The sequence below is a fragment of the Neophocaena asiaeorientalis genome, unplaced genomic scaffold, assembly GCF_003031525.2.
Source record: "Neophocaena asiaeorientalis asiaeorientalis breed wild unplaced genomic scaffold, Neophocaena_asiaeorientalis_V1.1 scaffold1021, whole genome shotgun sequence".
Classification (NCBI taxonomy): domain Eukaryota; kingdom Metazoa; phylum Chordata; class Mammalia; order Artiodactyla; family Phocoenidae; genus Neophocaena; species Neophocaena asiaeorientalis.
The window spans coordinates 124,773-194,667 of record NW_020174371.1 but is presented as its reverse complement, the minus strand read 5'-3'; the positions used below and the strand labels follow the sequence as shown (position 1 = coordinate 194,667).

Here is a 69,895-nt window from a genome sequence, read left to right as displayed (position 1 = left end):
GGGAAAAAAACACTGAAAATAAAAAAAAAAAAAAAAAAAAAAAGTAGAGTAGATTTACAAGATAATAGGATGAGTGAAATTGGAAATTGTAAGACTGGGTACAATTTAGGCTAGTGTTTTATAGAAAAGCAGGGAAATGAGGTCATAGCAGAACATTAGTGTGGAATCAAAATATCTGCTTACAGATATAGGCAATAATGTAATTTGTACTAATGAGAAAGATACAACAAAGGAAAGAAAAATTGATGATTCTGGAGAAGCAAGAATTGCTGGGACCAAACATATTTTCATAGGTAAAAAGAGTAAGATACATGTAAAAGGAAGTGACTTTGGTTTTAGACAGAATAAACAGTTCATCAATGGTATAACAGAAAGAATGTTGCATCATAGATTTATGTTGTTCTTGGACATTGTGGGAATTCTATTCTGATTGCTTTAAAATTTCCAGTGCACAATATAAGAACATATACATAGACCAATGGAACAGAAAAGCCCAGAAATAACCCCCTGCATATACAGTCAACTAATATTTGGCAGGGGAGCCAAGAATACCTAATGGAGAAAAGGTAGTCATTTCAATAAATGCATCTTGGAAAACTGGATATTCACATGTAAAAGAATGAAACTGGATCCCTATAGCACTCACAAAATTATACCACTCACAAAAATTAACACAAAATGGATTAAAGACAAATATAAGACCTGAAAATGTAAAACTCCTAGAGGAAGATGAAGAGAAAAAGATCCCTGATATTAATTTTGGCAATGACTTTTTTGGATATGACACCAAATGAACAAGAAACAAAAGCAAAAGTAAACAAAGGGGACTATAGCAAACTAAAAAGCTTCTGCACAACAAAAGAAACAATCAACAGAATGAAGAGACAACCTATGAAATGGGAGAATATATTTGAAAATCATATGATAAGGGGTCAATCTCCAAAATATGCCAAGAACTCATACAACTGAATAGAAAAAAAAATAAGCCAGTTAAAAAATGGACAGAGGACCTGAATAAAGATTTTTCCAAAGAAGACATAAAAATGGCCAACAAGTGTATGAAAGGGTGTTTAATATCACTAATCATCACGGAAAGGGAAATCAAAATCACAATGAAGGGTTTCCCTGGTGGCGCAGTGGTTGAGAATCTGCCTGCTAATGCAGGGGACACGGGTTCAAGCCCTGGTCTGGGAGGATCCCATATGCCGCGGAGCAACTAGGCCCATGAGCCACAACTACTGAGCCTGCGCGTCTGGAGCCTGTGCTCCGCAACAAAAGAGGCCGCGATAGTGAGAGGCCCACACACCGTGATGAAGAGTGGCCCCTGCTCACCACAACTAGAGAAAGCCCTTGCACAGAAACAAAGACACAACACAGCAAAAATAAATAAATAAATTAATTAATAAATTCCTACCCCTAACATCTTAAAAAGAAAAACAAAAAGAGCTCTATGTAGATGTTTAAAAAAAAAAACACACAATGAAATACCATCTCACAGCTGTTAGTGTGTATATTATGAAAAAGGCAAGAGATAACAAGTGTTGGAGAGGATGTGGAGAAAAGGGAACCCTAGTGCACTATTGGTGGGAATGTACATTGGTGCGGCCACTATAGAAAACAGTATGGAGGCCCCTCAAGAAATTAAAAATAGAACTACCATATGACCCAACAATCCCACTCCTGAGTATGTATCCAAAGGAAATGAAATCACTCTTTCAAAGAGATATCTGGACCACCATGTTCATTGCAGCATTATACACTATAACCAATACATGGAATCAACTTAATTATTCATGAACAGATAAATGGTAAGGAAAATGTGGTAAATGTATACAGTGGAACATTATTCAGCCATAAGAAAGAAGGAAATCCTGCCATTTGTGTCAACATGAATGGACTTTGAGGTCATTGTGCTAAGTGAAATAAGTTAAGACAGAGGACAACAAATATCAATACTTTAAATCTCAGTTTTATGTGGAATCTAAAAAAAAAATAGTTAAACTCATAGAAACAGAGAGTGGAATAGTATTTGCCAGGGGCCATAAGGTGGGGGAAAGGAGGAAATAAAAGAAATATATCTCCCAATGCAGTAGTAAACAGTGTGATTAGCTGAGACAGGAGGTGAAGGAGAATGTATTAGAGATTTGAGAAGAAAAGGAAGTATATGGAACAGTCAGCTAGGATTGAAGAATGTTGTATGAATTCTGCACAGTAAGATCTGCCTTGAGGTTCATTGTCAAAAATTTTGTGTGGGAACAGTTAGCAAAGTATATTTTTCCTCCAGTTTCCTTCAGTTGCATCAGTGTAATACATGGTATTAAACAGATGGAGGGGAAAGGAATTAAGCATGTGTGCAGGGGAGTAATTTTTATGATTACACATAAAATTAGACTAAGGAAGGAAGAAAAAAGGGCTTGAGCTGGATGAAGTTCAGCAAAAGGTGGTCAAACCAATGGGTGTTGTTTCTGGTGACATCAAAGGATCAATGAAGTTGTGAATTTTAGAGACTATTGTGGAAATCTAAGGGGTGTTGGTTGTAGACTGGGGTGCTTCAAATTAAGTAGTCACATAGTAAATGTTTTAAATCAAAAGTTATACTCAGAGATTCTGCAATTAAGATATTATAGCAATACTGGAACATCATTTGAGCAGGTGACATTTACGCTTAGGATAGGCCATGTGATGGTGAAGATAAGTCCCTTTACATTTTCCTCTATGACATAAAGCAGAACAACACTTATTGGAATGAAGTTTAGGCATCTCAACCAGCACCACATGGCAGGAAATGTACATAGTAGTGTTCTGTAGTTCATCTGGAACTTAGCTCTTTGCAGTCTAAATTTCAGTCTTCAGACCTTCCTGAACAACTAGGCTAAATTTGCAATATTTATTTCTAATCTTCAATATATAAAATGCTCTTATTATGAGAACCCATTTTCCTCTATATAAGCCCTTGCTCCTACTGTGCCAACTTAGTAAAAATAAATTTGCTAAAGTGGTCATGGTCAGCTGCGAAGACCATCATAGTTTTAGTTACTAGGGATTTTAGGTGGCCTGTTAAATATCAGTCTCCTCACTCTATAAAATGAAGCCTATTATTGAGATAAAACACTGGTGACCTTCAGCGACCTGCTACTGTAAAAATCCTGCCCAGCCTATATTTATCAAAATTAAAATCTAAAGCCACCCACTTGGGCTGCTTCACATCACTCCATGTATAAATTTTTTTTTAAGGTTTCAGGCCAATTCACTAAAAAGTTAAAGTTTTAAGGCATCCATCTGTTAGGTACCTAAAATTTTTCCCCTGTTGAGGTTGAAGCAAATTGAGAAATAAAACAGAAGAAAGACATCTGAATTAAAATTATGATGGAAGTTTTACTATTAATAAACCCAGCTATATAATATGAATTTAGATTTGTGACCAAAAGACTAAGAGTTTATGAAGTGCCATTTTTACTGCCTAGACTATTGGATTCCCAACTTAGGAAAAATTGGGGAAAACAGAGCAGCCTTAACTACCTAGGATTACTGCTCCATATCAGTTTGGGGTAGAGTGGAGAAAAAAAAAAAGGAGAATCTCTAGTTCTTTCAGCCCTTTTATAGGTTAATACCTCACAATCAAGAAACATGGGCCAATGGATGTCACACGCTTATCAATTAACATCAGCCCCCTAAGGAAGGATGAGTAAAGGTGAGGGAAAATTTTTCATGATAATTTACTATCATGGAAGATGCTCCCTGTGGAACCTTAAACACAGGAGAAATATTAAATTTCTAGTAAATTAAAAATGATAAGATATTTAGATTTGAAACACATTGATGCACATCAGAACCCGTGACAGGCACAGGCAGTAAACCAATAAGTATTTAGTGTAATTTTATAAACTTTAAAGCACTTATTTAGAATAGACAAAAACAGTTGTTCAAAACAGCATCAACCAAAATAAAGTGTAAAGAGAAAAATAATAAACATATGAATAGGAATATCAAGCAGAGAACAGAAAAAGAAGAGAGAGAGAAAGAGATATTAACAAACAAGTTAGAAGCTGAAGTTTTTTGGGGAAAAGGTCAGCAAAGTATAAACATTTCTTAAAAGCTCTACCTTAACAAAAGCATTAAATTAGGGCATAAATGACAAATCAACAGACTTACAACTAAGAAAATTATATAAGCAAATACGGATTCAAAGGCATTAAATTGTGAGAGTAAAGATTGAAATAATCCTTAGAGAACAGAGTAGGAACAAAGTTATACTAAAATTTTGAAAACTTAAGAGTAATGAATGTGCCTCTGAAAAATAAAAAGTGGATTTTATACTTCAGGAAGATCTAGAAAACAACAAAAATCAATTACCATAAAAATAAATTGGTAATTTAAAGTATCAGGCATAAAAAGAAACTAGGACCAGAGAGTCCTTCAGATTTGTCAAGACTCATGTTTAAGAAACACATAATTCCCACTTTATATCACTTTTTCAAGACATTAAAATTAAAGAAATCTATCCAATGTATTCTAGAAGAATATAATTGCATACACACACACACACACACACACACACACACACACACACATCTAAGAATAAAAGGAAAAACTTGTGTTTAGCAGGACTGCTACCTAGATACAAACTTCCACCTCCAGGACAGGGTTGTCAAATGTCTAATGCAGCATTTATAAAGTGCAGAAACTGATTCTCAGTTACACTTCCCAAAACAGGGCCTTGTGTGTCTGGTAACAGAAAAGAAAAAAAAACTTTACTCTCTGACCTCACAGAACTTTTTATCTAGTAGAAGAGATAATATTTGTAATAATGTAGATGTAATAAAAGACAGAATGTGAAAAATGATGTAATAAAATTTCTCAAATCTGTAAAAATAAATAAATAATTTAGTGGAAAGAGAGGGTAAGGAGAAGGGTGAGTATGTATATAGAAATAGTCAAGAATACTGTCCGTGCTATACAGTAAATCCTTGTTATTTATCTATTTTACATATAGTAGTTTGTGTCTATTAATCCCATACTTCTATTTCGTCCCTCCCTCCCTCCCTCTCCCTTTGGTAACCATAAGTCTGCATTCTATGTCTGTGTATCTGTTTTGTATATAGATTCACTTGTATTATTTTTAAATTCCACATATAAATGATATCGCAAGGAATTATATTCAATATCTTATAGTAATTTATAATGGAAAAAAAATCTCAAAAAAATAACTGGAACACTTTGCTGTGCACCTGAAACTAACACAATATTATAAATCAATTATACTTCAATAAATTTTTTTTAAAAGATAAATAAAAATCAATTACTGCCTAAGTTAAGGCAACCACGTGACTGGACTCTAAGGCTCATTTAAAGACTTACCATAAAATTCCAATAACACAGCCTTTCATTTTCTAGACTGTTCTGCCTCCAGTTAATTGAAAGTAATCTGGAAATTCAAAACAGCCTTCTCTGGATATTTACTCACTTACAATGCAAGCACATTTTTATGATGTGTTTAGTTAGAGGATTAGTGAAGTGGGTATGTCAGAAAGATTCAGCTTGCTAATTAGCGTTTTTAATGAGTTTTTGCTATGTCACTACTTAGTAGTCTGTTTACCATTTTCCGTACTGTAGCTTGGAAGCCAAAATCCTAGTGGGTTTTAATTAACTCAAAGTATTTCTACTAAAATCACACCAGTCATAATATTTAATGACTTCAATCAATAGAAGAGATAGTAATAATAATGCAAGGTATAAGATCAAATATATAAATATTCATATAAATAGATAACAGATACAAACATTAAAATAAAATAAAAAAGAAATGCGTTCAGGTAGAATTCAATGAAGAATTACCTATATTATACAGCTTATATATGTATATATATATATGCAATGATATTTATTTAAATGAAGTTTTAATGAACTTGCAGTCAAATTCAAACTATCTTAGTTTTACTGGCTGAATACTCTGTGATAGATTATTTCATTTGCAAATTCTGTGGCATTGGTGAATACACCATAACTTATAAGCTGTACCTGTATATCAACTACATTGATATATTAGTATACTGCTATTACTATACTTTTATAGTAAATCCTATACTGGTTTGGCACATGTAAGAGCAAAATGAAGAAATACATGTCTATCCATTGAGTGACAGTCTATAGTCCAGAACAATTTCCAATTAAGGAAATCTTAACTGTGCTATATATTATCTGGTTTCCATTATTTTGTAACTTCACACTGGATAGGGAATTTAAAGTCAGAATTCAGATTTGGTGAATGCTAAGCTTTGTATAAAGCTGAGATTGTTTAACTCTGTCCAAGGTGCGAAACTTCTTTTAACTTTCCTGAATATTTTTATGGAAGATGCAACATATATAAATGATTTACAACAAAATCTATTTCCTTTTCCATGTTATACAGCTCTCATTGGGAGGTGGCTTCTCAGCTAGAGACGACATTCCATAGACTCCTTACATGGTGGTCATATGAGTTGTCTCCAGTGAAATGTGAGCAGAATGATATGTGTCATTCTAGATAAAGTCAATTAAGGGTCAGGGGAATCTTCCCTTTATTCTTACTTTTCCCTTTTGAGGACTGAGAGCAGAGGATTCTTTAAGTTTCTGGGGGACAGCAGAACCATAGTCCAGAGCAACTTGGTCCCTGAATCAGCAGATAGAGAAAACATTCCCACATCAGACAGGAATACCCACATTAGCTAGCTAAATGAGTGAGAAGTAAACTTCTTTTATGTTAAGTCACTGAAATTCAAGGTTTTATTTTTTACTTTATGGAGAGCTACCCTAATTGCAGAAGAAATTCAGCATTCTTCTATACACATGAATACCCTTTTTTAAAAATTGCAGTATCTCAGTGATTATGTGGATGTTTATTAGATACAGTTATAAATTGGTCTCCTAATAATGACCTATTAAATGAAATCCAGCATATATACACACACACACACACACACACACACACACACACACACACACACACATCAGTCATCCATACTTCAGCAGTGGGATAAAGTCAAAGTCCAAAGGTTAATATTTAGAAAACTGCCTGAAAAACAAAGCACACGTGCATACATTTTTATTCATCCAACTTATCAACACACTGTGGAATAAAAAGGCAAGTAGGAAATATGTTTCCTTTCTCTAGGGATTACTTCACCTCCTCTTTTCTTTTTATTTTATCATGTTGTGACATTGTTATGGGGATATGGGAGGCCTATTATTAAAACAATCCTTAATCCTAAGGGAAAGAAACAAGCTGGTTATGCATATGGGATCTAAGTGAAAAGAATAAGTTATAAAAAAGTTCAGTGAAATCATATTACAGGAAGAATATACAGAACACTGTTTTCCCCATAGAAATCTAGGATTATATGAAATTAACTTTAAATTCCCTTTGTTTGTTATTACTAATTGATAGTCAGAAGCAACATAGCTAAAATATGAAAAGAAGAAAAATCCAATTAACTACTTGACTCTACTTTTAATAAAAAATATTTTATTTATTTACTTATTATATAATTATATTAATAAAATTTCTATACATAACTGCCAGAAATTCACTGAAGGGTGAATATGAGTCTGGCTTTAAACACTCCATGGTAGGATCAGAATCCTTTGTTTGCAGAGCCTCTCCACTATATTTGTTCAGTCACACCTAACTGGACAAGGAACAGGTACCTCACTTAGCAAGAATAATTAGAATTTCATCCCAAGGAATTTTTAATTGGTGATGTTAGAAATCATTTTCTCATGGCACTTGGATGTTTAACTTGTAATCTCATGAGCTCTAAATAGGCTCTTTTGCCATATGGACTCAATTTCTTCTGGAAAAGGAATAACGTTGCATGTGACCAGCAAGATAAAGAAGGAGAAACATTGTGGATCAGCTTCTGAGGGATGCTTATAAGCCTTTCCAATCATTAGCTCTCCTGTGTCCAGCTTAGGAAGGGACCCTGTATCATATCATTTAATCTAACTTCATTTATTAATGGGCTATCACTTGAAAACCCCCCAAATTTTTTAAAAACTAAAAGCTATAACTAATATAAATATATAAAATAATGTTGGAAGAGGAAATTAATTTCTTATTCTGGTAGTTCCTTGAATCATTTATGCTTTTTGACCTGCCGGAGAACTGCTTCAGCAAATTTCACAGCGTCAATGGCCTATATTAGGACTAGAGGAGAGACACTATGCCTCATTTTTCTGAACTCTAGAACGTATTCTGTCTTTGAAATCTGTGAACTTTTTTCTCTTCTGTGTCTTATAGTTTAAACTCTCATAGTTCACCCTGCAGCAATTAAGAACAAAACCTCTTTCTATTTAAAGTGGTCCCATTCTCCATCTCTTTTGGTGAAGCATAACCCAATTAGCATAGTTGTTTTACTTTCTTTTCTGATAAATTATGAAATTTTATTGAAAGTAAAATTGATCATTTGATGATTTTAAAGCTCCTGTAATTTACTTCATTAATAGTAAAATGTTGGGTGAAATATAAGACTATAGACAGTAAGGTTAGATCCTCAGGTGATATGCAGTTGAGGCTAAGAAAAATTGGCTAGTATCTGGTGCATTTTGTTTGAAGCTGTTACTATAATTCATTCAATAACAGAAGTAAGCAACATTTAATACATTTTTGATAAGTATTGCTGTTGCTAGAGAAAAATTGATAAGAATGCTTTATTTCTTTTCCCTTGTAAGCCTTTTTATTTTGAATGGAACATACAAGGTTCAGTTTATTCTATTTATTGTACAGTAGGTATCACAGTGCGCTGAAGGATACAGGATGGGTCAAGAATGAGTATCAGGGATATTGGTGTGATGACGAGTGAATGGACTATGGCTCAAAAAACCAGGTAGAGTAAAGAGATGGTGATTCAGAGACTCTGATTCTGACCCTTCAGTTAGGGTCTGCATATGAAAACCACACACGGGCTTCCCAGCATCTTTTGCCCTTGCTTGGCTGCAAATGTTGCACGTGGTACTGATGCACTTGGACGTAGAATCGGTGCCCAGGCCAGCGAGTGCTCAGAACATAATTTTCACACAAACTATTCAGCACCCACACTGCAGAGGCATCACTCAAAGACCTGGAAACCGGAGCACTACAACTATAAATATTTTTACAATTAACTCTTAGAATCACGTTCACATTTAAGCATGTTTTTATGAAGAGACAGGGCACACAGGGGCATGCATATATATTTTATTACCACAATAAGTTTAGTGAACATCCATCATCTCCTATAGATACAAAATAAAAGAAAAAGAAACAAAAATATTTTTTCCTTGGGATGAAAACTCAGGATTTACTCTCTTAGACACTTTCATATACATACAGCAATGTTAATTATATTTATCATGTTGTACACTACATCTCTAGTACTTATTTATCTTATAACTGGAAGTTTGCACCTTTTGACTGCCTTCATCCAATCCTCCCCCCCCCCTCGTAATCACAAATCTGATCTCTTTTTCTTTGTGATTGTTTCTTTGTCTTTGAAGTATAATTGAACTACAATACCACGTTAGGTCCTGTTACACAACATACTGACTTGATATTTCTATACATTTCAAAATGATCACCACGATAAGTCTAATCACCATGAAAGTCTATATTTTGCCACTCCCAACCCCTCCTTCCTTGGGGTACACATAACTCTATTCATAGAGACAGTTCTGTCAGTTAACTGCAAACCAAACCAACCAAGGATTTGAATAAAACAGACATCTGGAATATTTCACATGTCCACACCCAAGGAAGAGATAAACATGTTAAATTCCAAAGTTCACAGGAGGCTACCCCAGGATCCGTCTGTCCTGGTGTGCCAAATGTTTTATGTTTTTGTTTTTGGTTTGTTTTCTTGCGTTTGCTTTTAACTGGCTCACACTGAGAGCAGCCAGGCTGGTCTATAGAACCTCCCACCCAATTCTTCCCCAGAGAAGGTGGAGAACTGCCCCACCTAGAGGAAACCAGGAAATTAGCAGGGAGAGCAATAAAGGACTCCTGCACCATGGGGATGCCCCATCACTGCAGGGAGAACATTGGAGACAGAGAGGGCAGTGTGGAAGTTGTCTACCCAGTGAGACATGGTGGGAACTGAGCTTCACTGGTCTAAACATGACCTTTGCCCCAGTCTGGTCCACTGCTCACTTAATGTCAACAGGTATACAGAGGTAAGAAAGCCTGGGCCTGTATTTTGTTCCTACCTCCAGAACTTCTCCCAACCCTTTGGTCTCCAGGTCACATGCGATAAAGCCTCGCTCCACAGTGAGGCTGTAGTGCTGCACAGATGAAGCTAATGCTCAACCCAAGAGCCATCACACAGAGAACTCTGCAAATCCCTTGGGTAGGTCTCCCCTCTCCCCACACTGAGGCTAGAAGGGACAAGGGTGGCAGGCCACCCTGTGAGCCCTCTTAACACCTCAACAGTAAAATCAAGCATAAAATCACATTAGTGGCTGTCTAGCCAGCTGACAGACTAGGATAGGGTGGGAGTTTCACAAAAGTGTACTGTTCTTTTCTGTTTATTTTGAAGAGTTAAAGTGAAGGGAAATGGTCAAAACCATTTCCCTGTGCTTCGAAATCCATCTTAAGGATTATAATAGGCAGATAGAGCCAAACTGTGCTGTAAACCTTCAAGGATGGGTGTATCAAGGAACATTCCTCTAGTCCTCTCTTATGCACAGTATGTTTCTTTTTTTGACTGTTTTTTCAGCTTTACTGAGGTATGACTGACAAATAAAATAATAATACATTTAAAGTACACAAGGTGCTTTGATATATGTATACATTGTGAAAGGATTCCCACAATCGAGTTAATTAACACATTCATTACTTAACATATTAGCCTTTCTTTTTTTTTTGGTGAGAATACTTAAGTTCTACTTTCAACAAACTTCAATTATACAATATAGTTTTATCAGCTATAGTTACCGTGCTATACATTAGATCCTCAGAATTTATCTTAAAAATGCTGCTCATATGGAGACTAACACCACTTTTGTGAGGAGGTCCCAACGTAAACCTGAGTGCTGACTGGGAGGTAGGGGAGAAGAAGGCAGTGGGGGACTTCCCTGGTGGACCAGTATTTAGACTCCGTGCTTCCATTGCAGGGAGCATGGATTCAATCGCTGGTCAGGGAACTAAGATCCCACATGCTGCAAGGTGCAGCCAAAAAAGCAAATACATAAATAAATAAAGAGCCTCTTGAGGCTGCTGCTTTAAAAAAAAAGGTGGCAGGTTGGCAGTAGGAAGTGCTGAGGAGCGCAGCTGCCAAGAGGCTTGACTCTTCTGTCAGGTCAGTGAGTCCACATAATGAAAAATGGCTCTCAGAGCACAGCTAGTCTCAACATTGTCAGTTTTCCGAGTCAGCTTCAGCACTTTGTTCCCCAGAAACCTGAATTCTTGCAGCAGCAAACTGACAAAGTTGAGACAAGTGCATACATATGAAAGGGTTGTTCTGTGGGTGGTTTTCCATTGTCCAACACACATACTTGGCTGCAATCTCAGAAGTCTCCACCCATAAGACTGCCTCCTTTCTCTGCATCCATGAGGACAAAATTTGCTGCAAAGTCATGATGCTAAAAAAATGCATAAAAATTCAAATTCTTCACTTCTTCCATTTTGTGCACTTTATTCAAAAGGATTTCTGCCACTCTGCTGGCACAGAGTTCACGGAGGCCAAATGCCTTCTGTCCCAATATGCTATATATTATTTCAACATGATCCCACTCTTCTTGGAACCTGGGACACAGACAAGGGCTGACCAACTCCTTTGCATCTTTAGCAGCTTTTCTCTCCTATTCAAAGGTACTTTATCACTTCATTTTGCTGTTGTTTGCAAAGCCTTTTCACAGGATTTAGTGGTAGCATAGGCACTTCCAGATTTCTTTACATAAATGGTTGTTCAAGTCTCTGGTTCTCCCCATGAATCCTGTATGCCCTCCTTTGTCCCATCCATGGATGCAGGTGTCATTCCACCAGAGCAGCTAGGTGAAAGCTGCTTCTAGTTCTTCTGCCATCTCCCCTAGAAACACTTAAATTTATTATTACTACTATTATTTTTTAACATCTTTATTGGAGTATAATTGCTTTACAATGGTGTGTTAGCTCCGGCTTTATAAAAGTGAATCAGCTATACATACACATATATCCCCATATCTCCTCCCTCTTGTGCCTCCTTCTCTCCCACCCTCCCCATACCACCCCTTGAGGTGGTCACAAAGTACTGAGCTGAGCTGATCTCCCTGTGCTATGTGGCTGCTTCCCACTAGCTATCTATTTTACATTTGGTAGTGTATATATGTCAGTGCCACTCTCTGACTTCATCCCAGCTTACCCTTCTTCCCTCCCCATGTCCTCAAGTCCATTCTCTACGTCTGCGTCTTTATTCCTGTCCTGACCCTAGCTTTTTAAGAATCTTTTTTTTTTTTAGATTCCATATATATGTGTTAGCATACTGTATTTGTTTTTCTCTTTCTGACTTACTTCTTCACTCTGTATGACAGTCTTACTTCATTGTGTATGACAGACTCTAGGTCCATTCACCTCACTACAAATAACTCAATTTCATTTCTTTTTATGGCTGACTAATATTCCATAGTATATATGTGCCACATCTTCTTTATCCATTCATCTGTCAATGGACACTTAGGTTGCTTCCATGTCCTGTCTATTGTTAATAGAGCTGCAATGAATATTGTGGTACATGACTCTTTTTGAATTATGGTTTTCTCAGGGTATATGCCCAGTAGCAGGATTGCTGGGTCATATGGTAGTTCTAATTTTAGTTTTTTAAGTTACCTCTATACTGTTCTCCATAGTGGCTGTATCAATATACATTCCCACCAACAGTGCAAGAGTGTTCCCTTTTCTCCACACCCTCTCCGGCATTTATTGTTTGTAGATTTTTTGATGATGGCCATTCTGACTCGTGTGAGGTGATACCTCATTGAAGTTTTGATTTCCATTTCTCTAATGATTAGTGATGTTGAGCATCCTTTCATGTGTTTGTTGGCAATCTGTATATCTTCTTTGGAGAAATGTCTATTTAGGTCTTCTGCCCATTTTTGGATTGGGTTTTTGTTTTTTTGATATTGAGCTGCATGAGCTGCTTGTAAATTTTGGAGGATAGTCCTTTGTCAGTTGCTTCATTTGCAAATATTTTCTCCCATTCTGAGGGTTGTCTTTTGGTCTTGTTTATGGTTTCCTTTGCTGTGCAAAAGCTTTTAAGTTTCATTAGGTCCCATTTGTTGATTTTTGTTTTTATTTCCATTTCTCTAGGAAGTGGGTCAAAAAGGACCTTGCTGTGATTTATGTCATAGAATGTTCTGCCTATGTTTTCCTCTAAGGATTTTATGGTGTCTGGCCTTACATTTAGGTCTTTAATCCACTTTGAGTTTATTTTTGTGTATGGTGTAAGGGAGTATTCTAATACAATTCTTTTACATGTAGCTGTCCAGTTTTCCCAGCAACACTTATTGAAGAGACTGTCTTTTCTCCATTGTATATTCTTGCATCCATTATCAAAAATAAGATGACCATAGGTGCGTGGGTTTCTCTCTGGGCTTTCTATCCTGTTCCATTGATCTGTATTTCTGTTTTTGTGCCAGTACCATACTGTCTTGATTACTGTAGCTTTGTAGTATAGTCTGAAGTCAGGAAGCCCGATTCCTCCAGTCCGTTTATCTTTCTCAAGATTGCTTTGGCTATTCAGTGTCTTTTGTGTTTCCATACAAATTGTGAAATGTTTTGTTCTAGTTCTGCAATTTTATTATTATTATTTTTAAATAACTTCTGTCAGTTATTTCAAGATTTCAAACGGAAGAAATAAGGGGAGCACCCAACAACCTGAAGCTAGAGTATTCTTTACTTCTGTTCTTAAACGGTTTTCAAAGGTCTCTTTTTTTAAATTGAGGTATAATTGACATATAACATTATTTTAGTTTCAGTCATAAAACTGATTAAATATTTGTATATATTGTGAAGTGATTACCACAGTAAGTCTAATTAACATCATCACCATACATAATTACAGATTCTTTTCTTGTGGAGAAAACTTTTAAGATCTACTCTTAGCAACTTTCAAATATGCAATACAGTATTATTAACTATAGTCACCAGGCAGTACATTACAATCCCATGACATATTTATTTTATAACTGGAAGATTGTGCCTTTTGAGCTGCTTCACCCATTTACCCACCCCTTACCCCTGAATCTGGAGACCATCCATCTGTTCTCTATACCTATGGGCTCGTGGGTTTTTTTTTTTTTTTTTAAATTCCATGCATAAATGAGATTACATTTGTCCTTCTCTGTCTGACTTATTTCACTTAGCATAATGCCCTCAAAGTCCATCCATGTCATTGCAGATGTCAAGATTTCCTTCCTTTCTATGGGTAAATACTGTTCATATATAAATATCTCACAATTTCCTTACCTATTTATCCATCAATGGATGCTTAAGTTATTTCCATATCCAATAATACTGCAATGAACATTGGGGTGCATATATCTTTTTGAGTTAGTGTTTCCATTTTATTTGGATAAATAATCAAAAATGAAATTTCTGGCTTATATAGTACTTCTACTTCTTGTTTTTTGAGGAAACTTCACACTAATTAATTGGATTGTTTGTATTTTTGCTATTGAATTGTGTGAGTTCTTTACATGTTTTAAATATTAACCCTTTATCAGATACATGATTTGCAAATATTTTCTCCCATTCAGTAGATTGCCTTTTCATTTTGTTGATGGTTTCCTTTGCTGTACAGAAGCTTTTTAGTTTGATGTAGTCCCATTTGTTTATTTTTGCTTTTGTTGCCTATGCTTTTGGTGTTAAATCCAAGAAATCATCATCAATATTGATATCAAGAAGGTTACCACTTATATTTACTTCTAGGAGATTTACGCTTCCAGGTATTATGAAGATCACAATTTTAAATGAAGCAAATTAAATTAATTTTAAATTAAAGATAAATTGCTGCAAAAACACTTAGGCTTCAACACTTGGAAATATTAGAACCTAATATACACATTTTTGTCTATGATGTTAATATAATTGTAATATTTAAACACTACACAGAAACTCGTATTATACTATATTTGAATATCCTTAAATATCTCACAATATTTTATTGGTATAGTTTTAAATTGAAAGTAAAATCATATATTTAAATACTTTGCTCTGATTACTCCAACTAATCAGAGTTAGGCCAGAATTTCTAGGTTAAGGGAGTGGTCCTCCAGAAGACTGCCCTCATTGCAGACTAGCCACAAGTTTTGGGGTCCCCAGGCCACCCTCACTTCTGACCAGCTTGTTTTAAATTTGAGGGTTCTCAACACTGCTTCATATTTGATAATTTATCAGAATAACCCAAAGAACTCAGAAAGAGCTATGCTTATGATTACAGTTTGATTATAGCAAATAGGTACAAATCAGAACCAGCCAAAGAGAGAGACACATAGAGCAAACTCTAGGAGGATTCCAAGCACAAGTCCTCTGTTGTCCTCTGCCTGTGGAATCAGGAAGCATCAACCTCCCAGTATATGTATGATACTGCACAGAGAGAGTTGCTAACCAAGAAAGGTCACCCGAGTTTTAGTATCTAAAAGTTTTGGTTAAGGTTTCATTCTTTCTTTCTTCTGGCCATGCCACGCAGCTTGGGATCTTAGTTCCCAGACCAGGGACTGAATATAGGCCCTCAACAATGAATGCATGGAGTCCTAACCACTGGACCACCAGGGAATTCCTGGGGTTTCATTCTGTAAGGATGCTTGGTTGGATCATTGGTCATGTTATTGAACTCAATTTCCAGCTTCACTCATCTCTCCAGAGGGCTGGTTTATATCATGTTATTTTTATTTTTTTTAATGTATTTTAATTTTGAAATAGCTTTTAAAATATATTTAACTATTTTATTTTATTTATTTTATTTTATGGCTGTACCACGTGGCTTGTGGGATCTTACTTCCTTGACCAGGGATCAAACCTGCACACTCTACATTGGAAGCATGGAGTCTTAACCACTAGACCTCCAGGGTAATCTGGATATCATGTTGCTTTAAATGCTAATCCTCGCATAGTTGGTCCATGGCCAGCCTCTATCCTGAGTCATCTCTTTCAAACAAATTATCTAGGGGCCCACCCTAAGCCACCTCAGTATAAACCATCAAGTGTAGTCAGAACCCACCATGAATAACAATGACACTTCTGTCGCTAAGGAAGATCCAAGAGTTTAGAGGTGACTTCCCAGGAACTGGGGAAAAAGGCCAACAAAATTCATTATTAGACAAATGCTTAATCATAATCAAAAATGAGTTAAAGACTATTTCTGTAGTGCAGGCATGTTTCTTCTATAAAACCTGAGAAACAAAATCAGTGTTCTCAGATAGTAAGCTATCTAAACATTACAGAAGAGTTGGCCCTAATGTTCTCTGTTGGCAAAGCAAGAATTGACCTCTGGAAATATTTTCAGATATATTTTAGCATATGGGAAAAGAAAAAAAAAATAAGATAGTTTCCCCCAGAGTTCCATATCATAGCAGGTATCTGAAACAGTGATGGTTTGAAATGTATTCTTAACCATTAATTAAGACTATGTTGCTTGTTGGTAGAAGAGATGTACTCAGGAATGACCACACAGGCCAGCAAATTCCAGAGAATGATTTCTACCTATGTCTACAGAACAAAATAGGAATAAAATCACTCCTTAGATACTTGAGGAGCTTACATGAATGTATAAGGTTGTATTATCTGTAACTCAGACACAAACAAATTATGTTCAGATACTGTGCAAACCAATGTAACAAAGTGTTTTAAAATGCATTCCCTGAGTCCCTCCCATCAGGAAACGTGCACAAGACTCTTAGAATCATCCACCAGAGGGCAGACAGCAGAAGAAAGAAGAAATACAATTCTGCAGCCTGTGGAACAAAAACCACATTCACAGAAAGAGACAAGATGAAAAGGCAGAGTGCTATGTACCAGATGAAGGAACAAGATAAAACCAAAGAAAAACAACCAAATGAAGTGGAGATAGGCAACCTTCCAGAAAAAGAATTCAGAATAATGATAGTGAAGATGATCCAGGACCTCAGACAAAGAATAGAGGCAAAGATCGAGAAGATGCAAGAAATGTTTAACAAAGACCTAGAAGAATTAAAAAAAAAACAAAGGAGATGAACAATACAATAACTGAAATGAAAATACACTAGAAGGAATCAATAGCAGAAGAGCTGATGCAGAAGAATGGATAAGTGACCTTGAAGACAGAATGGTGGAATTCACTGCCACAGAACAGAATAAAGAAAAAGAAGGAAAAGAAATGAAGACAGCCTAAGAGACCACTGGGACAACATTAAATGCAACAACATTTGCATTATAGGGGACCCAGAGGAGAAGAGAGAGAGAAAGGACCTGAGAAAATATTTGAAGAGATTATAGTAGAAAACTTCCCTAACATGGGAAAGGAAATAGCCACCCAAGTCCAGGAAGCACAGAGAGTCCCATACAGGAAAAACTCAAGGAGAAACACGCCATAACACATAGTAATCAAATTGGAAAAAAATTAAAGACAAAGAAAAATTATTGAAAGCAGCAAGGGAAAAACAACAAATAACATACAAGGGAACTCCCATAAGGTTAACAGCTGATTTCTGAGCAGAAACTCTACAAGCCAGAAGGGAGTGGTATGATATATTTAAAGTGATGAAAGGGAAGAACCTACAGCCAAGATTACTCTACCTGGCAAGGATCTCATTCAGATTCGATGGAGAAATCAAAAGCTTCACAGACAAGCAAAAGCTAAGAGAATTCAGCACCAGCAAACCAGCTCTACAACAAATGTAAAGGAACTTCTCTAAGTGGGAAACACAACAGAAGAAAAGGAACTACAAAAGCAAACCCAAAACAATTAAGAAAATATGATAGGAACATACATATAGATAATTACCTTAAACGTGAATGGATTAAATGCTCCAACCAAAAGACAGAGACTGGTTGAATGGATACAAAAACAAGACCCATATGTATGCTGTCTACAAGAGACCCACTTCAGACTTAGGGACACGTACAGACTGAAAGTGAGGGGATGGAAAAAGATATTCCATGCAAATGGAAATCAAAAGAAAGCTGGAGTAGCAATATTCATATCAGATAAAATAGACTTTAAAATAAAGAATATTACAAGACACAAAGAAGAACACTACATAATGATCAAGGGATGAATCCAGGAAGAAGATATAACAATTATAAATATATATGCACCCAACATAGGAGCACCTCAATACATAAGGCTTATGTTAACAGCTATAAAAGAGGAAATCAACAGTAACACAATAATAGTGGGGGAGTTTAACACCTCACTTACACCAATGGACAGATCATCCAAACATAAAATTAATAAGGAAACACAAGTCTTAAATGACACAATAGACCAGATATATTTAACTGATATTTATAGGACACTCTATCCGAAAACAGCAGATTACACTTTCCTCTCAAGTGCACATGGAACATTCTCCAGGATAGATCACTTCTTGGGTCACAAATCAAACCTCAGTAAATTTAAGAAAATTGAAATCATATCCAGCATCTCTTCTGATAACAACAGTATGAGATTAGAAAGCAATTACAGGGAAAAAAATATAAAAAACACAAACACATGGAGGCTAAACAATACATTACTAAATAACCAAGAGATCACTGAAGAAAACAAAGAGGACATCAAAAAATACCTACAGACAAATGACAATGAAAACATGATGATTCAAAATCTATGGGATGCAGCAAAAGCAGTTCCAAGAGGGAACTTTATAGCAATACAACCCTACCTCAAGAAACAACAAAAATCTCAAATAAACAATCTAACCTTACACCTAACGGAACTAGAGAAAGAAGAAAAAACAAAATCCAAAGTTAATAGAAGGAAAGAAATCATGAAAGTCAGAGCAGAAATAAATTAAATAGAAACAAAGAAAACAAAAGCAAAGATCAATAAAACTAAAAGCTGGTTCTTTGAGAAGATAAACAAAATTGGTAAACCGTTAGCCAAACTCCTCAAGAAAAAGAGGGAGAGGACTCAAATCAATAAAATTAGAAATGAAAAAGGAGAAGTTACAACAGACACCACAGAAATGCAAAGCAACCTAAGAGAGTACTACAAGCAACTCTAAGCCAATAAAATGGACAAGCTGGAAGAAAAGGACAAATTCTTAGAAAGATATAACCTCCCAAGACTGAACAAGGAAGAAATGGAAAATATGAACAGACAAATCACAAGTAATGAAATTGAAACTGTGATTAAAAATCTTCCCACAAACAAAAGACCAGAACCAGATGGCTTCACAGGTGAATTCTATCAAACATTCAGAGAAGAGCTAACACCCATCCTTGTCAAACTCTTCCATAAACTGCAGATGAAGGAACACTCCCAAACTCATTCTATGAGTCCACCATCACCCTGAAACCAAAACCATACAAAGATACTATAAAAAAAAAAACAAAAGGAAAATTACAGACCAATATCACTGATGAATATACATGCAAAAATCCTCAACAAAATAGTAGCAAACAGAATCAAACAACATATTAAAAGGATCATACACCATGATCAAGTGGGATTTATTTCAGGGATGCAAGGATCTTCAATATATGCAAATCAATCAATGGGATACACCATATTAACAAATTAAAGAAGATGGAAGCAACCTAAATGCCTATTGACAGACAAAAGGATAAAGAAGATGTGGCACATATATACAATGGAATATTACTCAGCCGTAAAAGGAACGAAATTAAGTCATTTGTAGAGACATGGATGGATCTAGAGACTGTCATACAGAGTGAAGTAAGTCAGAAAGTGAAAAACAAATATCGTATATTAACACATATATGTTGAACCTAGAAAAATGGTACAGATGAACCGGTTTGCAGGGCAGAAATTGAGACACAGATGTAGAGAACAAATGTATGGACACCAAGGGGGGAAAGTGGCGGGGGGGGGGCTGGGGTGAAGAATTGGGAGATTTGGATTGACAAGTATACCCTAATATATATAAAGTGGATAACTAATAAGAACCTGCTGTATAAAAAAATAAATAAAAATAAACAATAAAAAAATAAAATGCATTCCCTGAAGGTGGCCTGCCTGGGTGCAAATACTTATTCAGCTGTGTGCCTCGGGGAAAGTCAATTAAATTACCGTGTTGATATTAATAATACTCTCTCAGAAAACTCTAAAATTTATCTGAAGAGAATTCAGCTGAAGTTAAGCAATATCTGACTCACTTCAAATATTTAATAAATGGGAACTAAACAGGAATAGTAGTGATAGTACTGATGTCACTGGCAAAGCTCATTAACAATTACTGGGAAATAAAAATTAAAGTGGGTAATAAAATAATGTCTAACCTTTTCCTTTTCCTTTGTGCTTAGTCTAGTCTCATGTGCTCATAGGCTGTCGTGTGCAGAGGCCTTGGCCCCGGCACCTCAGACCAGAGTTCCCAGTGCGAAAAGGCTGCGTCGACACCTCAGCTCCCTACGGTGGGCAGAAGCGCTGTCCACGACACTCAGCTCAAGATGGTGGAGGCGGGCTGTGTGCAGAGTCGCTGCACCAGGCACTGCTCTCTGGAGCCTGAGCAGCACACCTGCGCCCACCAGGCAGGAACACTGTCCACTTCCCTTCCCTATGACAGAGCCCTAGAACGCAGCCCCGCCCGTCACCTGAGGGGACAGTGTCAACTCTAGAGTGAGAGCTCGCATGTCTCCATGCTCTGATGGAAGAATAAAGCTTTCCTAAAACTTTCCTTTGCTTCTGAATCCAACTCAGTCTCGTTCTATTGACACAAGCAACACTGGGCAGAAGGACCCTTGTCAGGGACCAACTCGGGAGGGTTGATAACAGTAGTAGTAGTAACACTGGTCTCAGAACATTTAGCATATTTCCTTCCAATTGAAATGTAAATTATTTTTACTCAAAATTAGAAAATCTAAAAATATGCCTTTTAAAACAAACACAGTCTTAATTAGAAGACTTTAAAAATTATGTTTGTGAAGAATATAGCTTCAGCTTATGCCCTTGGTGAGTAATTTTTGATAGTTCAGAAATTGTCCTATAGAGAGCAATGAGAAAGGAGACAGAGCTCATGCCTGATGGTGAGGTTGAGAAAGGGATATTCCTTTTTCCTCTCTTTGCATTGCTTGAGTGTCTCTATGACTGCTCATCTAATGTAGTTAAGAGACTACTTCTAGGTACTGAATAAAGGCAATCACTTGTTTGTTCCTGGCTGCTACTGAATTTGTAAGGGTTTTGTTTTGATAAATATCCATTTGTCCCACTTCCAAATGCCATCTCCGTATCAGTGCCCAGAGTAGAGTTCCTTCCATTCCCTAGTTGTCTAAGGCCAGTCTTTCTGACTATATATCCAGTTTGTTAACTACTGTCTAAGAAGCTGTATAAATCTATACCTTACCATTGTTGTTGTTATATAGTTTTTCTGATGAAATAAAAGTACGACTTTTTTTTTTTTTGTGGTATGCGGGCCTCTCACTGTTGTGGCGTCTCCCGTTGTGGAGCACAGGCTCCGGACACGCAGGCTCAGCGGCCATGGCTCACGGGTCCAGCCGCTCCGCGGCATGTGGGATCTTCCCGGACCGGGGCACGAGCCCGTGTCCCCTGCATCGGCAGGCGGACTCTCAACCCCTGCGCCACCAGGGAAGCCCCAAAAGTATGACTTTTAATTCTGCTAATTTAAAGGATATATATTTTCCTTCTTCAGTGAAATGCAGCTGTCAGGTCACAATGCAGCTGTCTTCCAGATTAAATGTTGGTTCTCCACCCTGAGCCATGATGCTTGTTGGGAGTCTCTAGTAACTGACTGTAGGGAGAGCTATTTAACCCCTTTTAAGTATGAGGGTAGGTAACTTCTAAGAGCGATTTAATGTAGAGCCCAAAGATATTTCATCTACCTGTTCACATACATGATCAGTACCACAAGTGGTCACCGCTGATGTATATTCTTAAAGCATTACAGGGGAATAAATAATTCTAAAGTTTCCTTATAGCATACCTAACTAAAACAGCATAAAGGAGCCAATTTGGATAACATCCTTTCCCTCAGTACTTGAGGAGGGAAAGTGTGCTACATTTAGATATCACATATTTCAAACAACATATTCTGGTAGAGCTTTGGCAGCATCACTGCTCATCTTAGTACACTCCTATCCTTAGAAAACTAATCTATTAGGTTGGTACAATATGTGGAGTTAAAAAGGTTGCCATATTCAAATAAACATATATTTAAAAGGTAAAAAAAGTCTTTATAGTTTATCTGGTCTAATCTGATTTTCAATAAAAAACCATTATAATTTTCATAATAAATATTAACACATATTACATTTAATAAAAATAGACATAAAGACTAACAAATTCCTCTGAATTAACATATTTACAACTGTATTAAATAAATGATAAGATTTATAAATCTGACTTTCTCAACATTCAAGCTCAAGAACATCCTTATGCTCATACTGGTAGTAGTCAATGCTTTTTTTCTCTATTTACAGAATGCCCTCCACTCATCAATTTTATGTGCTAATGAAAAAAAAAATAGATCACTTAACATGAGTAATACTTTAAACATTCTGTTGTATTTGGTTTGGGAAAGCAATATTATATTTTTCATATCATTTTAGTTTAGGCCTCATTATCTTGTTTACTCTCAATCAGATACAGTTTCTAACCATTTCTGACCAGTTTTTCTAACCACACTATATCCACTAGTTTTAATAAACTAGTTTTGCACCATTTTAAGTGAACAGGTAAAACAGTTTTTCATTTGTATTAACAAACATTATTGACAAAGCTTAACAAATTTCTATATGGGCTACCATTAATACAACTTTTCTACTAAATTCAATGTAAATATCTTTTATTTTCTTTATGTTTTCAAAGCTAAAGTTAATAACTGTACATGCCAATGTTTATGAAAAAATATTACAATCTATTACAATGTTACTGGAGACCATTTCATGTCTCAGGAAGATATTTCTGCCTACTGATTACTGAGACAAGTTGGTACTGTATTTGTGAAGACAACTTTTATAACATTAAAATGAGAATAAATTTGAGTTTCTGGATGTATCAATATTATCAATGGCCAATTTTCTACTTTTATGTAATAAAAAACTTATCTGGTATCTTCAACATTTGAGATATTAACATAAACACATTTAACAATACACTGAAATTACCCAAATGAATAAAATTCTTTGTGTATGCTCATCCATATCAATCCTTTAACTATTTCCAAATGGTGACTCTGTCATGAACATGAATAAAAATTAGTCCATGAAACCATTCATGCATTCTAGAATTATTGCTGTTATACAATATCACATTATATTAAAATTGTTTTTTATAAATAAGTGACATACATTAAGCCTGGCTTGCATCAAAAGTCAACATTTTTCAGTATTTCATTATATGATAAATGTGGTAACTAATATGGGAAACATGCCCAAATATGGGCACTTGAGTAGTTCATTGTGGCAGCTGCTGGCTTGACAAAATCATTATGTCTTATACTAATATTTTTTTTCCTGTATCTAACTTGCTATAACTAAACTTCATTAACACTTTAGGAAATATGAGCCTTTCTCCATCTGGCACATGGTTTTTTACAACGCGTTTGCTGTAATTTAGAAAATCTGTAAACAGCTGGCAAAAAATATATTTTTATTAAGATCTTCAGCACCATATTTGAAAGATCTGTAGCTTTGCATACATTTCTGTAACTCAGAATATTTTCTGTCAACTCTATAATCTCCACAATCTCTCTAAATTTTAAGAGACTAAGTGGCTTGGTCTCTAATTATGAACCTGTATGTAAATCTATCATATTTAAAGTTTATATGTGGATAATTCAGCTGATATTTGGCCTTAAAATTATTAAAAGCATGAGACTCCCCTTTGACTGTTTGTTTATTTTAACAACAAAGATTTCAGACAGTGCTTCTCAATTCATACAAGATCATTGAATGAATATTTTGTATGTTTCTGTTTTTAGGCTTCCTTTTTATGTATAGTACATACCATATGTGTTTTTTCTATTGTTAAAAATTAGCTCATATCCATAGTCATCTTATATCATTCTGATTTCCTCACACCTTTCATATTAAACAGTAATATCAGTAATTTATAAAGATTTAAGGATGTCACTAGAAAGTACAAGTAGTAGAATATGTATATTTTATATAAACATAAATGATCTCATAAGCACATGACTGACAAAAGTTAGGAAAAATTATAATAAGATATTCAAGAAGAGCTGGTAGTAATAACTTTAAACTAAATAAATAAAATTGAGTCTTGTTTATATTAAAATATGTGGCTAAGTATCCAGAAAACAACTAAAAAGGCAGCAGTTAGGAGTATTTAAACAATTTATCAAAATATTACTAAAATCATTAAAGAGACAAAATATCTAAATGAAGGTGGGAACCCAGTATCAGAGACAATTTTGTTCTGGCTACATTTCTACAAAAATGATGAACCTGACAAGCTTTGGTTCTCCAGGACTCAATGTACACCAAGGGATGAGGACACAGTCTCAACACCTGCTAAAGTTGAATTCAAGACCACATTTTTTTATAAAACTACAATTCCACAGGGTTATAATTTCTGTGAAAGTAAGAATCAAGTCTAATTTTCATCTTAAGATTGAAATAAAAGTTGCTCATTGTAGAGCAGGAGGTCTGTGGAGTGAAGATTTCCCTGAAAAGTTGTAATCAGAAGCAAATCCTAACATAGATCTGAAAACAAAGATCACATCACATTTTTAGTCCAAAAGACAGTTCTCCTAAATGTTTACTATAAATAAAGACACATCATCTTTGGAGTAGTTCTCCTTAATAATTTCATAAATTATTTTAAGAGACAGTGAGCAAATCATGATCTAACAAGACCAAATGGATGAACAGATATCCTATGTTTATAGATTAGAAGACCTAAAAGTGAAAAGATGTCAATTATCTCCAAATTGGGCTATAGATTCAAGAATATATAAATTAAAATGCCATTAAATTTTTTTTCCTTTGTTGATGTTACCTAACAAAGTTTTTCTAAAACGTATTTGGGAAAACAAACAGTCAAGAACAGTCAAGGTACTATTAAAGAAAATCCACAGAGTTGGTGGATTTTTCTTCACCACAGGGTTTATTGCAAAGCTTCGGTAATTAAGACAGAATCACATCAGTGAAACAACAGGAAAATATATAAATGGAACAGAAAAGAGAGCTCAGAAATAGATCCATATTATATAAACACAATATTTAATTGAGATTGAACTGCAGATCAGTGAACAAAGGATAGATGTTTAAAATAAATGGTGCTAGGTGATTGGTTATCTAACTAAAAGAGGTTGGATTATAGTCATTAAGGACGCAAACCTGGAGCCAGATGTATACAACCAAATCTCAGAAATGCACCTACCAGGTTTGTAATCTTGAGCAGTTAACGTCTAGGTGTCTCAGTTTCCTCCTCTGTAAAGCAGGGACACTAATTATATGCTTCCTTCAGAGGGTTCTTGTGGAGATTAATTAAATTAATATATGTAATGTATTAAGATAACTGACAACTAGCAAACGTAACATGTTGGGTTATTGTCCATGATTATTATAATTACCTTCAGCATTACTAAATAACCACCATCATGATGTGGGAAAACAAATCTGTAATCCTACCTTGTGACATACGTAAAATAATTTCCAGGTAGACTAAAGACTAGAATGAGAAAGGCAAATTAAAGATATTTTATTTCTATGTTTAAGGGAGTTAGGTGGTTTTGTTGGACATAGAGATGGAAGCTATTTTTACTGTGTTGTCTGAGAGTTGAAAAAAGGTTTAATATTTCCCAACCAGTTTTCATGTTCAACAATGTTATCACTGAATTGGCAGATAATTATTTTAATGTATATTTATGTTTCAGTAAATGTTACAAATTCCTAAAAATCTACCCTATTCCTTCTTCTAGGCTTACCTAAATAACTATCATCTTTCATAGAGAAAATGCTGCTTTCTATTCTACATGAAAACTTTCTAGCTCATCCAAAATCAGAGTTATGTCTTTTATATATTCAGTACTCTTCACAGCATTCATTTAGCACTCATCACTTTCTCCACTTTGAATCTGTCCAATGGCTAAATATTCTGAGTTTAGAGTAAGACATATCTAGGTTTGAGAACAAATTCTAGCATTTATTGATTGAAGGTCTGGATAAATGACAATATTTCTAAACCTCAGTTTTCATATTTATAATATAGGAACAATAATATTTGACCTATGAGATTTGATAGGCTTTAATATAAACAATATGCCTATCATAGCAGGTCTGATTACTTTGTCATTTTCAATTTTACTGTAAACATAGCAGCAGGAAATGTTGTGCTATATTATTTATATTCCCCTGAGTGCTACTCAAAATATCTTGTACAAAGAATTATTTAATAAGTGTTTACTGTTTGTTATGGGAGCTGGCTGTATAAGTTAAAGCTCAATCTCTCCATACGACTGTACGTTGTCTTTTGAAAGCCCTGAGCACCAAATATATTCTTCTTCTCCTATTTTCATGCATTTTGTTCTACACAAAGACGTCCACTTCTACAGTTATTGAGGAAGGAGTCTTTTTCATTCTATTGTTCCCATATAATTATAAAACAAATTTGAAGGAGAAAGAATCAAGGGAGTAATAGAAGTTTGCTCTTATGTGTGAAAATTTTACTACCAATGGTCCTGGGTACTCTAGAGTGTTTTCATTAAATGGCATTACCTTACCTTAACTAAATAACACCTCTTTTTCTAATTGTTATTATATTATTTGACTTTCCAAACTCCTAATGTGCTTGAAACACTTTAGTCTTTCAAAAAACAAAACAAAACAAAAAACACTCCAGAAGAGCTGCTTTTCAAAATTAGTTTCCAGCTGATCACTGGGACTCCAGAGCATGTTTAATTATACAAGAGACACTAAAAAAGTTACCAATCACCACCTTGTTAATGCAGAATGCTTTCTCTCTCCCTCTCTCTGTCACTCTGTCTCTTTCTCTGTTTGTCTTTCTCTCTGGGGAGGTGGAGCATAATTTTATTTGTATTGTGCCATAAGTGGGGGAGAGATACAATCTTTATTTGCCATTATCTGATAAGCAATATATTCAGGTTATCTGGACAAGCTGTTATGCACAGATCTTTCTGGCAATTTATATAATTGCTTTTTTTTCTCCTGAACTTACCCAGTATCTTTTAAGAGGCAATGTGGCTTTGCTTTGAGTGAATATTTATTTTCATGGAATCCATTTTAAATGTTAAGGTAGAGCCAGTCAATTCCACATAGACTTACTGAACAGCAGAATTAGAAGAGCTCTTTGTATGTACTCCTTGAGACTTTAAACTTCACCACTGAGGAGTTGCTATCCAGTCTCTGTTTCAAAACTTCTAAACATAGAAATAGCTACTTCTCAATGAGGTTCATGCATCTTTGGTCTGTATATAACTTCAGGAAATGTTCTTTTACACCTAAACCCAAAGTTTTCTTCTTAAAATTTCCACCCAAAGAAGTTTATCCTTAATTTTGAAGTCACATAAAATAAGCCTTATACTTTTTTCTTCATTAGAGACCGTTAAAGAACATAAATTGGGGGGCAACAATTTTCTCACAACAAAAATCATTTGTACTCTCCTAGGCACTTTGTACAAATTTGAGCATTCAGTTTTCACAAAAGTTATTTTGGGTTGTTTTGTGTGTGTGTGTGTGTGTTACGCGGGCCTCTCACTGTTGTGGCCTCTCCCGTTGCAGAGCACAGGCTCCGGACACGCAGGCTCAGTGGCCGTGGCTCACGGTCCTAGCCGCTCCGCAGCATGTGGGATCTTCCCGGACCGGGGCACGAACCCGTGTCCCCTGCATTGGCAGGCGGACTCTCAACCACTGCGCCACCAGGGAAACCCCACCTCTTTCTTAGTATCCCAGTTTGTATCCATTAGGCATCCTCTGATTTTATTTTTCATAAATTCTTTTTGTTTGTTTGTTTTTATTTTTAAATACATTTGCTGAGAAGGAAAAAAAGAAGGAAGGGAGGAAGGAAGAAAAGAAAAAGAGAAAAGAAGGAAAAAGAGTAGAAAGAAAATGTATTCAGATGCAACCTCTAACCTTGTGTTCTACACTGAAGAAAAAGGTCTCCCTTGTCACTATCTGTAATTTTTTTTGTAATTATAATTTGGAACTTTAATTCTCCAAGTTTGTAATAAAATATTTTTGATGCACTCATGGCTCCTGGCTTCTAAGTGTGTAATTATCTATACTATGCTTCGAAGTATGGTGTGAGAAAAGAAAATAGCTATATTCCTAAAATTGTCATCCATGAAGCTAAGTATCAGAACATGGCAGAAAATACATTTTTAAATTCTGTAGTCATTAAAAACTAATATAAGATAGTTTTAAGTCATTTTATTCTATAAGTTGAAATAAAATTATAATCCTATTTAGTACTATTATACTTTATACTTTCTTTCCAATGCTATTTGATATTATATTAACACATTTGGATCACAGATACAGACATATTGCTTGTACTGCTAAACACTGATTCTCACATTTCAACAGCTCTTACTCTTATCACTTTGTTCAGATAATTTTACATACTTAGGTAACATATCAATGTTTATTGCCCAATAATAACTGAGAAATATTGACTAGAATAAACCTTAACATTTTACCTGTATTAACTCATTTAATCCTCATAAGAAAGCTTATGTGACTGTATACTGCTATTCTTCCCCTTTTAGAGGAAGATGCTGGAGCCACAGAGAACTTTCATGAAATGACCAAAGTTACAAAGTTTGGTAATGGCAGAACCTGGGTTGGAATCCAAGCAATTTGGCTCTAAAATCCATGTTCTTAACTGCCATCTCTAATGTAAGTCTTCATTACTTTAAATATCCCTAATTCTTATAAATCCAGGTTATATTAATTTGTCTTAGAACTCATGGCTTACAACACAGTGTATCATGATTGTTGAATTATATAAAATAGCACCCAATCAGCAAATGGCTACACCATTGTCACACACATGTACAAACACAAGCAGACTCACACACACACAGAATTATTCCTAGAAAATATCTTTGAGGTCCAGTCCACTCTCAGATTTCTTAACTTTAGGAAGCAAATGCTGGGATGAAAGATGGCTCAGCAGTGAGTGTTACACACAGACTTGAGTGTAAGTGTATGATTATGTCACTTACCATCATTTTCTGATTCCTTCACAGGAATCCCTGGTAACAGTATTTTCAAAATCACTTATTCTACAATTTGTTACTTACTAGACTCAAGGTATTCTGCTTTCCCCGACAGATTATGATGTGAACACCAGCATCAGCAACATACCCTGGAAAATTCTTTGTAATGCAGAATTTTAGGACTCAACTCAGATCTGCCAAATCAAAATCTTTTACCAAGATTCCAGGTGATTCATATGCACGTTGAAGTTTAATAAGCATTGAATTAAAGTATCCAATAGGTTTTGCCTTCTAGTAGCTTACGATCTTTGCTGCAAAATATGGTACTGACATTTGGCATTTACGTTTAAGTGTAAATTATTTAAAATGAAATAACATTACAAATTCAGTTCTTCAGTAACACTAACCACATTTCAAGTGTTCAGTAGTTACTCATGTGGCTAGTGAATACCATATTGGAATTATTGGATATATATTGGGTAATACTATATTGAAAAGTGTCCATTTAGAGAATTTCCATCATTGCTGAAAGTTCTATTGAAGGCATTTCTCTGTATCCAGAATAGACTATATTTGTTGTTGTTATTAGTCAAGAAGTAAATATTTTAGGCTTTGTGGTCTATGTACAGTCTCTGTTGCATGAACTTTTCTTTTTAAAAAACAACTCTTAAAAAAAAAAGTAAAAGCAATTCTTAGCCCATGGTAATATGAAAATAGACCAAGTGCTAGGTTTGACCTGTAGACCATAGTTTGTAGATCCATGCTCAATATGACAACTTAGGAGATAAATGTGTAAATAAGAATATTTAGAGGAAGATGTGCAAAGTACTGTGTGTTGACTCAAAAAGACCAGAAGTCAAAAGTAAAACACACAAAGCTTCTAGATTTCATTCTCATTTAAGGCATCCCTTGATTTTAATCTGATTTCTTTTCCTATTAAAAGATTTTAAGGAAGGACAAAGGTGGTCCAACAAATATCCTGAATTCTACCCAGTGCTAGAGCAGCTCTGCAATCAAGCATAGCTACACTAAGAAGGGACTGACTGAACAGCACTCTAAATTGACAAAAAGTTGATACCTGTAACTATAACAGAATAGCATTGCGAGAAACAATAATGACAAAATCAAATTAGTCAAAACAACATTAGTCCACTTTATCTATGACACCTCTTTCTCACAAGAACCTCAGGATCCTATAAAGCTTTACAGTTGCTTCTGTGAGAGTCTTGAAATACTTCAGTTGCACTTTGAACAAAAAGCAAGCTAATCAACAGCCCTTATTTACTACCTTTGTGGATGGAAATTCTGTTTTCTTCTGTAATCATAGCTGTGAGCCCTCAAAAACCACTTCACAGTGAACCCTTCTTGAGAGTCCACTATTATAATGTTTCCCAGGGAATGAGATAGGATGTCTCAACATAACTTATGTTTTCTTACACTTTATATAAGCCCTAATCTGACCTCAAACTATCAGAAAATTAAAGGAAAAAATTATCCAGTGGCAGACACTGGACTGTAATCAGAATTCCTCTTTTTGAAACAGAAGAGTTACTGAATCTAGTTCTTAAGGTCTAGTCTAATTTTCCCTTTGAATGAATTTCCTTCTAGGAGGGGCCCCTCCTCCTCTACAAAAAGACTTCTATTGAGCCTATATGTTCTATTTTCAAAGTTCCCAGACATGTCTGGACTCTAGCACTGATAACAGCACATAACACATAAGTAGAGAAGGTATCAAAATAATTTAAATTTTTTTGATTTTTTTGGTAACTCCCCAAAGGAAAAGTATAGTAACTTTTTAAAGGTATTTCTAATTACTAAGTTAAATACAGTTGACCCTTGAACAACATGGGTTTGAACTACTTGAGTCCACTTATAAGCACATTTGTTTTTCACTAAATACTTACTACAGTACGACACTCCCCAGTTGGTTGAATCTGAAGATAAGGGTATGGAGGGCCCACTGTAATGTTATAAGCAGATTTTCAAATTCAAGGAGGGCTGGCACCCCCAACCCCAGCGTTGTTCAAGGGTCAACTGTATTATATTATTTTATGATAAATATCAAATACATTAAAGGTCAAATTGTAAAGCCATAAAAACATTTCATTTTACCTTTGTTGACAATCATTTATAATAGTAAAAAAAAAGTATACCTTAATGATAAAATTTATTTTTCTACTTTATTTGGGTTAAACATCTCTTCTGGTTTGTGACACTTAAACTATTCCCTGTAGTTAAACTTAGACATTACTTCTACTTGTGAATAGTCCTTTATTTACATAGGAAAAAACTCTTCTATCTGAACCTTATTAAATTATTTGTCTGATTATGTAAATTATAAACATTTTAATAATGGAGTTACTTGAAATACATAATGCTACTGATAGCTAATTATATTGTAAATTGCATTATGGCATGTTTGCTATTTCAATTTTATTCCTCAGCCAGGAGGTATAAAATTTGCAGTTAAGTATTCAAAATATAATTACTTTAATAAATGTGCCACACTTTGCATATATTTTCAATCTCCTATTTATTAAAAGAATTGTAACTATGCTCCAACAACAACAAAAAACTTGATTCTCCCATATCAAAAGATAATTGAATTTTAAAACTATAGCATTTAAATAGTAGAGTGTTAAGAGCCTTGAAAGCATACTGATATACTTACTGACAACACAGGTGTAAGTTAACTAAACTCTATTTTCACATTGTATGTAGTTTACTCTAAAACTTCATTAAGTAATTTCTTATCAAAAAGATAAGCTAAAGAATATGGGAAACAATATTATATAAATATATATAGTAGCTCTTCAAGCAGAGAACTTGAAAAATAATTAGATTATTCATGAAGATGACTACAGATACCAACCACTCAGGGCAAAGAAGGAAGCAGGGTGAAAATCTCTAATTTACACATTCATTGTTACTATCAAGGACATCATGCCTTGGCAATAAAGGAGATCTGTTGTTCCTAGGAGACCCTCATCAACTGATGCAGCACTCACACTGTACAACTCAGGTCAGTAGAAAATGTTCAACAAGTTGATAACGCAGCTAAAAATGCCCAGAACTTAGATAGACAAAATATTGTATACTACACTCTATTTGAGGATTGATTTTGTTTTTCCTGTGTTGCAACAACTCTTCTAGAGGACAGCCTATTAGCTGTATCTTATGCAAGTACAAAATTGGGAAACAAGTTTTGCTAAAGCCTTGCTACAAAATCTTGTGATCTCAAAGTGGTGAAGTAGTCTATGTGAACTTCAGTGTATAGTGTGCAGAAAAGATACATGCACCCCAGTGTTCATAGCAGCACTATTTACAGTAGTCAAAACATGAAAGCAACCTATGTGTCCATCAAGAGATGAATGGATAAAGAAGATGTGGTACATGTATACAATGAAATATTACTCAGCCATAAAAAAAGAATAAAATAATGCCACTTGCAGCAATGTGGATGGACCTAGAGATTAGCATACTGAGTAAAGTAAATCAGACAGTAGAAGACAAATATCATATGATATAACTCATATGTGGAATCAAAAAACACGATGCAAATAAACTTATTTACAAAACAGAAACAGACTCACAGACTTAGAAAACTAACTTATGGTTACCAAAGGGGAAAGGTGGAGGGGAGGGATTAATTAGGAGGTTGGAATTAACGTATACACACTACCATATATAAAATAGATAATAAACAAGGACCTACTGTATAGTGCAGGGAACTCTACTCAATACTTTGTAATAACCTATACGGGAAAAGGATATGCGAAAGAAGAGATATATGTATATGCATAGCTAAATCACTTTGCTGTACACCTGAAACTAACACAACATTATAAATCAACTATGCTCCATATAAAAAAGATAAATAAAAATAAATAAGTTAATTAACTTTAAAAAAGAAGAGTTAACATTGCAGGCCCAAGACTCGATCCTAAGAAGGGGCTTACTTGTCAAGCTGGCTCTTGGCTAGTGGTTGGGAACCTGGTGGAATTACTTTCTTACATTAGTATAAAACTTTCCTCAATGATAAAACTAGCTTACTGTGCTAAAACTGTAGTTAATCCTGCACATCTGCTTTCATTCTAGGAGTCTAGAATTTTCGTATGTGCCTAGTAGGGTGTCATAAATTGTCTAACTCCAAATTTTGATGTTTGACTGCAGATATTAAATTTTAAGCCTTGTCCTTCCTTCTTACGCTTCTAGCTCACATCTGGGCAAGCTAATAAGAAAGCAGGGGACTTGCTCCCTTCTTTGGTGCTGACAAGAGATTCAAACTGTGTGACCTTCATCGCAGCGCAATCATCTAAACACCATAAAAACGCCCAGCCAGTCTTCTTTCCAAGACCTACTTCGGTGCCACATGCTCCCACTCTTTTACCAGCAAGTCTCAATATGTGAGTATGAACCTCTTCATACATAGATCTCCTCATTTATGTCACATCCCTATTCTGGTAGTACTTGGCTAGATTCACTAATGCAATTGATCTAGATACCATGTCTGCTCTATCTATAGAATCTCACGATCAGTTGTTTTAGTAATGTAAGCAGGAACAAAGATTAGTTTTTCTACAGTCTTTTCCAACACTAACCAAATGATCTCTGATAATAAATTATCATTGTGAGAAATAACAACATGATTTGTCATATCACTATAAATAAATGGTGTTATATATATTTTCTAATAAATGTAAATATTACAGAAAAGCTAAATATAGATTTAGAGAAATAATGTTGTAATCTTCCAAAAGCAAATCTTGAAGTAAAAGTATATATGGTATATTTGGTAGGCTTTTGAATACATAAAATAATTGCATTTATACAGACAATTATAAATATGCTTTAGAAAATTAAATTAGTTTTGAGATTGATCCTAACAAAATTATGGGTTCCTGTTTCAATTTGAAAGATTGTTCACATTATGAAGGCAATTCATGTTCATCTTAACTATGTAAATTGCAGGAACAATCTTTAAGGACAAAATGATAGGCACTTGTATTCTCATTATCCTGTGATAACTTTGTTATGATTTAAGTGTGTGTACTTTACATGTGTAAGCCTAAAACTATTTTCCTCTTTCTCTCTATGTACAAATTATCTAATTAGTAAAAATTTTGAAACATTTTAAAATTGTTCTCACTTTAAAATGTTATGAACATTTTATTTTTTATTTCTTTTTCCAAAATATGATTTTTATGATCTCACATCATAGTTTTAATATTAATATTTTTATTAGTCTGGAAAAAGTCTGTACAGATAGTCAAGAGAGAAAGGATATTAAGAATAACCTTATACCAATAAAATTTGACAATTTGCATGAAAGTAGTAACATTTTAAAAACACCATGTGTCAAAAAAATAAAGGAAGCAATAGGTAATCTGAAAGTCTGGTGCCTATTAAAGAAAAAAATATAAAAATTCCTACAAGTCACAATCCACAAGCTCAGAGCCATGTGTCTTCCTTAGAATTCTTCCAAATATATAAGAAAGAAATGATAGCAACCTTACACAAAATACTCCATGTAATGGAAAAAGAGGAACACAAAGCAATTAATTTTATGAGGCCTCAGTAACTTTGATACTGTTACTGACCAGGGTTCTTGGCCTCCTTAATCAATGGAATTTGAGGCCTCTGCTGCAGCAAGGGGGAGCGAGAACAACATCAGTTTTCCTTGTTTGCTTCTTCTCTGAGGGAGGGTGAGCTTGTTCCTTATATAGGGTGAGGGTAAGGTTGTGTCCAGGTGTCGGGTTGGAGGCGTGGCTTAGGTGGTGGTGTGTGCAGGGGGCATGCGCAGTACCCTGCTTTTGCTCCCGACCCCCTGGTTTTGCTCCAGGCTCTTCAAAAGTGGCTGTTGGGTTTTTTTGGTCTCTTTGTATCTTTTGCCCAGAATTTGCCCCAACTGTGCATGCATGCAGTTATTTTTAGTCCTATAAAATTTCTTTGTATTTTGCTGCTTGAGGAGAGGTATGTCCAGGTGCAAGCATTGCAGCACTGCAGCAAAGGGTCCCAATACCAACTTCAGAAAAGTGTATTAGAAGGGAAAAAAATGCAGACACCTCACTTTCATGAGCACAGATTTAATAATTATAAACAAAATATTAGCGAAAGAAATCAGGCAAGCAAAGGGAAAAATACATCCAATAAAGTACGTTAATTCTTTGAATACATAAGTAATTTAGCATCCACAATACATTCAATGTAATTCATAGCAGTAACAGAAATAAAAGACCCTAGTATTTCTATAGATACAGAAAATTAGGTTGATGAAATAATCAATCCATTCATGATATAAACTTTTAGTAAGCTAGAAATAGAGGGTAAACTTTTCATTTAAATAAAGATTACTATCCCCCCAAATCTACAACTATGATCAATAATTCTGAAATATAAACCCTAAGTTCTGTATGAGGCAAGGATGCCTGACATTGCTAGTACTAATAAAACATGGTATAAGAGTGGGTCACACAGGAACAATAAGGCCAAAAACCAAAAATAAAAAAACAATGCAATGTAAGATAATATATAATATCATAAAAATATTTTAAAAATAAAAAACATATGGTTTGGAAATGATGAGATAATTGCTATTATTTGCAGATGACACAATGCCCCCACCAGAATGACTAACATGTCAAAAAGAGACAAAGCAAAATGTTAGGAAGGTCTTGAACTACTTGAAATATCATCTGATGTTGGGAGTGAAAATAAGTAGACAAATTTTAGAGAAGTGAACACATGCATGCCCTATGACTAGGCAATTTCACTTCCAGATAAATAATCTAACAGCAATATTTTAATACTTTTATAAAAGACATGTACGAGAATGTTCATGAAGACACTACTTGTTACAACCTAAAACTGGAAAGTAGCCAAATGTCTATCAACATCAGAATGAAGTTTAGTTATATTATATGATAAAATATTACTCAATAATTAGAATGAACAAACCTCAACTACATACAAAAATATGGAAGAGTCTCACAGTATAATGTTGACACAAGAGCCAAACCTAAGGGTATTTTCTGTATTGATCAAGTTCAAGACAAGAAATATTCATCTTTGGTGTTGGAAATCAAGATAGGGCTTTTCTTGGGGTAGGTGGGGTTAATGATAGGAAAGAGGCACAAAGAAGCCTTTTAATAATTTTATGATTATTGAGTGACTTGCACATTTTCTATTTCTATGTAATATTCAATGAAGAGTTTAAATACTTTCTTTGTACTCTATTTTACTGTAATTTTCCCTAAAAGTACATCTTAATTTATTCTTGAAAATTTTTATACTTATTACCTTAGAGTATCATACAACAAAATATATACATAATTTGAAGTTTATTTCTTAAAATATCCTGTTGCTCTAGGTCTCTAATTTTTATAGTTGAGTTTTTAGCAACATTTTATAAAGTTATTATCAGAGTTTTTAATATAAAATTAATATATATCAGTATGTGATTATCAAAACAACACATATATAAATATACCTTACATTTGATAAATATTTATTAAAAATAAAATCTTCTGGTTTATGCATGTCTTAATTTGGTAGAAGAGACCTATTTAAAATCATTAAATTCACAGACAGATACTAACATTTCCTGAAATGAAACCGTGTCCAACAGTCTTCTTTTTTATAGCTATAGGCTCTGAGAAAATTTGTTCACATAAAAAGTAAATAGAAGTGGCAATGTATTTTATAGTGATGTCACTCAACTTCTTGTACACCTCCTTACATGACAAAAATTTCATAGTGATTTACATTAAAAATTATTTTTAATGATCTTCAATAATACGAGAACTGAATTTTTTTTTCATCCAATATGTTTAGAACAAAAACAAAAATAGAGTGGTTTAAAAGGATTTGTTACTCAGGAATTGGCATTTCTGATTTTTTCAATAACTTTACCAGTTAAGCACTATATTTTTAAACATCCCTTTGTTTGTTATATGGAAATTTTTTTTACTCCCAGGATATTCTTCTCTGGTAAGATTCCAAATATATGAGAAATACGTGAGAAGGGACAATTTTGAAAGTGTAAATAAGAAAGATTGGCAGATGAATTCTTATTAAGATCAGTTTTCAGGAAGATTGTAAAAGAGTATGAGGATCTGATAATTATCTTAAGATTCTTTGAAGTATCATGAACTTTGGAAAGTGTCATGTTTCCTGAGATAGCCATACATCATTATAAAGACTGCTACACTGTTCTGCCTTTCAACTTGATCACTGTCCACATATCCAACTGTAAGAACATTCTATAGCAGGCCCACATGGCCGAATAAAGAGGCTGACTTGAATTGCAGAGGGTTGAGGGAATGGTGAAGTAGAAAGCATAAGTAGTGTGACTTTTAGAGGAATAGCAATTCAAGTGCAAGAGTAAGTGGCTTCTCTAGGACCACCCATAAACTGCTTAACTCTTCTGTGGTCCTAAATAAGAGAGAAGACAGAGACAGACAGAGACAGAGAGAGACACAGAGAGAGAGAGAGAAAGAGATTTAACAAATTACTTATAAAATATATAAAGTGACTGTTCATATATTTTATTTGAAAGAAAATTATGATTTAATTTGAACATAGCAGGACACTTGATACAGAAGTGGGAGAAAATAATTAAATGGCAAACATTTCAAGATTGTTTTTCATTAACACAAACTACATTCTTAATGTAGAGACAGTCTTTAACTGTAGATAATCACTTCAATTATTGTTTTCTTCATATTACATTATAAAATGTTACTGATGTTGAGAGAAGAATCATGAAATACACATACATTACAAAGCTGTTATTTCTAAATATGGTTTGATGAGAACAAATTAATTAACCTCTTATTCCATAGTGAAAGAAAATTCAATTTATATAAACTGATATATTAAGATTCTTTAGAAATACTTTATAAAAATGTAAGAAAATGTGCTTATTTTGGCCATAATGAATTATCTTTTCATGTTTCTATTGAACTTGACACTTTGGTTCCTTTGAATAACATTTTAATTGAAGGTCATGAACCTGAAAGTTTATACTTATTTACTGACAGCAGGGAAATTCTCTGAACTTCTTTTTTCATGTCATCATTCTGTAATAGCAAAGAACAAATCTGACTCCATATTGGATCTGTTTCTTTACTTTAAACTTTGTACTCTATTGCTTTTGCTACAAGTTAATAATGTTGCCTGTAGCCTGAAATATACAGGATAGTTCATTCTCAAGGCTCTGACCTTCAAAGATATAACACTTTTCTCTTCATATAGAGATAAAAAGTTGCAGAACAGAGACTAACATTTGCCTTGTTGAAGGTTTACAGGAACATCATGATCTGACTTATGGGGACAACTGCAAGAACAAAGGATTCTGACACCTGAGAATTTGTAACAACCAACCACACCGCCTCCTCTTTTAGTATGAAAGAAGCCTGAATTCTAACTCAGGTATGATCGTTCTCTGGGAAACTAGTCCACCATCTTCTCAGTCTGCTGGCTTTCTGAATAAAGTTGCTATTCTTTGCCTCAATAACTTGTCTCTCAATTTATTGGCCTGTCATGTGGCAAGCAGTATGAACTTGGAGTCAGTCTGTTGTTTCAGCAGGAGTAGTTTTCCTTGACTGGGAAACATTTGTCTTCTCTCAAATAGTAAAATTTACTCGTATGTTTCCTTCTCCTGAACAGCTCTTCCAATTTATTTTCCTTTTCTTTCTTGTTTTCCGTCACGTCCTAGACTTGAGCAAGAAAAGATTGATGACTACAGTTGTCTAGTGATTTACTAGACCATCCACTCCATTCACTGTGGAAAATTTCGTTCCTTTATTAATGTTATTATTTACTAAGCTGCAGATGCCAAGTGCTGTAGCTGAAACTACTTTCCCAAATTAATCCTTTAAAAACCTTTATTTTCCCAAATTAATCCTTTAAAAGCCTTTATTTTTAGTGTTAAATAACTTATAAAATTGGTTTCAAGTGAAGCTATGCTAAATGTCTAAAACTGGTTTGTAAAATAATTGACCACTGTAGCTGCAAGTTCAAACCTAGATTAATATTCATTTGGCATTTTCCCAAACCAATTACTTCAGATTTAAAATTTTATCTTGGGGGCTACTCTTTGTTGTAGTGCATGGACTTCTCATTGCAGTGGCTTCTCTTGTTGCGGAGCACGGGCTCTAGGCACGTGAGCTTCAGTAGTTGTGGTGTGTGGACTCAGTAGTTGTGGCACTCGGGCTCTAGATCGCAGGCTCAGTAGTTGTGGTGCACAGGATTTGTTGCTCCGCAGCATGTGGGATCTTCCCGGACCAGGGCTCGAACCTGTATCTCCTGCATTGGCAGGCCGATTCTTAACCACCGCACCACCAGGGAAGCCCCTCTCTGTCCCTTTTTAACTTACTTTTAGTCATCACTATTCTTCTCCTTGAAAATGTGAATGTTGGGTTAAAAAAAAAAACTAAACTGACAAACGCAAAACTGAATACTTAATTGTGAGAATTAAGATAATAAAAAGCAATGATTAATGCTGTGAACATTTACAAAGTTTATATGCATTTACTTTGTAATATTAACACAGATGTTGCTGTAAATAAAGAATATAAGTGATGGAATGGTCATCCCTATAAGTCAAGATCAGAGATGCATAATCTTTTTTGTTTCTGTAAGGAGACAAATTTAGTTATTTAATATTTTATCATCTGATTTTGTGTATATATTATTATTATTGGTTTTAAATGACTTTGGCTTTAATCATAAACTAAAATAATTTTATTATATTTATTACAAGGATTAAAATGGCCTGCTCCATGTCTTCTGTTGTCAATTAACCGTACAGAAGAACTATCCAAAATTTGAAAATAAGTCAAAAGAATATACAGTAGGATTTCAATGTCATACTGGGTATTGTTTGACAAGAATCCTGTGAACTTAGGATTATTTAATTATCTAGGGGAATGCTCTTGTGTGCTGACTTTGCTATTTACTATTTGATTAAAGCCTAGACGATCTAAAATGCATGCTAACATTCAGGTTTCTGTCCGATAGAGAAGATAACCCCCCAAATTTATGGTTTTATTACCCTATAGGACATTTCCTAGTTTTATATCTAATTTAACTACCTTATTCTAATATCTTTTTTAATGACTATCAATGCCCAATTTTCAAAAAATTTTTTGAATCAGCTTTATCATTTTACTGATTTCCTCATTAATGAGTGAATAAATCTTTGACACGTTCATATCATACTTGTAGAGGAGGTATGCTTTTAACTTTTTAAAAATTATATTTTGTCAGTATAAAATACAGTTTATTCCCCTATGTGTTTCCTATGTTTCATTATTGAGTTAAATTTTATATATTCAGCTACCATAACTGAAGTTAAGTCAAAGAGCCAGTTCAAGTTTAAAATCTTTACTTGATTAAAAATGTTTACCTTTCTGTGATTGACCAAAAAAAAAGAAGTTTTTTAGATAAATGTTGATTCCCATATGATTTTACAGCTGACAAAAATCGTGCAAATTAATGTCAAATTTTCTGTAACTATTCACTTTGATCTCAATGCCATTTAGCTCTAGACTGTGCACAGCTCAACAACCATTTTAAGGGGCAGATTTGTTCACTGGTTCATGTGTCTTTCTTTCCTTTTTAAAGTGCATAAACCCTGAACTCATTTTATCCTCTCCCTCTGGCTTAGCTTTTTATACTATCTAAATGGAATTAATTTCTTCTGCTCTCTTCTGTCTTATGCTAGTTTGCCCACAGAAATCTATAGGAAAGTGCATTTTCCTTCTATTTTTACAATTCAACTTAGTTTATAAGAAGGATTTAGATATGAGCTTCTCTTCTCTGTCAGGAGCCAAAATATTCCTCATCACATTTCTTACTGAAACTATGCACACATGTTTAACTCAAAGGCAACAATAAATGAAAATTTAAATATTTTATATCATTTACAAAGTATAGTAAGCAGAGTATGTTTCTTATAAAGCCTCTTCTATTGAAACATGTGCAAAAGTTTCAGGGAGTAGATGGGTAAATTTTACTTGGATTGAGGAATCAGTGTCAGGAAATGATGTCATCTGCATGATGTAAGTATTCATAGCTTTTAAAGTCAAAGTTGATAAAATAGCAAAACACCTCCTTTTACTCTACTGAGCATATTGCATTTCTACTGGGGGGAAGGTAGTTTACAAAACTGCAGAGAAAATTATGTTGGAATTTTCAAAGTGTCCAACTTGATGTGTTTCTTCACACATGTCTTGGCAGCTCTGAGGTTTGCCAATCAGAAGTGCATGAGTTATTGCTAGTGAAAGGCATTGCCATATCACAACAAATTTGTCTTGCTAAAGCACCATCGATGTAAACCAGAGGATCTTATTTTCCACTATTAAAGAATATAAAATAACATGTAAACCAACATAAATCATATTTTTCTTCATGCAAATCATCTTATTGGAATATTTTCTCTGTTCACTTAAGCGCTAGTGCAAACACTAGAAAGACATCTCCATATTCTCTTTGCAAAGTAAATTGTACTTCCTCACAAACTACATGTAATTGTTAGTTGACAACATTATTTTTAACATTCTCATTTACATATTATCCTTTTCCCCTATGTAAATTGAGGAAATCAACCTACTTTAGATCTTTCTACTGAACTCTTTCTCATGTATGCTTTCTCTTTGTTTCTTCTGGGAATTACAATAGAGGTTATTATTTTCAAATAAACAATTATTATATTCTTTATATTTAGGACCAATAACATTGCCACTCTGTTTTAGGAAAGCATATTTTTCAGGGTTTGGTCAAAGAAGCAGAGCCACTATGAGTAATAAAAGGAATTTATTATGCTAAATGATCTTATATAATTGTGAAACTGAGTTAGGCCCACTACGTAAGTCTGTTACCCTGGCATCTGGTATTGGTCCTGAAGTCAGCAGGTCTGGCTATCAGGAAGGAAAGATGAATGTGAAAAAGGGGTATCCAGGCAAACTTGTCCTATCAGGGATGAACTGAAATCCATTGAAATTAATCCATGTTTTTCTCTGATCACTTCTATCCTCCAACCTCAAAGTAACTTGCAGAAAAACTGGTACACTACATCACAGAACTCCATATGAACCACGCCTAGGAATTGAGGAAACTAAACAAAGGGATCAGGTGGAAGCTGAAGGAATTAAAGCCCAGCTGCTGCACTAAAGCGATGGAGACTCTGGAGGAGCTGAGGACCCTGAAACCACCGGTCACCAACAGAGTGACCCAGCTGAGACTGACAATGTGCTTGAGTTGAAGCAGCTCCTAAACTTCTATGCTATTTCTATGCTTCACTTCTCCCTGCTAAATCCTGTGCAAATTTATCTTGTAGCCTAAGAAGCATGCCATCTCACTGTCTTTTTAAGTTTAAATTTCCCAATTTGCCATTATTTTTATTCATCTCTAACTTGTCCATATAGGGACTAATACATTTTTCAGGAAATTAATATGCATAGAGAATTTTCTATTTGTTGAGCATCTAGGAAGCTTTGATTTCTTTTCAAAATTCTGAGCTATTGAACAACTTTTTGTTATTGTTTGTAGTGGTAGTGCTATTTTTGCTGCTGTCGCTGTGTTATGTTGCTACTCTTATTATTGGTTTGAGACCTCTAAGAGCACAGCTTCATTTATGCTTTCCTTTGTATCTTCTGTTTTTTTCCTCATAAAGATAATCATAGAGGATTATACTGATCTTTGAAATTCAGCATTTTCAGTGGTATAGATCTCCCTTCCCATTAATTTTCACAGTAGTAAATGAGCTATTTTCATTCACAGATTCATGTCTATTTCACCTCAGGATTTTCTTTTCCACAGTAAATAATTAAAGTGTCTTTTTGTTAGTGTCTACATGCTGTTCTTGTTTTGATTTTTAGGAGTCAATTTTTTGTATGTTGCGTGCTAGCCATTTTCAGTCCCACTCTCAGCTGCTAATTAAAAAAATATTTTTTTGCAATTTTCATCACTGTTATTATCTATTAAGTTAAGGAGAATATCTTAGGTTTCAAAGGCTTTTTCACCATATTAATAGCTTGATATTTTTCCTGGTTGAGTTTGTACTTTTCTGCTTCGATGATAGTTTAAATTTATCTCTGCAATTATTTGCATTATTATTTTTTTTCATAAATCTGATGACACCTTTATATTCATATACATATTTTCCACACTTTTTACACCTTTCCTGATCATATAATCCCTTGCCACACTTGGCTCCAACTTCTATGAATTTTTATTTTTATGATTTCCAAGTTGTCCAACTTTTCTTTATAGCCAGGACTTCTGTTCTTTATTCATCAATGGAAACTAAAATTTAAAACCTATAAACAGTATTTATTCTGTCTTGACTTTCTATATATTTATCTATGCTGAGAAATATAATGTGATAGAATTGCATTTATTTTTATATGAATCCTATGTGAGGATCCCTGGTTGAATAGAAGTTGAATGTTGTTTTTATGCATTAGCCATATTCTCTGATAACTGCTTAAAAACATACCAGTTAGGAAACTTATTTTGACCCTTTTATTATGGATATCATTTTTTCTTTTCTTTAATTCTCTCTTTTGAGTTTCAAATTGTCTTTCTTGTTTTTACTATATTTGTGTTAGAGATATATACTCAATATAATTCAAATATTGAGTATGTTCACTTTCTGGTTTTCAGAAATTATTCTCCCAGATTTCTCCAAATTTCTACTTTGAGAATGGGAAAGAGAACCCCTAACACTCAGGGAATGTACAGAAATCACCCATTTTGTTTGTTGTTGGTTGGTTTTTCATTTTCTCCATTATCTGGGACTTCAGCCTCTGAGCAAACTTGTAGCTGTGGCAGTGTTTGCAATTAGAGGTGCAGGGACCCAAATTAAGAGGGTCTGGAAACTTTTCCAAAATTTGGAATTGTGGTTGCAAGAGGATGGGACCATCACTGCTGCTTTTCTTTTCTCACTGATTTCCCATCACTTAATCCTGGATGTAGTTTTAGTTGCTGAGGTTCAGGGCACAGCAAACTTACTAAAGCAACTCCATGGTTGGGAGAATAAAAAATGGAACCATAGGGAACCAAAAATTACTGGAGAGATCAAAGAAAGGGGAGAGCTCAAGAAAGCAACATCACAAAATTTTTATGAATTCCTGAGCTCACCACCGATTTGAAGAAGAGTTTCAAATCAAAAGTGAAACCTTCCTTTCACTTTCAAAAAAGCCTCCCCAAAATGAGCAAAAGAAAGCAAAGAAAGCAAAAGAAAGGACATAATAGTTATGTGCTAAATCAACATAATTGAAAGCAGAATTATGATAAAGGAAACAAAATAACCAATAATGTTTATTTGAAGTGATCAATAAAACTGATAACTGTTTAGCAAGACTGACCACAAAAACAGCAACAAAAAATAGAATACACATATTACCAATATCAGGAATGAAAGATGGAATATAACTAAAGACACCATAGAAATCAAGACAATGAGGGAATATTATGAAGAAACCTACACACATAAATTTGATAGCATAGATGAAATAGACCAATACCTTGAAATCTACAAATTACTAAAACCTACTTAAGATGAAATGGCTAATCCCTATAACTAGTCCTATAACTATTAAGAAATTGAAATTGTAATTAAAAACACTTCACATTGGAAAACTTTAGGCCCTAATGGTTTTACTGGCAAAGTCTACCAAACATTTAAAGAAGAAATAACACTGACTGTACAAAATCCCTCTTGGAAGATAGAACACAAGAGAACATTTCGCAACTCACTTAATGAATCAGGCATTATCCTCATTCAAAAATCAGCGAAAGACAGTACAAGAGGAAAATAGAAGTTTAATATTCCTCATGTACTACATGCAAAATTCCTCAACAAAATATAAGCAAGTTTAATTTAACAATATAAAAATGAATACATCAAAACCAAGTGTGGTTTATTCCAGGAATGTAAGTCTGGTTCAATAACAGAAAATTAATCAGCTTAGTTCACTATATTGTGAGTCTCAAGAAGAGAAAAAAAAAATATATATATATATGTATATCAATTAACACAGAAAAGGCATTTTGCAAAAATACAACATCCATTCACAATGAAAACTGTCACTAAACAAGGAATAGAAGGGAATATATTTGACTATAAAGAGAATCTATAAAAAGCTTACATCTAACATCATGCCAAACGATGAATGACTGAAGATTTTCACTGTAAGACTGAAAAGAAAGGCAAACATAGCTACACTTACACTCCTACACTTGTACATGGCTACACTCCTATTCAGTATTGTACTCAAAGGAAGAAAGGAAGGGGCAGGAAGGGTTATATACATACAATAATTTTTTTAAGTTGGTTAGCCATCTAGTTTTGTAAATTTACTTTGGAAATAATAGAAAGATTAGATATAGTACTATAAAATCAATTCTTAAACTCTTAAATAAAATAACTCAATAACAAATAATATTGTGCTTATTTCTCAGAAACTAAGGTATCTTCACATCAATGTTTTGTACATTCACTGGGGATCATTCGTATCCTTCATCCTAGGATACACTTCTGTAGAATTACACTTATTTCTTCACAAAGTACTAAAGAGGAAAGTTGAGAGTCAACACAAGAAGATAAGAACCATTTTCTAGGTGAGTCATTTTCTAACACGCCATCTGGTGCACAATTGACAGATTACTAGCAATTTTGGATGCAGCGATTAAAAAAAAGTGAAATCTAGTTTTACTGGGAGTTTGAAAATCAACAAATGCCCTTCACTTAAGTAAAATGTTTCAAAATGTTTTTAAATCTTATGAAAGCTTCACAACTACTTCTAGAATGATGGCATTAAGATCTTTGTAGACACACTTTCAAGTTAAACAACTATAATTGGTGAAAATTATGAATTACCACAATTTTTAAGTTTCTCAAAATTGTCCTAAGGAAATACAATAAATGAGGAAACATTTATTCAAATAAATCTACCAAATCTTGGTAAGAACAGTAAAAATCTGTGGCATTTGAGCCGTGACGCTCTCCCTTTGCCTACAAGTTCAGCATGACAGAAACTTCTACTCCTGCATGTGCAGGTAAGATCACAGGGCTTCCTATTCATCAAGCAACCAATCAAAAAATAGAGTATTGCCCCAGGAGGGACAGGCTACCAGCATGTTTCATGCATCCCTGCTTCAAACTGCAGAAGCTCTGTGCCAGGCAAGAACAGCTAAGAAGTTTGGGGGTCTATTCCACCTAGTCCCACTCCTTGGATTGAGGTTCCACCTCAGCTACAACTAGCTGAGAGTATGGCAGCCCCAACTGCACTCACTGCAGCTCAATAATAGGGTTGAGGTTTCATGGGTGGAGAGGCAAACCCAAAAGACCATAAGCTATTGTCCTTGCTGAGTACTCCCACTCTTACAGAAGAAGTGTCATTCCCAGAGCAGTGGGCACTGTATCCATGCCCAGGTATAGAGCAGTGGCACAGGGGTTTTGCCTAGGGGGAATCGCTGAAGCAATCCCCAAAGAACTGACTTTATTTGCAACAGAGTTTGGGGAAGATCAAGCTTAAGAGCACTTTAGAACACAACAGAGATTTTGGTGTTAAGGAATTAGGAGTAGGCTGGTATTTCCATGAGTCAAAAAGCTAAACTCTACATAAACTACAAGTTTACCAGAGAGAACCAGGGAAAGACATTGCCAATAATAGCTCTCCTTGGGTTAGAACAAACCTCAAAGACTGGTCTGAAAGAATACCCTTGAAGAAGGAGCTTAAATTTAATTTGATCAGACTATGTAACAATATATACCTAAGGTCATTGTCAAAAACAATAGAGAGATCAGCTGTCAATTAGTGGAAACTAAAAGCTGGATGTGATCTCAACAGAAGTACACAGAATAACAAACATATCAGAGATGAAGACATTCAAATGCTACATTGTGAAAACAAATATTGTCCCAGGGTGACTGTGTGCAAGCCCAAGGCTGTTCCCTCTGGAGAATGAAACCAGAGTAAGCATCCTGCTGGGAAAATAACAGGAAGTATAATAGTACACCCAAGGTACTAAACAGATCAATGGACTATGTCAGCAAGCTCTCAGAGGGGCATGAGGGGTAATGGTGGGTCATAGTGGTGGTGGTGGTATCAGAATCCAAAATTATTGCAATATATTATCTAAAATATTCCATCTCTAATGAGAAGTTATAAGATAATAAACAAGCAAATAAACAAAAAGGAGTGATGCATAGAAAGGAAATAAAGCAGAAATTGCTCATGACAGGGCCCACAGCTTGGACATAGCAGACAAAGACTTCAAAATAGCTGTTGCAAATTTTCAAAGAACTAAGCAAAAACCATGCTTAAAGAAGTTAAGGGAGAGGGCTTCCCTGGTAAGGGGCCTCCAAACCAAAAAAAAAAAAAAAAAAAAAAAGAGAAGTTAACGGAGGCATGATGGCAATACCTAATCAAAAAAACTATATCAATAAAAATTATTGATATAGTAATTATAAAAATTATAGAAATTATAATTGAATGAACATTCTGGAGTTGAAAAGCATACTAATTGACATGAAAAATCAGCTACAGGGACTCAACTGGCAGATGTGAACTGGCAGAAAAAGAAAAAGCAAAAGAATAAGAAAACATGTAGATAGATCAATAGAAATTATGCAATCTGAAGAAGAAAGAAAAAAGAATAAAGATAAATAAACGAAGGGAAAAATATGGGACACTTATTTGTACCAACATACAAATACTAAAAGCACAAAGGAGAGGAGAGGGATAGAGTAGAAGAAGTAGTTGAGGAAATGATAGGTGAAAATTTTCCAAATTATGATAAAAATATTAATTTGTACACTCAAGAAACTCAGTAAGTGCTAATTAGGATTAATTTAGAATTTTCTTAGTCACATCACAGTAAACATACTGAAAGATTAAGACAGTGAGAATGTTGTGAAGGCAGCAAGGAAAAATAACTTCATATATATGGAAAACCCCAATAATATTAACAGCTAACTTCTCATCAGAAAAAATGAGGTCCAGAACAGAAGTCAGTAGGATTATATATGCATAGTGCTGAAAGAAAGAAAATATATCCAATCAAGAATGTTATCTCCTGGGACTTCCCTGGTGGCACAGTGGTTAAGAATATGCCTGCCAATGCAGGGGACACGGGTTCGAGCCCTGGTCCAGAAAGATCCCACGTGCCATGGAGCAACTAAGTCAGTGTGCCACAAGTACTGAGCCTGCACTCTAGAGCCCAAGAGCCACAACTACTGAGTCTGCGCGCCTAGAGCTGGTGCTTCGCAACAAGAGAAGCCACCACAATGAGAAGCCTGTGCACAGCAACAAAGAGTAGTCCCCTCTTGCCACAATTAGAGGAAGTCCGTGCGCAACAATGAAAACCCAACGCAGACAAAAATAAATAAATAAAAGTAAATAAATCTATTAAAAAAATTTTTAAAAAAGAGTGATATCTCCAGAATGTTTTGAATGTAAACTCTCTTTCAAAAATAAAAGTTAAAAAAATACTGCCCCAGAGAAACAAAAGAGAGTTTTATTGCTATAAGATTGGCTTTACAAGAATTAGTAAAATAATCATTTAATCTGAAATTAAGTGGCTCAAGACAGTAATTCATATACACGCACAAAACAAAGAGCAGGTTAATTACATAATTATGAAAGACAATGTAAATGCATATGCATTCTCTTTCCTTACTTTAGCTGATACAAAAATCAATTCCATAAAACAATAGGTATATAGTTGTGCTGTTTGGCCTGTCACATATAGAAATGTAATATATTTAACATAGGACAATGCAGAGGTTGGACCCCAAACTGTACTGGAAAAAGGAAATGACACATGATAGTAACTCAAACTTACGGGAAGAAATGAGGTGAACCAGAAATGATTAATAAGTTAATGTAACAAACTCTATAAATATATACTTGCTCCCCTTTATTTTCTCAGTTTCTTTAGAAGACATAAAAATGCATAAAATAATAATTAAAGCAATTTTGGAATTTATAACATAAATTTGATGCAACATGTATACCAATAGTAGTGCAAAAAAGAGGAATAAGGAGTTGAGCTATATAGGAGGAAGATTTCTATATCTTACAGGAATTAAGTTAGTATAAATTTGAAGGTGATTATGATGTTAAGATGTTTATGGTAAGCTCCAGATCAGCTACTAAGAAAATAACTCAGAAAAACATAGCGAAAAAAGTAATTAAATGAATTAAAAATGTTTCACTATAAAAATATTCATTTAATGAAAAAGAAAGGAACGGAGGAAAAAAGGAGCGAATATGACATGAAACATTTTGAAAATGAAATAAAATTGCATATAATATAAATCAAAATACATCAATAACGGTACTTATGAATGAATTAAACAAACCAATCAAAGAGAGGCTGACACACTGAATAATAAAAACAGTATTGAAGTCTGTTTTCTACTGGAAACACACAATTCTATGATACAAATAAGTTAAAGGTATTGATAGAAGGATGAAAAATCTCCATCATGCAAACAGCAAAAATAAGGAAGCTGGAGTGACTATAACAACATCTTACAAAAGACACTTTAAAATAAATAATGTTACTAGAGATATTACTGAACCATAAAAATGAATGAAGTACTGATATGAATGACGCTACAAGCTTGATATGATCAAGCTACAGCATGAATGACGCTTAAAAATGATATGTTAAGTGAAAGAAATCAGTCCCTCCCCACAAAAAACCCTACATATTGTACAATTCCACTTATGGGACTTAATGAAAGAATTGTCTTTAGGCCATTATGTATGCATTTCAGAACAGGAGCTACAAATATAGCTTCATCATAGAACACCCACTCATCAATTTAATTAGTACCATGTTAGCTATATAAAATGCTACTCATGCAGAAGAATAGCCATGCACAAAACTACAAATACTTATCTAAAGTATTGTAAGAAATCGTAATATCAAATTAAAACAAAAAAATCAAAAAGGCATTCTTTTGTATCTTTGCCTAGTACTTTGAAATCTCTTCTAATTAAAAAATAATAAACTTCTAATAACTTAAAGTTTAAAGATACTTACATAGATTCTGCTCTACATTAGTTGAACACCAGAGCTTGCTCTAAAAGCACCACATGTTGATGAGTTGCCAAAGCCTTTCAATTAATTAAGTCACTATATTTGGCTCTGTCTCTGGTGGGTTTACTGCTTATCTCAAGCAGGTGTTGATGGATTAGGACATTTCTTTCTGGCTGATTCCTGATTAAATTTGGACAAAGAATCCGATAGCTGTCATATCTGTTTCCCAGAACTCTTTCCTCAAATCAGAAAGCACTCAGCCTACCACATGAGAATAGTGTGTAGAGCTATCTTGTGCAGATAGCTCTAAAGTTAGCAAAAGGTATGAAAAAACACATTATTTTAATCTTAATCATCTCTTACTCAGCCATAAGGTCCATTTAAATTGAACAAGCAGGAACTTTGAAAAGTCTAATTTATTGTGTACAGTTAAAAATAAGAAAGTGGTGTTCATTTTCCATTATCCCTATTTTATCCTATTAACAGTGCAAAATATTCTCAAAGTCTCAGATTCTCACTCTCAAGATAAATATGAGTAAGGGTCAGAAATTGTGACTTGGCTGCACTGGATTCCTTCTAAGGCCTTTTTGTCCAGGGAACCATGAAGAAGATAAGTTGGATTTTAGATCATCATCAACACAGAAAGTTGATTGGCCTTATATCTCTTTATAGTATTCAAATTATTTAAACTCATTTTGCTTTTGTAAAGGAAATTTATTTCAGAATAAAATTTTTATATAATCTTTACATTCCTTACAGATCTGTTTCTTCTTTTTTAATGGACATGCATGAAACAAATTATTGCTAAATTTATGAATAATACCTTATATAGTAATTGCATCTGCTTGTTGCTTTTGTTTTCTGGAAATTGATAGTATACCTTCTTTGCAGCAAGAATAATACAAGTCTATTCATCCATCCCTCTCTCCCTTATATTTCCTCTGGGCAGAAAAATACAGAGTAGAACTGTTTTTGAAACACATGAGACAAATTGTATTGTACATATAATCTTCCTTTCCTTAGTTTCACTCAACTCAGGTGTCTCCTGCTTCGTTGTGGCTTTCTCTTTATCTATTCCAAATCACTGGATTATTTTCCCTTAGCCTAAGATGTACTAAATTACCACCCATAAACAAAACAAAAATACTCCATGTCTCTCTTCACTAACAATTTAATATAGTTTATTTTAAAGTCAAGCTTCTACAGTCTGAAAATATTATTGTCATTTTTCTGACCTCACATTAACTCCTCAATGTACCATAAAAGAGCTTCTACACTCTATATTTCTAATAAAACTGTTTTCCTCAGTTCACAAATTACCTCTTAGTTTCAAACTATGATGAATCCTTTTCAGTTCTTGTCTCACTTGACCTTGCTGCACCACTTAATTTGTGCTCCATTAATTTATTCTTGAAAGTGGCCTTCTTAGTTTCCATGACACTATTCTATACTAGTTTTCTCTCACATCCTCTGGGAATTCAAGCCTAATAGCAAATTTCAATTTCTTTGACTTTGTCTATTTTGTTTAAGCGTGTTCCTGCCCTAGGCCTTCTTCTTTTTTAATATACTAGCCCTATTCCTGGAATTATTTCCTGTCCCTGCATATGGGCATCCCTCCACCATGCCCATACTACCCATGTATTTCCTCATTGCTTCAGATCCTCAGTTTTGGACATTTTCCTCTCCATATTTAGTGCCTCTGTAGTATGAGGTCCTGTTGGCAAGAGCAGAGTTTTCATCCAGTTGGTATTAATAATTTCTAACTTAGTTTTGAACATATTCTAAGCACTTAATAAATGAATTTAAATGTAATCTGAATTAAATTATGTAATTAATGGGTGATATTACCCACTCCCATTGGCATACACCCCCTACCATGTCTGATGACTTCCATATGTGTATTTCAGGCTCTTTCCTAAAGAAGTCTCATGTCATTACTCACAATGGAGCCAGAGTTATCACTGTAAAATGAGCTCAAATCTTGACAATTTTCTTGCTTAAAATTTTTCTGTATCTCCTCATTTTGTACAGGATGCAACCTACACTCCTTAGCAGGGAATATAAATTTCTTCACTTTCTGACCTCTGCCGACAAACTAATTGTAATTTTTCTTTGTCATCATGACAATTATTTTGGTGCATCAGCTTGTCTAGACTACAATTCCCAGTTGTTCAGATACTAACTTGGTGTTTCTGTGAAGGTATTTTGTAGATGTGTTTAAACTCCATAATCAGTGAATTATAATCAGCTTAAGTAAGGAATATTATCCTAGAAAATATGGGAGAAACTGGTTCAATCAGTTAAAAGGTCTTAAAAGTAGAGTCGAGGCTTTCCATAAAAGAAAACCCTGACTATGGGTAGTAGTTTTAGCCTGTGTCCCTGAGTATAGGTATGCTCTACCTGATGGCCCACCTTATGGATTTTGAATTGCCTACCTGGCTTTCACAACTGCGTAAGCCAATTTCTTGCAATAAGTATCTTAGTATATATCTCTTATTTATTCTGCTTCTCTGGAGAACCTTTACTAAAACAGATTTTGGTACTGAGAGTGGTTCTAGAGGAACAGAATCTTAAGAATGTGTTTTCTGAATTCGTTTTGTGTGACATAAATTGGTTTTCTAATTTGATCAGATTTGGAGACACTCAATTATTCTATTTTTAGTGGTAGAGAGAGTACTGATAGCTCATGGCATAATATGGCAATAAGGCTACACAAAATATCATCACTGAATACTTGTAACCAAGTACTTATATGAGACAAGATTCAGGGTGACCATGTATTTAATACCTTTGAACATTTTTGTCAAAATAATGAGTATAATGAGCTGGTTGCTCCTAACTGAGCTGGACAAAGTAGAGAAAGAAAAAGATGAGCTCAGGGGTTCAAATTCCCAGCTCAAGCTCTGCATACATGATATAAAACTTCTATATTGCCCTAAAAGAAACCTTTATATCCTATAGTCATAGGGCTGAGATTTCTGAAAACTAAACTTAGAGTCTAATCCTTTAAGTGACTGAATTAAAATACAAATTGTATTCCCGACTTTACAAGTATTTTCTGTTAAAGCAAGAGCATTGATTGGGAAGGAATATGATCCTAAAAATTGTAATTGGGACACATGGGCAGATCTTGATGAAGCTGAGAACATTGAACCCCCATATTCTGACAAGTCTTTGCCAGTTGAAGCAGACTCCTCACCCCTGCCAGGGGATGTTAGCCATTATTTTCCTGTTGAATCTGTTATTGTTTCCCCTGAAGTAATTGTCTTTCAAGGCCCTGCTGATTTGCCTCAGGGTCTATGCCTGCCACACCTCTTTGCTTCTAGACCTATAAGTATACCCAAGTACAGACAAATCCCCAAAGAGTGAGGTACAAAGTGACCCACATAGAGGTGTAATACATACCAACAGTTTTACATGGTTTTCCAGAGTGGCAGTGGCAGATAGAGTTGCTGTTTGTAGCACATGGCAGGTACAGATAATTGGATCACAGTGAAAGCCCTTGGAATCTGGGGGCAAAGCCCTAGCAGCCTCTGTAGATAACTGCTTTACTTTTTTTTTTCTTTTTTGCGGTACGCCGGCCTCTCACTGTTGTGGTCTCTCCCGTTGCGGAGCACAGGCTCCGGACGCGCAGGCTCAGCGGCCATGGCTCACGGGCCCAGCCGCTCCGCGGCATGTGGGATCTTCCCGGTCCGGGGCACGAACCCGTGTCCCCTGCATCGGCAGGCGGACTCTCAACCACCGCGCCACCAGGGAAGCCCTGCTTTACTTTTGGGAACAGGTTTTAGCTTGCTATTTGGCCTCAATTTCAGAGTCTGAAAGCTGAGTTGCTCATCACGAACAACATATTTTCTGATAAACCAAGCCATAAATATGAGCATGCACAGCAACATTCCATTGTCAAATGGCAAGGATAGATATGAGATAAGGCTCCATCTGGTCCTGAAGGCACAGTAACTTGTGTTTAGAAGTGGGAAAAATACCAATGCCCCCTACTTCTAGTGAATTATCATTTCTCTCCCTGCCTGTACCTATGACTTCATTAGGAATTTCCTATGATCAGTAGACTGAGGACAGAAAACTTGAGCCTGGTTTACAGTTAGTTTGTACCGCACGCAGGCACTCTCTGGAAGGGGGCAGCCTCTTTATGAAGTATCCCTGAAGGACACTGGTGAAGAGATATTCTCTCAGTGAGCAATACCACTTGTGTGACTCTGAGGAAATCTGTAATGCCACCTCAGGCAAGTTTCCTCATCTGTGAGATGCATAAAAATAATACCATTGCATGAACATTTTGGAAGATTATTTGAGATAATACATATAAAGCATTTAGGACAGGTATTCCATTACAAGCATATAATGTGTTTGCTATTATTATCTATTATTATTCCACAGCGTTCCTTGATTCTTCTCAAATAATGTGTGCTAACATTTTCAAAAACCTCTGTTTAAGAACTGCTTAGATATTGACAAAAGGAACTTGAGAATTGGTAGACAGAACTGACCATTCAAATTTCACACTAAAGACTGCTAAATTGTAAGTTACCTAAAAGTTAGCCAGACATATATGACTCATAAAATTGAATAATATAATTAAATGAGAAATCCAGTGTTAAAAGTTCACTTAAAAATTAAATATACAGAGTCTTATTTTGAAAGATTGGATATTTATAATAATAAATACTTCACCAACTTTTTTTGTTTTGTTTTGGATGCACCAAACATATCATCTATATTAGCACAAAGTGTCATACAAAAGAAGAGGAAAACAAATATAAAAAAAGAAGTTCTTGAGGATTTGAATTAAGTCAACAAAGGATAACTTAAAACTGACATCTTTTTAAAATACCATTATGAAACAAGAATTCACAACAGGAGTTAGAAATGTCAACTGCAAAGAATGAATTTCTTTGCTCTTGTCAATGTAACAAAAGGCCTAAAATATTGTTTTGAGTACATTCAATCTTTTCATATTTAAAAATATCTCAATGGTTGAAAAATTACTGTTATCCTAATTTAAAAGCATATTACACATATACCTTTTATGTGCTCATATTATGGATAACCCACAGGCATTTTGCATATCTCTGTAGGTTTTTGACAGGCATTGTTAATAGTTGAAATAATCTGCTGAGGTGTGGGCAATTTCTTAAAAAGTCTTCTCTGAAAAAGGGATGTGTGAAAAAAACATGTTCTCTTCTCCTATGAATTTAAATTTTCTTGTGTGGAGATTTAATTGTTAAAATAGCCTTGTCCATTTTATAAATATGAGAGGTTAAACAAGAGGCAGCACACTGAGGATGGCAGAGGGGACAAACTGATATAATCTGTTCCTTGATGATACTGTTGAGCTCCTTAATTAACCCTAAAGTTGCCATCTCTTTCACATTTTCTGTTAATTTTAATAATAAATTTGCCTCATTTTAATATATTTCTACTTATTTTTGCTTTCCTATAGCTTGACCAAAAGCATCCTAAATGACACATACTTCAAGAGACATCCAAATCTGGATATTCTAACTCACCTTCAGCTGTTATTTTTGTTATCTAGAAATCATGGTCGTACATAAGCTACACCCTAAAGACAGAATTGCACCAGTACCTGCAATCTGAGAAAATATTGTGGGACACTGCCAGCAATCTTAAGGGAGTCAGGTAGGAAAAAGAGCAATAATTTTGTGTGGTATCTATAATACCAGATTCCATGGAACATGGGGGGATTTGGTGGCTTGGTCTTCCAGAATTTTAATTCCAGAGATATAACGAGAGACCAATGAGACAAAAGCTGATGGATCTTGCTTATTCTAAAATTATGATGTCCTAGGAAGGAAGAACAGTTATGAACTAGGCAAGGCTAACTTTGTTCTCTAGAAAACAATGCCATGGTTAGCCTAATCAGACATCTCTATCTTGGTATCCTATTCATAGATACCAAGTCATAGATAACAAAACTTATAATAGATATATGGCCTAAATGTCAGCCAAATGGTCCAAAAGTCAGCTATGAGACAATTTGATGTTAGCCTATATGGATCTCGTCTCAAGCATAGTATTTTTTAGGCAATAGTTTATTTGATCTCAAAATTACTGTCCCTGTGAATCTCCTTAGCATATATTTACATATTTGATTCTTTTGCTAGAATATAGAAATTCAATTATATTTTGTGTATTGACTTTTTGTTATGTAAGTTTGCTAAATTCACTTATTCCTTCTAGAAGTTGTTTATTGAATTCAGGGGAAAATATATGTACTATCTCCTGACACCTAACAGTGCTACAAAAAATAATTAAAGAAGGCCTTATTTTCTTTATTGAATGCTACAGGTGTAGTTCATTACAGCTGATAGTCATTATAGTTTTACTAGTCTAGTCTCATGGTCAAATTTTTGCAGCATTTTTTTTCCAAAAAAATGGTGATCCAATGTTCAGATAAAAGTATTCCATTATTTTCTCTCAATTCTTCTACTAACTCTTCCAATCACCTTTCCCCATCATTCATGTATTTTATTGTATATATTTCCAGTTTCATAGTAAGGAAATCAAATATAACAAAACCAACTTGAGAACATATTATAATTCAATAAAATTGAATTAATACAATACAATATTATAATATCGTATATTATACAATTATAATATTGTATAATAATGTACTATTTTGCTTAATAGTACATTTTTCACTAAAAAAATCAAACAATTCACCTTGAACTAAAATGAATTCCCCTAGTCAGGTGCTATGTTTTAAATTTATTCTCCGTACTGATAAGAAACTTATAGGATATTCTTCATGCAGCTAAACAAGAATCCTATTTTTTAAATAATTAAGTAGAGGTAAAGGACACAAGAAATTTAAATCTGACTATACTATTTTCTTTACCATGAGTAAGAGAGGCTTTATTGAACTTGTGGCATTCAATTATAACGAACTCTGGATCATGTCAAATAATTTTGTGACATAGTCCATCTTTACCAATATGAAATGTTAACCTGTATCTTGTATAGATGATAGCGTTCCTTAACATATTTGTAGGAAGTCATAAAAAATGAATGATGATATTTCATAGATTTTACATATTGTTAATCAGTTCAGATTTATCTGAATTTAAATTTAACATGTTGAGTTTTTCTGTTTATTTCTCCCAACTCAGTGTTTTTATTACACACAGTAAAATTCAGTACAATTTTTGTTATTTGAGACAACTCACAGTTTTTCTCCTGTAGCGTTTTACAGAAGGACTAAGTCAAATTAAAAGTACTTCTGTCAGTTTCTAAATCTAGAACACAGCATGAAGCTTTGTTTCTTTCACTATACTTCCTGTATTTGCTTCAGTTTCCTTGAAAGTATAAAGGATTTTTTCTTTCATTTTTTCCCTGAATATCGTATACAATTCTGCACTCTCTAGCATGCTGCTTTTCTGACCAACTACATAAAGTTAACATGTTTCTTTTTTGTGGGTTGATTCATCTCTTTGGCTTATTCGCCTTTAGCACAGACAGTCCTATCCAGGTTTGCAACTGTGAAGTAGTAACATGAAAAAAGTTTCTTCCTTGGCTCTTTTTCTTATTTACTTTGGCAATATTTCCTCCTAAAATTCAAAATGTATATAATGTGCTAAAATTTTTTTGGTGTGTATTCTTTTCTCTCTTCTGATTTTTTGCCTCAGGTGGCAAGACCAGATGATATATCCAAATCCTTCTAGCACAGCTGTAAATAATAGAGCCTTTCAAAACTCTTCCTTGAATTCTACACCATGTTAAACATTGAAAGTAATATGTTTCTATGTCATCTTTCAATTTCGTTCAAATAAGTCTGTCTAAAATATGGTGTTCATTTATATGATATGAGGTGGTTGCTAGTCCCAATCTCCATGTAGTAGGATATTTGCTTTTGTTTTGGAGGTGTGTTTCAGAAAAGAGTATTTAACAAATTTTCATTGTTATCTTATCTTAATGAAAATATATTTTGATGTAAACATATAAAGGTCTAACTTCTTGAAGATTCATTGTGACATTTTCTGCAAGATAGGACTGTATCCTTTATTGATCTGTGCATATATAAATAATATTTGTAAATGTATAGTATGTATCTGGTATAACTGTATCCTAAATATAGACACAACATAATTTTGGATATAATATCCTTGTATTGCATACTTAACCCAACATACTGTCAGAAAGACAATCCTACTGTATATTTTCTGAAGTGATAAATTAGATTCAGCATACCAAACGTTTAAAGCACATATTCTGTGAAAGTCACTGTTTGGTGCAGAATATCTATACATAACAAATGATTTTAATTTAAATGCTTAATTGATGTGAGGTCAACATGTGATTACAGTTGACCCTTGAACAAGGCAAGGGTTAGGGGCCCCTACCTTCTACACAGTTGAAAATCCGAGTATAATTTATAGTCAGTCCTTCACACATGAGGATCCTCTGTATGTGGCTCCTCCACATCCCTAGTTCCACATCCAGGGCTTCAACCAACTGCCAATCCTGTGGTACTGCAAAATTTACTATTGAAAAAATGCCATCTATAAGTGGACACATGCAATTTAAAACCCATGTTGTTTAAGGGTCAACTGCATAAATAGGATGCATAATTACAAGCAGAAATTATTGTTTGACAAGATTATTACAGAAGAATAATAAACCTATCTTATTTGAGAATTCATTCCATTTTGCCTGCACAATTATTTGAAAAACAGTAATGTCAATGTGTCAATGTTAATAGACTATCTCTACAAGCAATTATGTATAATGCAAATATATAATCATACAAATTAATAGTCTTTTTTGAAATTATAAATCTCAATTTGTATTTTAATTCAATATATTATATATGAGAAAGAGAGATGAAGAGTAAATAACATAATTTTATCCACTGAGTTATGACTGTGTATGTAGTAGTATTTGATAATTGTTTGAAAATGTCTAATTCTCTAGAGTCATATGGCCTCCAGAATTAAAATTTAGTAGTATCCACCATTGTGCGTGGTAATAATTTCCAATTTTTCCATAAAAAGCTCTAATTTTTGGCTAAATTATGAGGTAGGAAAAAATTATGGCACTCCCTAGCCAAGGAGATGGCAATGGCAGGGTTACTCCATGAAGAAGAGAGGGGAGAGAAAGAGTAAATTTTCTGATATACATTGTTTCAGTAATCTTGTCCTCTATATTGCAGTGAACTCTATAAATAAATAATGTATCTTTAAATAATACACACACACACACACACACACACACACACACACACACACACACACACACACACACACACACACACACACACATTTCTATCCAGAAACTGGTTTTCAAAATCAGTTTCTTACTAAATCAAACTCACTCAAATCTGTTTACTTAAATAAACTATTTCATCTGTTAAATATATAGAGATTTCAATATACCAAAAAATACAAATTACTAAATTCATTTCTCTATCCCTTTGAAAGTAATTTGAAGATTTTAATTTCTTCAGTGATGAGATATATATTTCAGGATTCTAAGTGAGTTCAATGAGAACTATATAGTGATTCATTTATTTTTCAATAACTATAAGAATCATAATTAATATGTGCAATAATGACCACTTAAGTAAGTATTATAGGTAATAAACTGTGCATGTTAATTTATTATTTTGCTTTCCTAATTGTAGAAATACATAGCATAGCAAAAAATTATTCTTGCAATTTGCTTTTGCTAGAAACAAATATTTATACAACACCTATTCACAATTCGTCCCTTTTACCAGAGCAAAATGTTTCACTGAATAAGCCTATTATATTAAACTAATATACTAAGCATCTAAGTAATTATGTCCAACAGGTATATTAACACAATGCTTTCTGAATGGATTCTGTGTTTTACTAAAATGTATACATATATTCAAAACATTTTATTGTATTCTTTAAAAGTAGTTATTTATATTTCTCTAGCAAATATTTTCTTAATTTTAATGTTCCATTTATACATGAGATTATTTGATCAAATGGACTTATGATCTGCAACAACTATTTTCCTTTTCTAGTCTTGTGAATATTATTATATTGTATTCCTTCCTCCCAGCCTTTCATGCCACAAAAAATGGTAATAATTCTTGTGCCTCATTCTCCTTCACCAACCATCATTCAACTCCCAAATACTGCCAGTTCTATCTCCAAAATTATCTTTAATACTTTTACTTTTCTCCAACTCCCCTACTATTATGCTAGTTAGAGAAACCATCATCTCTTACCTGGTTAAATATAAAGCCCACTTTTCTCAATTCTTGTTATCATCCAATCTATTAGTAGACTTTACATCTTTAAGCCAAAATCCAGTATGGCTTCCCAGTTATATCTAGTCCTTCTTAGGGCTTCAATCTTCTCTGTAATAAATCCACACAATAACACAATATTTCAGGGATCTCAGTATGTTGCCTCCCTAACTAGAGCCAGCCAAATATTTTTCTGCTCCTTTGCCTTCAGGAATTATGTTCTCCTTGCTTAGAAGATTATTTCTCTCTGCTCTCTACCTGGCTAATTCTCAATGACCTTTCCAGACTTAAGTAAAATGTTGAATGGCTACTCAGTACATCACAGATCTCAGAATTTTGTCTTTATAGGGCTTAACAAAGTTTGTTTGTACGAGTAATTATTTGCATATGTCATATCACACATTGGTTTATAAGTTTTATAAGAGTAACCTGTTCAGTTTTATGCCATATTATTTTAATCTACAGAAATCAATAAACATGTTTTAGTGAAGGAATATACATTTAGAAGTTATAACTTCTAAATTTTAAGTAAAGATAAGAAGATGAAAGATGTCTTGATGAGTCTACATGACTCTTTATCTGGAGACATATACTGTTTCACCAATCCTTTGAAAAGGACATATTTGCTCCTTGTTTAAATGTGTTACTTGCTTTTTTTGAGTGCTCAGTAGTTTAACAGTAGACCTGGTTCATTTCCATGTTTATGTGCATTTTTATTTATGTAATAAGTATTATTTTTGTGCCCCCTTTTTATGCTAGGCACTTTATTAATCATTCTATATGCATCACATAATTTAATCATTTTCTAATTGTCTTCATTCATTTTTTCTCATCTGGATACATATACTCCATCTTCCCTCTGATTAATTTGGAAATGCTTTTCTAAAAATCTTGAAATCATCCATGACAAATATCTTAAATTCAACAATTAACCTGTTAGGAAATCCTCAAACATCTAACTTTCTTTCTCAAAGCCAAAATTTGTACAATGCCCCACCAGACATTATGTAATAGGTTCTTTTGCCCCTGTTCTTACAATTCTGATCTTGCCTCCTATAATTTGTGAAATCCTTGCTTACTGCACCCAGAGATTAATCAATTGATTGATATTAGTCTCACCTTATTGGAATCTATTTTATCCTATTTAAACATTTTGTCTGAGGTTATCCTTTTTCCAATTTCATATATTTTTCTTTTTAACACTCATAACTATCTCTCATATCTTTTGCTTTTTCATTTATTTGTCTCTTTCCCTTTGAAAATTTCTAACCTAGATAAAAAGAAACATTTTATTATGTTTTTTAATGTTATTTATTTAAAACATAGAACAATGCCTAACACATAGTAGGTCCTCAATATTTGCTGAATTGATAAAGTGACCTTTTCCAAAACTATAAAATATAATAAAAGAGGATGCTAAGACTTGCACATGTCATCTTAACCACAAAATATTTTCTTCATATTTTCTTGCATATTTTAATTCCTATCTCTTAGGTTCTGTATGATAATGTAACTATGAGAAACAAGTCACTTTAATGTTGTTAATATTTACTTATATTCTGTGAGACAGTAGGTTTTACCATACTGAAAGTAGTTTGTACATATGATAGAGTAAAATAGGCTAAAATAAATCTACTGTTGCATAATGCTCAAGGATTTTAAAGACATGATATTCTAGTTATATACTGGTATGATGAACAAAAATTAAAATCCAATTACCACAAAGTGTACTACAAAGAAAAATTAAGGATGAATAAGTGCATTTTCACGGTGGTTCAAATCAGACTTTGAATAATGATGGTAAGTTGAAAAGAAGCATCTAGTTTCCCCCCTTTCATAAAAACGCTAACAGTAGAATTCACCATGAATCTAGTTAATCTTAAACTTTAGAGCATCGATGTTACATGGACTGCTTCCAAGTTCTGTGTCTAATTTTGCACTTTATTCATGTTTGCATATTATCTTTCTTAAAGAAAACCCTGTTACATTATATAATCTTCATTAATCCCCCAAACTATACCTGCTTTTGAGAGTAAAGGTTATTCTTTAAGGTAAAACCCTCAAAAGCAAGGAAAAAAATATAAAACAATACCAATCAAATGTTGAAGAATGGAAAGCAAATAAATGAGTGGTAACTAAATTAGTAAACCATAAAAAGGGAAATTCTAAACTGGCAGTAGGGATAGCTGATTATCAACTTTACATTTAATACATAATATTTAAATGATTTATGAATTGACAGCATCTGATACCTCTGCAAGTAGTGATAAGACTGGGTTTATAAAATGTATTAAAAAATGAGTAGGTCCCTGGATTCCTTCTAATATTTCAGTTACATAACTGACAGTCTCTCAAACTAGCAATAAATTGTTCCCTGCAGATGGTAAAAAGCCTATTAATTAGGGGAATTTAGATACAGTTTCAAGCACAGGTACAATAACAAAAGCAGAAATCATAATTATGTATGCAAACCGAAAGCTGATAGCCCATCTCCAACTTAATCCTCTGTTCTAGCTTCACACAAAGTCTTTCCAGGAGTAATCCCTAGGAAAAACGACCAGCCCAAGAGGAAATATTAAAGAGAGTGACACTGAAATCTTTCCTTAATATGCACCAATCCTATCAACATTCACTGGTGTTCCTAGTACAAACTGCTCTTTGGAAATAATAAGAGAAAATAGAAAGTAAATTATGAAGCCTGAATGAAAAAGACTAAAACCAACAGATAATAAGAAACATAGGGAATATGCCAAAATTTTTAAAAATTATATATTTATATGTATATTTATAAAAATATAAATTTCAGTGATATTCTCAGATTAGTGAAGATACTGATTTTGTGGTACAAAAGTAGGATACCATAAAAATTCAGAGAAAACATTAAAAACCTAAGATAGCAGAAATTTAAAAAAATATTTTAAGTTATTTGAATGTTTGCAAGATAAAGTTGAAGAAATAACTTAGAAAGTTAAAGATATGGAAAATAGGAGAAAAAAGGAATGATCAACTAGATTGAGCATAAATGTATAGATTATTCATCCAAAGGAGAAAAGGGTAGGGACTGTTAAATAAATTAATAAAAATACATCAGGACTAAAGAACATTTTCCAAATTCAGAGTCCACTGAGGCCCTGGCACAATGCATGAATGTAGACTTTTACTAAGGCAGGATGTCAAGAAATTTTAGAACACTGGCAAGAAAAAGGAGAGAGAAAAAGAGAATGGATCACATACAAACATAAGGAATCAAAATGACTTCATATTTATGAAGAGCAAAACAGGAAGCCAAATATAACAGAGATAGTGGAGTAATATGGTCAACATTGTGAAAAGAAATTGTTTTTTCACCGAGTTTTATAGTAATTAAGGTATTAATCACATCTAATAATAAAAATATTTTCAGACATGCAATGTATGAAATGTTTATAACTCCATGTATCCTTTTTCAGAAAGAGGGCCTATACTGAGAAGATGATAACTGCTGAAGGAAACCAAAAACCCAGCAGGGAAAAGAGGCAGACCATGCCTCTAGGAGGAGAAAATATGACATCTAGATATGCACATAGACACCAAATATAAAGGGAAAGCAATGCAGGCTCAAGCAGATCAAAAGACTATGAAAATTTTATTTAAGAACAAAGTTATTAATAAATTGAAGTAAGTGCACACCAAACAAGAAGATTTAGCTAACAGCAAAAAAACAGCAAAAAAGCATGTGTATGATGCAGCTCATTTGTGAATACCATTCATTAACCATTCAATACTGACTTCATCAATATAATGATATATCCATTTTTGGAGGATGGTAGATGGGAAATGTGTGTGCATGTGTTGGGGCTTGGGGAAGGAAAGAAAGATGTCTTCAACTTCTCTTGTGGGAAGTCAATAGAAAAGGCCTGAAGGGTCAATCAAGTGTAATGCATTCTCTGGAGATACGGAAATAAATCACAAAGGCCCAGCTAACATATTTGAAAACAGTTTCCTGAGGAAGGGAAAATGAGGAAGGGTAACAAAGGGAGCTTGTAGACTACCTTTGCTCTTAACAAATCTTATAAAACTGGTTGTCTCTTTATATGGGTGTCTCTTTACATTATATCTGATAAATTAAATAATTATAATAATTCAAATCAGAAGGTGCAGAAAATAATATCACCCTCTGTATGTAAAAATATATATCATTTTTCATGCAGATGTGCCATAGTCAATCAAAGTAACAATTATCAGGACAGTAATTGTAATAAAAGGCTAATAAACTTTAAATTGCAAGTAATTCATATGTATAATGAAAAAAAGATTATTCAGTGAGAAAATTCAGTTGATAAATCAGAGAGAACTGAATATGCTTGTAAACTCTTTGATTATACATGTGTATTGTATTTGGCCTGAAGTGGTGTTAATAAGACCACTAGAGAAATGTGGTGCGTAGAATTTCCTTTTAAGTATCAAGTGAATTAACATTTAATCTTTTTGATTTAGTCAATTCTCTCCTTTGTTCTTTTCACAAAATAAATCAATTTGTCTCAAATAAAGCTTAAGTATTTTTATAGAGTGCAGGTTGGTCTTTGGAATATGTGTTTCTCCAGCTCTGTCCTTTAAAATACATTAGAGGGAAATTTTCATTTTACACTGTTTCTAACATTAAAGAGTGTATACTAAAGCATTTGGGGAGCTCCACGTTAATCATAAATTTAATAAAATATGTTAATATTGTTTCATTGGATGCAAAACTGGTTAAAGTCTCACAGAGCAATAAATATGGAAGATTATACTTTTGACCAGATATATTGGGTTGGCCAAAAAGTTTGTTCGGGTTTTCCATAGCATCTTACAGAGAAACCGAATGAAATTTTTTGGCCAACCCAATAAATAATTTGCATTTCTACAAGACAAAAATATACGAAGCACCATATGCTTTCCCTAAATTAAAGTCCTGTAATCAACTGTTTTATCATCATTGAGTCAAGTTTCTACTATTGAAGAAGGAGTTTTGACATCTGATGCCTTGCCTCTTCTGTTCACATGTATTTCTTCTTACCATTAGAAAACTTGTTCATATCCACCTTAGACTGGGTGCCTCTCCTATATGCCATATTCTGAATTATCTATGTTCTACAGTTAAAGGATATAGAAAAATCCTTTTCAGATCAAGAAGGCCTTATTTCCCAGAATATGATGGCTCAATAATTTCATTTACATCTTTTCTTCTTTTTGCACTTTCATAGTCCTAATCTCCCTTTAGGCAAAATGAAAGTGTCACATTCAGTAGGAAAAAGGATGCATATGAGAACATATAAAAACCAGTATTATAGCTAAGTATTAAATTTGTTACATAGTTTTAGTCCCATATCTTTAATTCTTGGTATCACTATTAGTTAAAAGTTATTATTCCCATATCACACAGGAGAAAACATGGGATAATGAAGTTGAAATAATTGGTCCAAGTCATAAAGAAAATAAATGTATAGCAAGGATTTCAAAAATATTTCTAACACAAAGACCCTTCTTTCAATAACCTACACTGATTCTCAAAGGACCTGTTGATTAAGATATTAAATGTGACACGTAGTTGACAGAGGAACTGTCTAGACTCCTTTTAATTTTCTGATCTATTCTGTCTGACATAGGAGAAATGTATGCTTTAATAAAAAATAAATCAACAATTAAATCAACCAAAGCAACAACGAAGTAATAAAAACTTAACAGAGAGTAGGAAACCTTACAGCCATTATCATTTCTTTCTGAGTGTTTATATTCTAATAAGATATTCAATAGTCATATTCCCACTCAATAGCCTTGTTAATGTTTTTAGAAGATTACAAAGGTAAATTCATTGAGTTGTTTTCATTATTTGAATTAATCATATGGATTAGTTAAATTGAAATGTTTTTCAGATCATAATGAAAATACTGGAATTCGTTATTTAAGTCCTTGATCAATAATTTTAATATGTATATGAAACAAATCACAGATTTAATAAGTTTATTTAAGAAACACTGTAATGAAACAAGAAAAATCTCACATTAACAATCTAACCTTACATCTAAAGCAATAAGAGAAAGATGAACAAACAAAACCCAAAGTTAGTAGAAGGAAAGAATTTATAAAAATCAGAGCAGAAATAAATGAAATAGAGGCTAAAAAACAGTAGGAAAGATCAATGAAACTAAAGCTGGTTCTTTGAAAAGATAAGCAAAATTGATAAAGCTTTAGCCAGACTCATAAAGAAAAAAAAGGAAAGGGCTCAAATTAATAAAATCAGAAATGAAAAAGAAGTCAAAACTGACACCACAGAAATTCAAAGGATTATAAGGGACTGCTACAAACAGCTATATGCCAATAGAATGGACAACCTAGAAGAAATGGGCAAATTCTTAGAAAGGTATAATCTCCCACGACTGAACCAGGAAGAAATAGAATATATGAACAGACTAATAACCAGTAATGACATTGAATCAGTAATTTAAAAACTCTCAACAAACAAAAGTCCAGGACTAGAGGGCTTCAAAGGTGAATTCTACCTAACATTTAGAGAAAAGTTAAGACCTATTGTTTTCAACCTATTCCAAAAAATTGCAGAGGAAGGAACAATTCCAAAATCATTCTATGAGGCTAGAATCACCCTGATACCAAAACGAGACAAAGATATCACAGAAAAGAAAATTACAGGCCAATGTCAATGATGAGCATAGGTCAAAAATCCTTAGCAAAATATTAGCAAACCAAACCCAACAATGCACTAAAAGAATCATACACCATGATAAAGTGGGATTTATTCCAGGGATGCAAGGATTTTTCAATATCTGTAAATCAATGTGAAACATCATGTTAACAAATTGAAGAATTAAAAAAATCATATCACCTCAATAGATGCAGAAAAAAACTTTTGATAAAATTCAATACCCATTTATGATAAAAACTCTCCAGAAAGTGAACATAGAGGGAACATACCTCAACTCAACATAGTAAAGGCCATATATAATGAACCCACAGCAATCTCAAACTCAATGGTGAAAACCTGAACACATTTCCTCTAAAATCAGGAACAAGACAAGGATGCCCACTCCCACCACTTTATTCAACATAGTTTTGGAACTCCTAGCCACAGCAATCAGAGAAGAAAAAGGAATAAAAGGAATCCAAATTGGAAAGAAATAAGTAGAACTGTCACTGTTTGCAGATAACATGGTACAATACATAGAAAATCCTAAAATGCCACTAGAAAACTACTAGAGATCATCAATGAATTTGGTAAAGTTTCAGGATACAAAATTTATATACAGAAATCTGTTGCATTTTCATGCACTAACAATGAAATATCAGAAAGAGAAATTAAGGAAACAATCCCACTTACCATCACATCAAAAAGAATAAAATATCTAGGGATAAACCTACCTAAAGAGGTAAAGTTCCCATACCTGGAAAACTATAAGACACTGAGGAAAGAAATAGAAAATGACACAAACAGATGGAAAGATATACCATGTTCTTGGATTGGAGGAATTAATATTATTAAAATGACTATACTAGCCAAGGCAATCTACAGATTCAATGAAATCTCTATCAAAATACCAATGGCATATTTCAGAGAACTAGAACAAATAATTTTAAAATTTGTATGGAAACACAAAAGAACCACAATAGCCAAATCAATCTTGAGAAAGATGTACAGAGTTGGAGGAGTCATGCTTAGTTCCCATACCTGGAAAACTATAAGACACTGAGGAAAGAAATAGAAAATGACACAAACAGATGGAAAGATATACCATGTTCTTGGATTGGAGGAATTAATATTATTAAAATGACTATACTAGCCAAGGCAATCTACAGATTCAATGAAATCTCTATCAAAATACCAATGGCATATTTCAGAGAACTAGAACAAATCATTTTAAAATTTGTATGGAAACACAAAAGAACCACAAGAGCCAAATCAATCTTGAGAAAGATGTACAGAGTTGGAGGAGTCATGCTGATTTCAGACTATACAACAAAGCTACAGTCAATAAGACAGTAGGGTACTAAAAAACAAACAAACAAAAAACAACAGTATGGTACTGGCACAAACTGACACATAGATCAATGGAACAGAATAAATAGTCCAGAAATAATCCCACACACTTAGTCAATTAATCTATGACAAAGCAGGCAAGAATATACAATGGAGAAAAGACAGTCTCTTCAATAAGTAGTGCTGGGAAACCTGGACAGTTACATGTAAAACAATGAAATTAGAACATTCTCTAACACCATATACAAAAATAAATTCAAAATGGATTAAAGACCTAAATGAAAGACTGGTTACTATAAAACTCCTAGAGGAAAACAGGAAGAACACTTTTTGACATAAATCACAGCAATTATTTTTTTTGGAACTGTCTCCTAAAGCAAAGGAAATAAAAGCAAAAATAAACAAATGGGACCTAATTATACTTAAAAGTTTTGGCACATCAACAAAATGAAAAGGCAACCTACTGGTTTGAAGTGATATGACTGATAAGGGGTTAATGTCCAACATATATAAATAGCTCATACAACTCAACATCACAAAAACAAACAACCCAATTAAAAAACAGGCAGAAGAACTGAAAGACATTTTTTCTGAAGAGGAAATGCAGATGACCAACAGACACAACAAAAGATGCTCATCATCGCTAATTATCAGGGAAATGTAAATCAAAACTACAGTGAAATATCACCTCACAACTGTCAGAATGGCTATTATCAAAAAGAACCCAAATAACAAATGTTGGTGAGGATGTGGAGAAAAGGGAACCCTTATACACTGTGGGTGGGAGTGTAAATTGGTGTAGCCACTGTGGAAAACAGTATGGCGGTTCCTCAAAAAACTAAAAATAGAACTACCATATGACCCAACAATTCCACTCCTGGGTATATATCCAAAAAAAACCTCAAAAACACTGATTTGAAAAGATACATGCACCCCAATGTTCATAGCAGCATTATTTACAATTGCCAAGGTACAGAAGTGACCTACATGTCCATGAACAGATGAATGGATAAATAAGATGTGGTATATGTATTTATAATGGAATACTACTCAGTCACAAAAATAATGAAATTTTGTCATTTGCAGCAACATGGATGGACTTAGAGGAGATTATGCCAAGTGAAATGTCAGACAGAGAAAGACAAATACTGTGATCTCACTTACATGTAGAATCTAAAAGGTACAACAAACTAGTGAATAAAACAAAAAGAAGCAGACCCACAGATATAGAAAATATGCTAGTGGTTACCAGTGGGGAGAGGCAA

General features: G+C 34.0%; 1 pseudogene; it reads right to left on the bottom strand.

Moving 5' to 3' along the window:
* Positions 1-9,691: 9,691 nt before the first annotated feature.
* Positions 9,692-33,602, bottom strand: LOC112407087 (ectonucleoside triphosphate diphosphohydrolase 6 pseudogene; annotated as a pseudogene).
* Between the last annotated feature and the right edge of the window lie 36,293 nt (positions 33,603-69,895).